General features: G+C 46.1%; 5 protein-coding genes across 7 annotated transcripts; 2 read left to right on the top strand and 3 right to left on the bottom strand.

The window, feature by feature from the left end:
* Positions 1-9,340: 9,340 nt before the first annotated feature.
* LOC127345231 (beta-galactosidase 3) lies at positions 9,341-17,187 on the bottom strand. 2 transcript variants are annotated; one of them, XM_051371678.2, is made up of 19 exons: positions 16,842-17,183; positions 16,661-16,756; positions 16,443-16,555; positions 16,249-16,315; positions 16,068-16,160; positions 15,813-15,956; positions 15,278-15,366; positions 15,039-15,144; positions 14,770-14,857; positions 14,570-14,688; positions 12,161-12,325; positions 11,753-11,937; positions 11,474-11,577; positions 11,084-11,193; positions 10,807-10,914; positions 10,542-10,652; positions 10,258-10,469; positions 9,827-10,163; positions 9,341-9,491 (listed from the first exon to the last, which is right to left on the bottom strand). In XM_051371678.2, exons 1-19 carry the CDS (start codon positions 17,025-17,027, stop codon positions 9,381-9,383), a joined length of 2,544 nt encoding a protein of 847 aa, XP_051227638.1. In that variant the 5' UTR covers positions 17,028-17,183; the 3' UTR covers positions 9,341-9,380. The 2 variants fall into 2 exon arrangements, 1 of the variants encoding a protein (XP_051227638.1); XR_011756122.1 differs by lacking the exons at positions 9,341-9,491; positions 9,827-10,163; positions 10,258-10,469 and having other exon boundaries at positions 10,807-10,907; positions 16,842-17,187.
* Positions 17,188-22,321: 5,134 nt separating this feature from the next.
* LOC127345232 (BTB/POZ and MATH domain-containing protein 2-like) lies at positions 22,322-25,472 on the top strand. Of its 2 annotated transcripts, XM_051371679.2 has the most exons (3): positions 22,322-22,640; positions 23,834-23,926; positions 24,005-25,472. In XM_051371679.2, exon 3 carries the CDS (start codon positions 24,012-24,014, stop codon positions 25,233-25,235), a length of 1,224 nt encoding a protein of 407 aa, XP_051227639.1. In that variant the 5' UTR covers positions 22,322-22,640; positions 23,834-23,926; positions 24,005-24,011; the 3' UTR covers positions 25,236-25,472. The 2 variants fall into 2 exon arrangements, with proteins under 2 accessions (XP_051227639.1, XP_051227640.1); XM_051371680.2 differs by having other exon boundaries at positions 22,322-22,602; positions 23,834-25,472.
* Positions 25,473-26,335: 863 nt separating this feature from the next.
* LOC127345230 (beta-galactosidase 3) lies at positions 26,336-32,947 on the bottom strand. Its single transcript, XM_051371677.2, has 19 exons — positions 32,610-32,947; positions 32,418-32,513; positions 32,184-32,296; positions 32,023-32,089; positions 31,843-31,935; positions 31,610-31,753; positions 31,031-31,119; positions 30,769-30,874; positions 30,463-30,550; positions 30,263-30,381; positions 29,684-29,848; positions 29,272-29,456; positions 28,998-29,101; positions 28,573-28,682; positions 28,304-28,411; positions 27,979-28,089; positions 27,693-27,904; positions 27,261-27,597; positions 26,336-26,895 (listed from the first exon to the last, which is right to left on the bottom strand). The coding sequence occupies exons 1-19, from the start codon at positions 32,772-32,774 to the stop codon at positions 26,785-26,787; spliced, it is 2,523 nt and encodes an 840-aa protein (XP_051227637.1). The 5' UTR covers positions 32,775-32,947; the 3' UTR covers positions 26,336-26,784.
* A 2,721-nt stretch (positions 32,948-35,668) lies between these two features.
* Positions 35,669-42,218, top strand: LOC127340213 (uncharacterized). Its single transcript, XM_051365986.2, has 2 exons — positions 35,669-37,994; positions 41,900-42,218. The coding sequence occupies exons 1-2, from the start codon at positions 35,669-35,671 to the stop codon at positions 42,037-42,039; spliced, it is 2,466 nt and encodes an 821-aa protein (XP_051221946.1). The 3' UTR covers positions 42,040-42,218.
* Positions 42,219-60,057: 17,839 nt separating this feature from the next.
* Positions 60,058-65,136, bottom strand: LOC127345234 (inactive leucine-rich repeat receptor-like serine/threonine-protein kinase At1g60630). Its single transcript, XM_051371682.2, has 2 exons — positions 63,373-65,136; positions 60,058-61,055 (listed from the first exon to the last, which is right to left on the bottom strand). Exons 1-2 carry the CDS (start codon positions 64,751-64,753, stop codon positions 60,349-60,351), a joined length of 2,088 nt encoding a protein of 695 aa, XP_051227642.1. The 5' UTR covers positions 64,754-65,136; the 3' UTR covers positions 60,058-60,348.
* Between the last annotated feature and the right edge of the window lie 5,165 nt (positions 65,137-70,301).

Genomic DNA, 70,301 nt, shown 5'->3' with positions numbered 1-70,301 from the left:
GCGTTCCTTAATGGAGACATTGAGGAAGAGTTGTATATGGTACAACCCAAAGGTTTTGTCGATCCTAAAAATGCTGACAAAGTATGCAAACTTCAGCGTTCAATCTATGGACTGAAGCAAGCATCAAGAAGTTGGAACCGACACTTTGATAAGGTGATCAAAGACTTCCGGTTTATACAGTGTCATGGAGAGGCCTGTATTTACAAGAAAGTGAGTGGGAGCTCTGTAGCATTCCTGATATTATATGTAGATGACATATTATTGATCGGGAATGATATAGAACTATTAAGCAGTGTTAAAGGTTATTTGAATAATAGTTTTTCAATGAAAGACCTTGGAGAAGCATCATATATATTAGGCATCAATATCTATAGAGATAGATCAAGACGCCTAATAGGGCTATCACAGAGTACATATCTGGACAAGATTCTAAAGAAGTTTAGAATGGACGAAAGTAAGAAAGGGTTCTTACCTATGTTACCAGGCAAAGTCTTGAGTAAGACTCAAGGACCGGCTACGGCAGAAGAAAGAGAAAGGATGAGTAAAATCCCCTATGCCTCGGCAGTAGGATCTATCATGTATGCCATGCTATGTACTAGACCGGATATAGCACATGCTGTTAGTTTGACTAGCAGATATCAAAGTGATCCAGGAATGGAACACTGGACAGCGGTCAAGAATATCCTGAAGTACTTGAAAAGAACTAAGGATATGTTTCTTTGTTATGGAGGTGACCAAGAGCTCGTTGTAAATGGTTACACCGATGCAAGTTGGAACACTGATCCTGATGACTCTAAGTCACAATGCAGGTACGTGTTTATATTGAATGGTGCTGCAGTAAGCTGGGCAAGCTCGAAGCAAAGGTGCACGGTGGCGAAGTCTTCAACAGAATCAGAGTACATAGCGGCTTCGCAGGCTTCATCGTGAAGCGGTATGGATGAAGAGGTTCATTGTAGAGCTCGGTGTGGTTCCTAGTGCATTGGACCCATTAATCATTTACTGTGATAACATGGGTGCCATCGCCAATGCAAAAGAGCCAAGGTCACACAAGAGGCTGAAGCATATCAAGCTGCGTTACCACTCGATTCGCGAGTACATCGAAGATGGAGAAGTAAAGATTTGCAAAGTACACACTAATCTGAATGTAGCAGATCCGTTGACTAAAGCTCTCCCTAGGGCAAAGCATGACCAACACCAGAATGCCATGGGTGTTAGGTATATTACAATGTAATCTAGATTATTGACTCTAGTGCAAGTGGGAGAGTGAAGGAGATATGCCCTAGAGGCAATAATAAAGTGGTTATTATTTATATCTTTATGTTTATGATAAATGTTTATATATCATGCTATAATTGTATTAACCGAAACATTAGTACATGTGTGATATGTAGACAACAAGAAGTCCCTAGTATGCCTCTTAAACTAGCTTGTTGATTAATGGATGATTAGTTTCATAATCATGAACATTGGATGTTATTAATAACAAGGTTATGTCATTGTATGAATGATGTAATGGACACACCCAATTAAGCGTAGCATAAGATCTCGTCATTAAGTTATTTGCTATAAGCTTTCGATACATAGTTACCTAGTCCTTATGACCATGAGATCATGTAAATCACTTATACCGGAAAGGTACTTTGATTACACCAAACACCACTGCGTAAATGGGTGGCTATAAAGGTGGGATTAAGTATCCGGAAAGTATGAGTTGAGATATATGGATCAACAGTGGGATTTGTCCATCCCGATGACGGATAGATATACTCTGGGCCCTCTCGGTGGAATGTCGTCTAATGTCTTGCAAGCATATGAATAAGTTCATAAGAGACCACATACCACGGTACGAGTAAAGAGTACTTGTCAGGAGACGAGGTTGAACAAAGGTATAGAGTGATACCGAAGATCAAACCTCGGACAAGTAAAATATCGCGTGACAAAGGGAATTGGTATTGTATGTGAATGGTTCATTCGATCACTAAAGTCATCATTGAATATGTGGGATCCATTATGGATCTCCAGATCCCGCTATTGGTTATTGGTCGGAGTGAGTACTCAACCATGTCCGCATAGTTCACGAACCGTAGGGTGACACACTTAAAGTTGGATGTTGAAATGGTAGAACTTGAATATGGAATGGAGTTCGAATATTTGTTCGGAGTCCCGGATAAGATCCCGGACATCACGAGGAGTTCCGGAATGGTCCGGAGAATAAGATTCATATATAGGATGTCATTTTATGTGAATTAAAATGTCGCGGAAGGTTCTATGGAAGGTTCTAGAAGGTTCTAGAAAAGTCCGGAAGAAACCACCAAGGAAGGTGGAGTCCACATGGGACTCCACCTCCATGGCCGGCCAACCCTAGTGGGGGAGGAGTCCCAAGTGGACTCCCCCTTAGGGGGCCGGCCACCCCCCCATATGGGAGGTGGAACTCCCACCTCTAGTGGGAGTCCTAGCTTGGCTAGGTTTCCCCTCCATATGGAAGGTTTTTGGTTCGGGTCTTATTCGAAGACTTGGAGACCAACTCTTGGGGATCCACCTATATAATGAGGGGCCAAGGGAGGGGGCTGGAAACCCCAAGACCACAAGCTGGCCGCCCCCCTTGAAGTGGCCGGCCACCCCCTCCCAAACCCTAGCCGCCCCCTCTCCTCCATATCTTCCGCGTAGCTTTAGCGAAGCTCCGCCGGAGTTCTCCACCGCCACCGACACCACGCCGTCGTGCTGTCGGATTCAAGAGGAGCTACTACTTCCGCTGCCCGCTGGAACGGGAGGTGGACGTCGTCTTCATCAACAACCGAACGTGTGACCGAGTACGGAGGTGCTGCCCGTTCGTGGCGCCGGAATCGATCGTGATCAAGATCTTCTACGCGCTTTTGCAAGCGGCAAGTGAACGTCTACCGCAGCAACAAGAGCCTCATCTTGTAGGCTTTGGAATCTCTTCAAGGGTGAGACTCGATACCCCCTCGTTGCTACCGTCTTCTAGATTGCATCTTGGCTTGGATTGCGTGTTCGCGGTAGGAAATTTTTTGTTTTCTATGCAACGTTATCCTACAACCATGTGGTGGTAAACAAAACCAAGAGAAATTATAACCCGCAGCTAATTGATTCAAAAAGGAATCGAGAAATTAGATCTTCCAGTCTCCAACAAGGCTATGAAGTCTAATTTATGTTCCCGAATCGCCTCTTTTGACAAACAAATGTTTAGCACTATCACCAAAACCCCCTGGATTCCAATTAATTCCTTTTAAATTCTGCATTATGAAAATTGTTTTTTAACTCTCTTCCTAGTGCTTTTGCGAATATTATTAGTGTCATACACTTTTCTCTGTCTAGTCTTCTTAACCTTGACAACTGGTTTAATATGATCCAAGTGATCCTCAAAATCCAAAGAAGTATCCTCATAGTCCATCAAACCCTCACAAAGGGTGGAGACTTTTGACAAAACAAGAGTCTCCAGACCTTCCTCTTTATTCTCATTCTCAGTTTCTTTCTTTTTCAAAATCGTTAAAATTCGATCCTCTTCCACCATTTTAATCCGTTTAATAGATTTGTCTACCTCTCCTGCTGAGGTTCCTAAGGACACCCCTATCCGATTCGCTCTCTTAACTACCTCAGAATCTGGAATATTAATAATAGAGTACATGGGGATCGCCAACTGATCTGTAGTGAAAGTCTCATCCCGCGACTGTGCATTCTTCATCGCCTTCTCCAACTGAGGCATTCCGGCATCAGGCTGGCTACCCAGTCGTGTACTCGACCTCACTCCAGTGGTGGGCTGTGGGATCCCTCCAAAAGCAAGAACCTCCTCTATAGAGGGATATAGAGGCACATTGTCATTTTCAATTACAGACATCAATAAAGTAGGAATATCAGTATTAGGTTTAAAAGAGGTAAATGACTCACCAGTAGTCTTCGTAGGTGAGGCATTCCTCATTCTATTTTGGAGATCTACTGTATTCTCCAACCCTTTATTCTCCTACACGGCATTCTCCATTTTATCAAAAACGACATTCCCCATAGTACCATCCACCTTTTTCTCCAAAGAGCCAACTAAAGTTGAGTATGAAGAAGGTCCTGCATCATTACTATCCTTCCCATGAGATGCAAAATGAGATGAAACCCTTGGCATAAACAGATCAATGTCACTAGAGTTATTGTTTAAAAACAGCTCATCAGGAAACACACCTTTGCTCACAGCATTCACATTCACAGAGGATCCCGCCATGTAGGACAAAACCGGCCCAATCATTGGAATATCATTGCCCAAATGATGAGCAGGGTCCCCATTGGCAGCAGCAGGTGCAACAGCATGCCCTGCCCTGATCTTCTGTGGCGAAGAAAAAAACCCCGGCTGCTTGGTGGCGTTCCGAACGCCCGCAGAAAATCCCCCGGCCCTGCTCCTCTAGTCCAGCACAGTCCCGCCCGTCTGCGATGTCCCCTGCAGCCCATTGGCTAGCAGCGGTGTCCCCTGCGAGCTGTCGACGCAGACGGGTGGCAGGATGTCCGTGGGTCCCTGCTGACCTTGAGCGAATGGCATCACGCCAGCTCCCGGCCCAGCTCCCTCCTCCGCGTCAGAACAGCACGTGGGCGTAGCGGAAAGGTGGAGCTGCTGCTCGACGATGGCAGGCGCGCCACTGCTGCCCAGACATGCACGTGATCCAACCTCCGGCAATCCCGAGGAGGATCCAGCTGACAACGAAACTGCATGGGAATCAGGGAAAAACTTGTTGTTTAGTGGCAGATTTTCAACATGAAATATAGGCTTATAAACTCGACTTTTTTCACCCGAATTTTGAATAAAAGAAGCACTACCTTTAGGGGGTAGCCGCAACTTCATTGTCCCAATAAGAATATCATCAAAAATTTGGCATTGCTCTTGCATCCCTTCAACTCCATCTTTAGTATTATTTTCTACTTGCCCATTATTGTTGGAAGTTGCAACTTCCTCCGATCCTTTAGCATCCATATCCATCTCATTGCCACCATCAACATTACCTGCACCATTATTTGGATCTTCTCCCCCATCCGTACTATCATTTACCGCAGCCATATTCACCTCTTGACAGACAGCTCCCTCAACCTCAAAGTGAAGTTTATAGAAACCTCTCCTAATAAAAACATCACTATCTGCAGGGATAAGGTGACGATCCAAGCACCCAATCTTGATTCTTGGTAGCTTATTCTTTCGAGTAAATGGCATGTCCACATCTAGTGTTTTTCCAAAAAGAGACCCAATTCCCCATAGAGACGAATAATCGGTTTTCATGTCAAAAGGCATCCCTGATACACGTACCCACACTTCTGGCATCATATATAGTGGCTCCTCCACTGAGGACCAAAGATCAAAGAACAAAATAGTTTCCTTCTGTGGGCATATGTAAGAACCAAAATTCTTGAGCCTCTGAACTTCTTGCTTGCTTGGTAATTTCACTCTATAAATATTATCTTTATAATGAAACACTTCCCAACAAAATTTCTCGTACGGTAGAATCCTCTTCAACTGTTCGATTATCTCCGGTATGGTCATTACCGCTCCCTCCACGGTCACTTTGGCAAGCTTAGGATTCTCCACCTTAGCTTTGAAAGCCCCACATGGCATCTCAAAGAACATAAGAGCTTCATTGGCATACCCATGCATAATGACTGTAGGTTTAGGAGCTTGCCAAACATGACATGCCGAAGAAATATGATGAACTGACTCACAAATATCACAGAAAGGTGTAAATGTTACCTTCTCAACGACCGATAGAGAGCTTGGATTCTGGCAGTTTCCTTGTTGGTAGCATCTGCATATTCCACTGGGGTCTCCAAAGCTTGCAAACCTGATTGAAGAGATTTTTTTTTTGCCTTGGGGCAAGACAGCTGTACTTTTGCGGCTACTCTGCCATCACCTGAGGTACTTTTACCCCAGGAGTCCATGTCTATGGATTGATAGTTCTCTTATACAAACGAGCAAATACTTGTTGCAACTCTTCTGGAGAATGTAATCTTCATTGGATTCCCATCCCGCTCCTCAAAAACCACAAGGGTGTTCCCTAATGGGTGAAACCATGATCTTGGAACATTGTTCCTTGACCAAAGGTGAAATAAAAATATGAAACACGGGAGAATAATGACATAAAATAATTAGGATTGTGAGCTGTGCCAAATGATGTCTCGGTACCATCTTTGAGTTGTATACTTCACTTATATGAAGAACAATTAACTAATCTAATAGTATATGGGCCATGTATGTATATTTCATGCCATTGTATTTGTAAACGAACCCACTTTTGTGACTGTAATTTAACAACTATATAGAAATAGTGTACCAAAAAAATATGTTTTAACATAAAAGTACGTCATAGGATAGTGAAGATATGTCCTACATTTGTTGCGAATGCCATAACCATTTTGTGAGTAATTTCCATATTTTGTAGTTCTTGCTGGCGTGTTATTTGTAGATACAACGAGAAATAGACAAAACTATCGTGTGAGCCAGAAGTGCTCAATTTCCATATTTTGTAGTTTCTTCATGACATATACTCTACTAGTATTAGAAAATGATATAGTATCAGTTTTATTTATTTCACGAGAATATTTATTGTAAGAAAGCTTGTTCTTTCCCAATTGTGAAAGACCCGAGTCCAAAATAATCTCTTCTCTTCAAAGTTTTTAAGCATCTGAATATCAATCACAGCTGAATTCTCTTCTCAATTTTAGTCACTTTACCTTTTCGAAGAGCGTACATAAACTCTCTGAATAGCATCTACCCAATTTGGATGGCACAAAATGATTACAAAAAACACTCAGAAAAAAGAGAGAGAAGAAACAGCCCTGAAAGTGGGAACCTTTTTTGTTTAAGCAAGGTGCTAACATATGAATAGTTTTTTTTTCTTTGCACATTAGCATTTGATGTCTCCATTTAATATCCATCTTGTATTGTAGTACATGCTCACACAATAAACGACCGTTTTCGCTTGTAGTCGGCCACTGTGCTAGCTAGTAGGAGTAGTTCTTGAACAACAGCAGTGCACTCACAATCATGGAAAAGATGTCTCCGTTTCCTGAACAGAAGACTGAGTTCTACTATTATTATTTGTGCCTATATACTAAGTTTTTTTTTGGAATTGTCCTATACTATTATACTAAGTTAGTCGTGTGGTGTTTTCATCTCCCGTTCGGCCTTTTGCCTTTTTCCTGACAGAAAATTAAGACATGCTTCCCTATCTTGTGTACTCCTCGACCTCGTCCTTTCCTATCCTACAGGAAGCTACAAAGGCTGCTTATAATAGTGTCACTTTGAGTCTTTGACAAACTGAGCTTTAGGTCCGGAGCTACCAGGAGGAGGAGACCGATCATGATTAGGTTCTCTGGTACGTGATTTGTAAAAACTAATTAACTGGGTCCGGTTTTCCTTATTAACCGGACCAATTTCCCTCTTCTATAAATCTATAATGCATTGCAGGAGCTCCCCGCCCTCTGACGAGGTTCCGTAAAAAAAAAAAGGATTAGAGCAGTGTGGCGACAGTTTGGCGCGCACTCACCTCACCTAGTCACCTGGCGTCCATATCAGAACTGACCCATCAGCTGCATGGTAACCGGACGCTGCTCCTAAAGCTGATATTTGAGTCGCTTACTTTCTTTCATTTTCTCGATTTGGTTTGTCCTCGCGTCTTTGTTGTAACCGGTGAGAAAAGAGAGACGACCCTGATGCAACATCAGTATACGACATATATCATATATGCACATGAAAATTTCCGTCTCACTGTGGTGTCGGCAGATGCATAAAGAGAAAGATATCTAGCTGCCATTCTGCCTAGATCCTCCAAATTATGTACAACCCCTGTACACTACAAGAAAGCTGTATATACCCCATCGGAAGAACTTTCTGAAACTGCGGTTGTATACGAGACACACTTGGTATGATGCTATTCCCTAATTCTGGTCCATGCCTGTAATTAAGAAAGGGATGGCAATTGAACAGCCTGGCTAATCTTAGCCACGATGAGTTGTTGGCTAATCTTCTGAAATAATACAGCACTTGAGACTTGCTTGACAAATCTCTAAATGCAAACAATCTTCTGCAACAACCCAGATATCGATGCCTTGGCGAAAATTCCGGCTATACTCCCAAGCCTTACTAAAAGAGAATCTAAAATTTACTACATGCTAGCTATAAGATCTTGTCTATTACACGAGGAATATTATGAAAGTTTCCATCACATTCTTCAGAGCTAAAATCACATGAAAAAAACAATTACGTACCGAACAGAAGCTCCTGCACGTACAATTTGAATATTTTGAAGCTCAATTAGAGCTCATGCTAGATGCCAAGATTTCTTTTTAGAGAAACATGCCAAGAGTTGTTAGCTGAGATGCCGCTACCTGTGAATGTTATCTACTGTCACCGAGTCACGAACAGAAAAAACATTGACCAATGGGGGAAGATTCCCTTGGCTATACATTGCTAGATAGATTATAAGATCTCTCCCTAGCAACGGATTTATATGCGCTAGATAACACCCCGTTTTAATTTGGTCCCCTTGGAACTCGAACCTGGGTGGACTGGCTGCGCTCTCGCAAGTCTTCCCACTGAGCTAGCACTCAGTTCTCACTGAGTCAACAAATAGCACTAAAGAGAGTAGCAACTCAATTGAAGGGGAATTGTTTCGATAAAATTGGAGGGTGATATGAAAGGAAAAATGTGTGAATCGAACTACACAGCACTGGCCTTAATTAAGTAAGAGAAGTCCTAACACTACATCAGCATTCCGATAGTGTTGATCTAGAACGTTCATTTTTTTGAGAAACACAGTACAAACGCAGGCGCTCACATACACGCGCATATACTCATCCCTATGAACGCACACACGCACACCCTACCCCTATGAGCACCTCCGGAAGACTAAGCCGGCGGATTGGATCTTGAAATTGACGAAGTCACCACAGGCGCCTCGCTGTCGACGGGAACGTCGCCTCCCACTGAATGAATATTCCGCCTTTATGAGACACACAGATGTCAAACCTGGGGTTTGAACTCTGGTGGGCTGGGGGTACAACCACCCACCTAACCACCCAACCTCAGGTTGGTTCTCATGATGCATTGTCCAATATGATATGCGGCAGTTTACTCATGGTTCTAACTCATAGCTTTTTTTTTGTGAAAGTCATAGCTACATTAGTGGGCTGATATGCAATTCGTCTCGTCAGTATCCTGAATTGTCACCTGCCAGTCGTACCAGGGCACCGTGCATGAAGAAAACTCAATGGACCAAAAACTATAACATCATGTACGCTTCCATGTTATATTAGGTAAACGCAACCAACATTACAACTTCAAATTTGATTTTTGATGAGCATATTTGCAGTTGTCGGAACTCTTAGATGAGTAGAACTCACTACGAACAGTCTGCTTCAACGGCAAGTGTTTTGGTGACGCCAGGGCATATATCTTCTCCGAATCCCTCCTTTGACAGTGAAACTGTACAGCTATTGATGTTCAGACAGGCCTGCACACAATACTGGACTGCTTAGGAGATATGCAAAGTTTGGTTTGGTCAACTAAATCTAGATCTCTATCCAATAATAGATCTTAGACCACCCATGGAATGCATAATAACTTGGAAATGAAATGTTAAAACCTCCTAGATGTCTAATAGTACAATTCCAATTGTATCTGCATTCTGCAAAGCCAGAACTGACAGTCATCGGATTTCAAGACTAATTTCATGTGCACTGATCCAAATCAACGTGAATCAACACCCCTAAAAAGTCATATTTGATGGTTCTCGATTTCTAAGATTAGTATATCATGTTTGTTTGTACATCAAGTTCTAAATGTTACCTTCTCAACGACAGATAGAGAGCTTGGATGGTGGCAGCTTCCTTGTTGGTAGGATCTGCATGTTCCACTGGGGTCTCCAAAGCTTGCAAACTTAATGGAAGAGATTTTTTGGCCCTTGGGGCAAGACAATTGTACTTTTGCTGCTACTCTGGCATCATCTGAGACACTTCTATCCCAGGACTCCAGATCAACGGAAGGATAGTTCTCTGACACAAAGGAACAAATGCTTGTCGCGACTCTTCTTGAAAATGTAATCTTCGTGGGATCCCCACCCTGCTCCTCAAAAACCACAAGGGTGTTCCCTGATGGGTGAAACCATGACCTTGGGACATGGTACCTTTACCAAAAAGTAAAATAAAAATGTGAAACACAAGAGAATAATGACATAAAAATATTATGATTGTTAGCTGTGCAAAAGGATGTCTCAGTACCATCTTTGAGTTGGCTTCCCACACCCAGATCTGCACTTGTCTGGAGAAAATGTCCCTCTGTAGTTACAGCTTGAATTGCACCTGTCATCAGTAGAACTAGTCCGGAGCCAATACCTCCCTATGGCATTTCCATTCAACCAAGCCAGGCCTTTCCCCATAGACAGCATGTCTAACCCAACTGGGTCATCTCCTTGTGGAACTTCAACATTTACCTAGAAGTACCCGGATCAGTATATGTAATAGGCTCTGAAGAATTCATCGAAAATAAAGATTGTAAATGATACCTTGTACCATGTCAAAGGCTGATCTTTTGGTGGCTCAGATTGTGGCCGCCACCTTTGGTTATTGGCCTGATCAGGTTTGAACAAACTGTAATGTTCACCTTCCAACCCAATCTACCACAAATACATAAAGGAAACACAGACAAACATCAACCTCGGTTATCTCAAATTCTGGACACAAAGCACAGGAGGGCCAAAACATAAGAGGCTGCAAAAGTAGGATATACTTCCTTAAGAAATTTTATATGAAGAATCTTGATGAAAGTACCTTGTATGCCCAATTATTTGAAGACAAATCTATGGTTCCATTTTTTATTCCAGAGATGTTAACACTTGTAAGGCCAGCTCCTATCCATTCATAATAGATTCCTGCATTCTTAGAAAGTGCATAAAATTTTAATCAGGTAAAGCAGTTTTAACCAGCAGACATATGTTTCTTCTCATAAGTGTATAATCTGCATATATATGGACATAAAATAGCATTGGCACGTAAACGACGGCATACATGGAATGAATGTTAATAATTTCCAAAGGTAGGCTCTTACATGCAATCCAACAGTCATACTCAGTAGTGCAATGTCATTCTTCCCAGTCTTCAAATTAATGGGCATATGCACACTGAAACTTGATTGTGAGCCATTACCATATGCACTACCTGAGATTACGATAGTGCAACTCAAATTAGGGAGAACTGTAAACGTGAGAGAAATTGCTGACAATGTACAATTCAGCAATCGTTTGAAAATACTGTCATAATGATGCCAGTATAAACAAACTCTCTACTTTGTAAGGTTATTTTTTGACCATCCAGAAAAAGTTGATACTCAGAAGATCCATATAGGCTGAATTAGAACTGCAGAAACATCCCAGCAAACGTCTACTCGAAGATGCTACTTAATATGGTTTCTCAGCATAGAGTAGAGTAAGCAACAGACCTATAAGCACATTATTCAGGAATGCGTGTACACCATGGCCTTTGGAGTCAATATTAAGAACTGGATGGTTCCCACTTGCAGGGTAACTTATGTTCACATCAAAACTGCAAATTTCATCAAAAGAATGGATCAGGACGTCGCATGCACAGGATAATAGGGAACAAAATATATCAGAATATTCTAAATAGCAAGACCACCACCCCTATTCAGTTGTTACCAGGCTTACCAGTTACCAACATACACAATAAGCATGCATGAAACAGCCCGTAGAAGACCAACCTTGTTGTATACCACAGGTAGTCAGTAGAGTCTTTCGTTGTATTAATATGGTCTGCAAATCCATTTTGTATGAAGTCCTTTTTATCCCAAGTCCCAATCGTTTCTGTAAAAATGCTCCATGGATCAGGTTGTGATGCTTGCAGAGTTTCCGGAACCATGTCCATCATCAAAGTTTGAGACCGAACCTGAAGATGATCAATCATTAAGAGCGAAAGTGAGAAGTTTAAGAAAAATGGCGTGCTAAATATTGTGTTTCTCAATTAAAAATTGAATAATCTGATGTTGGACATCTCCTGTTCAATCCTTCTGCTAATTCATGTTTCATTTTCTAGGGAGGATGTTATTCATCTTAATGACAACGATGGATGTGTTTTTATTCTCAAAAACACTACAAGGAAAATTGAATACCTTTGCAGTATTGAAAACCACATTCTTGCAGTCAGGTAGGATACTAACTGACCAAGCAGGAAGATCATATTGTATGTCCCTAAAAGTGACAACTTTGTCATTTTCCGAGTCGATGTTAGCTAGGAATGCAGCACATCCTCCTGAGTGATCAGTGTAAACGTCAGCCTGCAAGCAAAAGTTGACACAATCATTCCATAAGGTATTAGAGGAAAGGATTAGACAAAATTAAGGGGTACAAAGATGTAGAATTTTAAAAAGGGTGTTAGAATTGTGTCGAATATGTGTATAGGGCTAGAGTTTTTTCTTTGATAAAGAGCAATATATTAAGGTAGTACATCAAAATGGGGTCAAAATTGCTGCTATGGTCATTCATAGAAAGGGTTTCAATCTTAAATATTTCTCCTTCGATATTGCATAAAACCCTACTTGGGTACCTAAAACGAAATGTTGAATTTTTTTACCAAACTATAACATACTTGCAGTTCAAATTTGACCTACATTTGGAAAGTCGACAAAAACTCAATAAAAAAATCATAGGTACCTAGAAAGCAAAAAAACATCAATTTAATCCCGGCATTTAGAATCCAATGGAGTCTAGTTGGAGGTAAAAATGGGAGTGCCGCCATTTTCCCCATATTTTTTACAGGTGCTTCAGACAAAATTGGCACTCATAAAACGAAAAATCATTTTTTCTGGCAAAATTGGAAGCTCTTTTGCGAATTTTGTTTCCATTCCAAGATGCACTGCATAGTTTGGGCGAATTGTGACGAAGTATTCCATGGGTGTGGCCATCACCATGGTCATTTGGGTTTTAAGCCAAGATAAGCCACAGATGATATCCCATTCTTAGATCTTTTTTTTAATAAATCATATTAAAAGTTTTGTTCTTTTTAATGGCAACTACCAGAAAGTACACCTCAAAGAAGTCCGTGTGCAAGTTTATCATTTTTTTTTCTTTTTTTTCCAGTGATTCCAAAATGAGATCAAAATTGCCAGCATAGCCCTTCATAGCAACGGTTTCAATTTTCAAATTCATTCATGGACATCACCTAGAACCTTATTTGGGTACCTAAGAACGAATTTTGGAACTTTTTAGGTACAAACTATAATACACTTGCAGTTCAAATTTGACCTACTTTTAGAAAACTGACTAAAAATCAATAAAAATCATAAGTACCTAGAAAGCACGAAAAATCGTCAAATCTGGGGATTGAGAATCCCATGGAGTGTACTTTGAGGCAAAATTGAAGTGGATCCATTTTCCCTCATATATTTTTGTATCAAGACTGAAGATGGTGTTGAACATGCACTCAAGTATGCTAGATACATGTCAATGGCTCGGAGAAATCAAAATTCACTTGATGAACTTTATGCTAATGGTTATGTCGATCAAGTGGATAGGGAAAAGGTTGACTACGCCAGTCAAGAATGACAAGAAGATGGTGATAAATGGTAGGATGACCAGAAACAACTTGTACAGGGTGTGAGTAAGCATCATCCTACGTGGAGCTGAAGAGGAACTAGCCGTGGCGACATGTTCAGTCAAGGCGGTCGAGTCCGAGGAGGACTTGTGGAGACATGTTTATTCAAGGTGGACGACTCCGAGGAGAAGGACTTGGAGGCTGATTGACTCATGTGACGTGAGCAACAAGGAAGAGAAAGTTCAAGCAAAGACGATGACTTCAAGACAGAGAGACATAATTGCCAATGTGGAGTTTGTTAGAATTGTGTCAAATGGGTGTACAAGGCTACAATTAGAGTTGGACTATCCAGAGGGACAGTTGTTCAGTTCGAACCCTTTTAACCAAGCTTGTTATATACAGGCATCACAGAGTAGCAAAAATAGACTAGACAAAGCTGCTTGGACAGGCGTAGGACCACGAAGGGGATAACAGAGTAGCCAAAATGGACTAGAGAACGCTGGTAAGCTAGGCACAAGACTATGAAGGGACGGTTCTGGCACCTATGGGGGGGTGACTTTATCGACCGTGGTGTGGTGGTCGAGGTGCATCTGATGGCCTTTGTGGGCTTGTCGTTGATTGTACTATGTTTATTTAGCACATGGAGGAGAATCCATTGTCATGCCCCTATAGGTGTCGATCGCTGAACCTCGATAACAAATATTATCTCCCCTCTATTGTATGCAATGGTCTAGTTGCGTACAATTCTAACAAGGGGAATGGGAATGTGCACGGACAAATAGGTAGCTACAGATTGACTTACAGTGATCTATAAATATGAAATAGTATGTATCATGTAAACATAAGATGCTATTTACAAAGAGATCAATTTTCTTAATTTTCAGACTAAATGGAACCCATGTTTGTGAGGTAAGTAAGCATATCGGATATAACTGAATCGTAACTATGTTCGATCACTCATAATCCAAGGGAAGACAGTAAAGCTTACCTCTTGTTGAGGGCCAAGAGAAAGTAATGTTGAGTTTCCATAAAGCAGAGAGTGTTCGCACAATTTTATAGATTTGTGAAGCTCCTTCAGATGTGCCCATTTTGGAAGTCTCCTAAGGCCTGAAATCCAGACCAATGAACAATATTAGGATGTTCTAGGCATAATATTATTGATGGATTCAAAAGAAATATAGCCCTAACCATATTCATCAATTGGTGCATCATAGTCATAGCTAGTTGTAATGAACGGTCCTCCAGTAGTGCGACCAAAGTTTGTTCCACCATGGTACTTAAGAATAGTGAAGACTTGGTCAGTTTTCAGTAGGATGAAATCATCATCAGTTACGCTACCGGTGGAATCTATTTTATAGATGCTTGACCATAATTAATAGCAGATGAATATATAAAGTGCAACGTTACAATACGTGTTTTAGGATCAAGTTAGAATATGACTATGCACATGGCAATACCACATAGTAATTCTGGACGCTGCCACCTTTCCCGAAAAAACGTGCAACAGAAAATGCAACATCCTCAGGGGGTCTGTGGGGATTACTTTCACCAAAATTCTGGAACCTAAAGAAAAAATGGAATAAAAATATGATATACATCATTTGCTCTATATTGTATTAGGAACAATAACAAGAGAAGCAATTGTGAATTGCAATAGTCTAATAGGTTCCTAATGGAAGTGTGCGAAATGCATTACCATCCTGGCCAATTCTCGGTCCAAATTTTTGGCTTGGTTGGAGAATTTGGCTCGAACTGATCGCAGTAGAATGAGTTGCAGGTGTTTATCTGCAAATTTGAGTTGCATCAATGAATAGATCTGCAAAAAAAAAATTGTACTGCATCTGCTAAGAACTCTAATATTTTAGCATGTGTCAAGTACCACGCTCATGAATGCAACCAGGATGTTGCTAACACATAACAGTGTACAGTTACAATCCTGAGAGCAGCAGCAGTTTTGTATCAGTAATGACAAACTACCTGTTTGCTTAGGCTTTTAAAGATCTTGTACTTCGTCTGGTAAGAACTTACAGTTGAATTTGAACATAATTTCAGGAACAGGCCATTATTCAGCAAACAGATTGATGGCAAACAAACATTGCAGTTGTGCTAGTTTATATCCACACACACACAAAAAAAAGAATGATGACACGCCTCATGGCTGAGTTATGCCATGTTCGATGAGGCAATCCTGTGTTAACTGTTGCATAAAACAAAAGCCACTAGAAACTAACCACAGGATCAGGAGCATCAGACTGCTGGCACATGGTCCAAGGGACACCAGTGTTCTGAGCCAGAGCCATACTAGCTGCCCACATCGCGTATGCCTTGCCACCGGCCCCGTACGCTTGTTCATCACCTCCATACTCATTTTCAATCTGCAGTGCACAAATTCAACTTCAGATAATGTAATCCTGTCAATGTTCGAGACAAAAACAAAAATTTCTGCAGTGCACAAAAACAAACTTAAAGTTGGCTGAGACCACGACCTGAGCTAGGATGATGTGCCCGCCCTGCGAAGCAAAGAACTGCTCATTCTTCATCATGTCCACGATTTTCGTGGTGAAGCTCTGCATGTGAGACTGCATCCAGGAAACGTCGCTAGGATTAACACGCAAACAGGAAAACTTACCACAAAAAGCCGCCACAGAATTCAGAAGCCACCCTCACCTTGAACGGCTCATTGTTGGTGCGGAACACCGTTCCAGGTATGTAATGCAGCCACACCGGCAAGCCCCTGCAATTCCCACGCACAGATTAACACATACAACACAGAAAGTAAATCACAGTATGTCAGTATAGATGTAGAACTACAGCCAATCGCGGGTCGTAACACTGCAAACGGTAAAGGAAAGGAGGCAGACCCGAAGTTCCACTCGGCGGCGACGAAGGGGCCGATGCGCAGCATGAGGTAGAGGCCGGCGTCCTTGACAACCCTCGCGAACTGCACCAGATCGAAGCGGTCCTCGAAGTAGTACTGCAAGACATTGACCAGTCGCGCATGAAAACCCCGCCCATTGTGAGCTTGTGACGAACAAACTAAATGCAGCACAACAAATTGATGCAGCGGCTGCGGGCGGACCTGGCCGGGGGCGCTCTCGTGGCCGTTCCAGAAGACGTAGGTCTCGATGCAGTCGGCGCCGCCTTCCTTGGCTTCCGCCACCAGCTTGGGCCACATCTGCGAGCACGCGCAGCGGTCGAAGTTACTGATACTGTTGCTGTCCTACAAATGTAGCATCATGTGCTGGGGTGCAGGAGCTTACCGCAGGAACGCTGCGCGGGTAGTGGATGGAGGTGGAGATGAGGAGGCGGCGGCGGCCGTCGATGATGAGGGAGCGGTTGTCGTACGTCACACTGGAAGCGGCGGCTGCGTCGTCATCGACGAGGAGCAGCGCAAGCAGAAACAGCAGCAGCAAGGGGAGCAACCGGCCGGCGGCGGGGGCGGCCATGGCTGGAGACTGGAGTGTGGGGTGGCGATGAGTGTACGGCGCGGCCGTGGTGGTATAAATAGTGTGCGCGGTGGCGCCATTGCGCGAGTGAAAGGGACGGCGAGACGCCGCGCCGTGGAGTGAGGGCGGGTGGACGAAAGCGATGTGCTCGGAGATTATAATTAGCGCACGGCGCGGCCGGTGTTCGTGCGACGGATTGGATGATGCGCCTGTCTCTCTCCCTCGGCACGGCGTGCCGTGGCTGCCGTTCGACGGCCAGTATCACGTCATCTAGAGTCCAGACTTGGCCGTCTACGGTCGCGAACAAGAAGCAAAGGGCTCAGTCCCATAAGTCACGCAGCTGGAATGCTGGATGACGCATGGGAATCACAAATGTCTTTCTAGTTCCTACCATGGACCTCCCGTGCATGTTTCGTTCCTTGATTTCATTTAGTTCCGTGCTTTGCGATTCATGCTTTTTTCTTTTTCGAAATGAGGATTATCTCAGCCTCTACATCAATCGATGCACACATCTATTTTTATTACGCAGTGGAAAAAGAACAAAACAAGTCGTTTATACATTATGTAGTCTTTTAAAAAGCCGACAGCCACCTGGTTGAAAATATCCCGTGCAACCGTATTCAGATAGGTGCACCCAACATCCATATATACCCGTTGTTCCTCCGGCAACAGGAAAGCCCACTCATGAATTCAATGAGTAGCCATACAGATAACCTGTAAAAAATAAGCAATTTCTTTTTTGTTAAAGGTAGCCAACTCGTACTCGTGCTCTTTGTATCTCTATCTATCCCATTTAACGATTTTCCAAGCATATTTGTACAATTAGGGCTTCTTTGATTTAAAGGATAGGAAAAGCATAGGAATAGGAAAGGTATAGGATTGGAATGGCATGTCTAAATGAATCCTATAGGAAGATGAAGTTTGTTTGATTGTAGCAAAGGAATTTTTCCATGAGGTATGAGCTAATGCTTTTTTCCTATAAGAATTACACTACAAGATTCCTATAGGATTTTTTCCTATAGGATATGTTCCTATGAATCAAACAACATGTATAGGAAATTTTTCCATAGGAACCAAATCCTACACAATTCCTATGCAAATCCTTTGAATCAAAGGAGCCCTTAGTTGGTGGGTAAATGTTAAAAGTGAAAAGAACTACTCTCTAAACAAGACGAGCAAAGGGACAATCAAAAAATAAATGGTCAATGCATTCGTCACCATCACACTTTTTACGTCCTTGCCAATTTCGTTTTGATGGATTATTTTTGGGAAGAATTATTTTTTGTTGTAAAAACCACATAAAAGTTCTAATCTTTAGTGGTACCTTAAGTTTTCAAAAAATAAAAAATCAGGTAGACAGTATGTCCATTCATGAAATCAGTATACATAGATTTGACAGAGAACAACCCAGAGTCAGTAAGTTTCCAAACAAAACTATCTACTTCATCATTCTAAATGACAGCCATAAGGCGCTGAGCTAAATGAAGCCACGCAGCCCATTTAGGAACAGACAGAATCCGCGTAAATTCTACATTTAAAGGATTATTGGCTAATACATCAACCACTAAAACATTTCTTTGGCGAACAATTGTATATAGCGTAGGATATTGTTTTGGTAGCGGAATATGCCCCAGCCAAGTATCCTCCCAGAACCTATTCGACTGACCATCTCCCACGGCAGGTTTCGATGTCACTTGTGACAACGTCTTACTATAAAGATACTTCTTGCGCAATAGCTCTTGCCATACGCCCTCATCATTCAGTAGCTTGAAAGCCATTTGCTTAATAAGCATTTGTTTTTTTATATCAAGTACCTCAATAACTAGCCCGCCTTATCCTTGGGTCGACAAATAATGTTTCACTTGGTATAACCAGTATTTTCGCTTATGTTGATCACTTTGCCAGAAGAAACCGAACCGGTAGGAATCTAACCTTTTTAATACCCCTTTAGGTAAGACTCGTCGACACTAATTTATAAGGCCTAGCCTATGATGACCCACAAGTATAGGGGATCGCAACAGTCTTCGAGGGAAGTAAAACCCAAATTTATTGATTCGACACAAGGGGAGGTAAAGAATACTTATAAGCCTTAACAACTGAGTTGTCAATTCAGCTGCACCTGGAAAAGCACTAGTAACAGGGGTGACGTGAAAGCAGCAGTAATATGAGAGCAATAGTAACAGTAACACAGCAGCAGTAGCAATAACACAGAGGCAATGGCACCACAAAATAGTTGATACTACTTCCAATATCATATAGAACGAGTATATGATGATGAGAGATGGACCGGGGTTCCCAGCGATCTACACTAGTGGTAACTCTCCAATAACAAGTGACAAGTGTTGGGTGAACAAATTACAGTTGGGCAATTGATAGGATTGAAAGCATTAAGACAGAACATCAAGATTATTAATTATGTAGGCATGTTTTCCATATATAGTCGTACGTGCTCGCAATGAGAAACTTGCACAACATCTTTTGTCCTACCAGCCGGTGGCAGCCGGGCCTCAAGGGAATCTACTGGCTATTAAGGTACTCCTTTTAATAGAGCACCGGAGCAAAGCATTAACACTTGGTGAAAACATGTGATCCTCATATCACAGCCTTCCCCTCCGGTTGTCCCAATTTCTGTCACTTTGGGGCCTCGGGTTCCGGACAGCAATATGTGCAAACAACTTGTAGATACAATCTAAGCAATAATTATAGAGCTTAAATCTAAGATCATGCCACTCAGCTGGTGAGTCGGATTAGGGAGGAGTTCAGAGTTTGGGAGCAGGCTTTCTTAGGAGATAGGAGAACGATGGGGAGAGAGTAGTCCTAGGGCCAGGAGTGGAGTGTGTGTGTGGTGGTGTTATTCACATCATTTGTCTGCAAATGATGTGAATTCTTGTACTTATTTCTCTCTTCTATAAAGATAAGGCACGCTATTGGCGTGCTCTCAAAAAAAAAGATCATGCCACTCGGGCCCTAGTGACAAGCATTAACCATAACAAGATTGCAGCAACAATAACTTCACAAACTTTATAGATAGACTAATCATAATGTATCATCCATCGGATCCCAACAAACACAACACCAATTACATCAGATGAATCTCAATCATGTAAGGCAGCTCATGAGATCATTGTATTGAAGTACATGGGAGAGAGAGTATCAACTAGCTACGTCACGCAGCTGGATGACGCATGGGAATCACAAATGTGTTTCTAGTTTACAACCATGGACCTCCCATGCATGCTTCGTTCCTTGATTTCATTTAGTACCGTGCTTTGCAATTCGTGTTTTTTTCTTTTTCAAAATGAAGATTATCCCAGCCTCGGATGCACATAGCTATTTTTATTACGCAGCGGAAAAAGAACAAAACAAGTCGCCTATGCATCTTGTAGTCTTTTAAAAAGCCAGTAGCCACCCTGGTTGAAAATATCCCGTGCAACCGTCTTCAGATAGGTGCACGCAGAATTCATGTGTACCCGCTGCTCCTCCGGCAACAGAAAAGCCCACTCGTGGATCCAACGAGTAGCCATACAATAACCTGTAAAAAATGAGCAATTTCTTTTTTTTTAAAAGGTAGCCAACTCGTACTCGTGCTCTTTGTATCTCTATCTATCCCATTTAACGATTTTCCAAGCATATTTGTACAATTAGTTGGTGGGTAAATGTTAAAAATGAAAAGAACTACTCTCCAAACAAGACGAGCAAGGGGACAATCAAAAAATAAATGGTCAATGGATTCGTCACCATCACACTTTTTACGCCCAAGCCAATTTCGTTTTGATGGATTGTTTTTGGGAAGTATTACTTTTTGTTGTAAAAATCACATAAAAGTTCTAATCTTTAGTGGTACCTTAAGTTTCCAAAAAAAATCAGGTAGACAGTGTGTCCATTCATGAAATCAGTATACATAGATTTGACTGAGAACAAGCCAGGGTCTGTAAGTTTCCAAACAAAGCTATCTACTTCATCATTTAAAATGACAGCCATAAGGCGCTGAGCTAAATGAAGCCACGCAGCCCATTTACGAGCAGCAGAATCCGCGTAAATTCTACATTTAAAGGATTATTGGCTAATACATCGGCCATTGAAACATTTCTTCGGCGAACAATTGTATATAGCGTAGGATATTGTTCTGGTAGCGGAATATGCCCTAGCCAAGTATCCTTCCATAACCTATTTGACTGACCATCTCCCACGGTAGGTTTCGATGTAACTTGTGACAATGTCTTACTATAAAGACACTTCTTGCACAATAGCTCTTGCCATACATCATTCAGTACCTTGAAAGCCGTTTGCTTAATAAGCATTTTTTTAATATCAAGTACCTCAATAATTAGCCCCCCTTATCCTTGGGTCGACAAATAATGTTTCACTTGATATAACCAGTATTTTCGCTTATGTTGATCACTTTGCGAGAAGAAACGAAACCGGTAGGAATCTAACCTTTTAAATAGCCCTTTAGGTAAGACTCGTCAACACTAATTTATAAGGCCTAGCCTATCTCCATACGAGAGGAGCTTTCCTTGGCAGCAACCGAGTTTCTATTCGAATCTATTTTCATCTGGGTTCCACTATTTGTTTAAAAATCTCCTATGATGTATTGGAATCCCTAAATATTTAGAAGGTAGATAGCCTGCCTCACGGCCAAAAAAATGTGTGTACTGATCCACATAATCTTTTGCATTGCCAAAACAAAAGATCTCTCTCTTGTGAAAATTTATCTTCAGCCCAGACAAAGATAGAAAGGATCAACTTCATATTCACAGTCTTCGCGAGGTTGTGATCCATGAATAAGATCGTGTCATCCGCATATGGCGGAATGGAGACCCCACCCTCAATTAACACTTACTGTATTTGTTCTCCCGTGTGAGACAAAAAGATTGTATTGAAGCAATTTTATAAATAAGTACAAATTTGAAATTTCAGTCAAGTGCAATTTAGAGATTCCGTAATGCAAATTTTCAAAAATATCATGATTTTTTTGCCGAAGCTTCTTGTATGATTCGTTCCTTCTCGTGAAGTAGTATCTTTTTCTACTGTAGTAAGTTCGCTGTACTTTAGCAATTTATATAAATATAAAATTTGGAATTAAAACCAGGTGGTATTTAGTAATTTCACAAATACAAATTCAAATATAGCACGCTTTTGGTGTGGTATATCCATAATAGTGGCAAGTAATATGATTCAGAGCCTCAGAGGGAGTAGTATTTTTTCTTTGATCAAACAAAAAGTTTGACAGTATTACTCCGTTTATAAATACTAATTTCAAAATTCAGATATACTCCCATCCAACCCTAGTTACAGTCACCGCCGCCTCCTCTCCCGTCTGGCGCCCTCGCCAATCGCAAGATCATCCAGCCAAACTCCCCTGTACATCGCTCGCCGCCTCCAGCCCGGAACTGTCTGCACCGACCGCCGCTGCCTCTCCCGTCTCAGCCCTCCCACCGGCCGCCACCTCCAGCCCGAGCACCTCCTCCGAGCGCGCTTCTCCACCCCGAGCGCGTCCTGCAACCCTTGCCGGACTTTCAGCCCGAGCAGGCCCTCCAGGCACCGAGATCGCTGCTCTCTTCCCCGGGCCCCCGTGAGCCGCCGACCTCCAGTTTGGTTTTCTTTTGCTCTGTATGTCACATATCCCACTGTTTGTGTAGCTATGATCCCATTGTTGCGGTGTCTGTTCTTGCAGTGGATCACACTGTTTCTGGTCATTTGTTGCAATTCGAATCGAGTTTCCAAAACTAAAGAGGGAGCTCTAATAATAATAGTCGTGGACATCGAGGGATAGTTTAAGTTCAAAACCCAGCATAGGTAGGAGCCAAAACTTTGTTGCCAAACTAGGCCTTAGTTTCTACTTGTTTAACCACCACCAAGTTAGAAGCTGGGTTGGACCAACTTTATTTCTACAAAATGAGATCATTCTGTCCTCAAACAGGAAATTTGCTTTTTTGTATACCTACAGTTCAATTCTCTATCGTTGTCCATTTATCTTCCCGGACTTGCTACATCTCCAAGTTACTAAAATCAGATATTTTAAAACGTTGTAGAATGAATCCATGCAGCTACTGTAAAGATTTTTCTTATCAACTTCAACATGTATCTTAGTATTCTATGGTGTCTCCTGATTACCAGTTCGGTATTTTGCTTCTATAAATGTGAGCAAACATCATTGACTTAGTTACTACCACTTACCAGCATCTGTAGCTTTGTACATTAAGGAACTGAACCTTTAGCTGCTATCTGCAAATGTTACATCAGATTGAGGCCCTTTGTTAGTTATTATTTGTTTCGCTTGTTTTGTGAATTTTGTGTATCATTTGCATGATTCATCAGATTCAGGCACTTCATTAGTTTGTATTTGTTTTCCCTTGATATATCCAACCGACGGTGATTTGTAGTATTGTAGTAGTTCATAAACAAAGTGACATGATGTGCCAGTTTCATAGATATTTGCTATTCTCCTGATTTTGTAGTATTCTATAAACAAATGTTGATAGAATTCTGTAATGAGAGCAACTAGTATAAAAAAAATAACATGAACTTTTATAGACAACCGAACCCTAACACTTGTGCTCTTGGCGAAATGCCCACCGCCACCGCACACTCTGTTGGTGATTTGTAGTATCATACTACTATATAAACAAAGTTATGTGATGTGCCAATTTCATAGATATTTGCTACTCTCTTGATCTGTAGGATTGTATAAACAAATGGTTGATAGAATTTTGTTATGATAACACATGAGTTATGCTAGTACAAACAGAAATGATATGGATATCTATAGACAACCGAACCCTAATTCTTGGCTAAATGCGCAGACCGCTGCGCACTCTGTTTCCAGGGAGACGCAACGCGGGGTGCAACAAGTTGAGCGTCGTCTCAAGCAGCGGGAGGATACACTCTGTTTCCAGGTTTGCCCTCTCAGCTCACCCATCTCAGCTTAGAAAATTAGGATGTGAATGGTGCCTGGATTTCGGATTGACTCGCAGATCCATCATGTCGTCGTTCACCGGTGTATCTGTCGTCACCGGCAGAGAGCAGTGCACCACGTCAGCCGTTGACGCCGACACGGACAGCAGGTATCACCTGCTTGTGGTAAAAAACTACTCTCGTACCGTACAAGAGATGCCTAACGGCGTGGGCATCAGGGCTGGGCCCTTCATGGTAGGAGGTCGTAAATGGCGCATCGGGTACTACCCCAACGGTGTCAACCAGAGTCGTGTTGGATACATTTCTCTCGATGTTTTCCTTGGCGATGAGGAAGACGAAATTGAAGAGGTTGTGAAGGTGAAGTTCCAGTTTAGCTTTGTTGGCCAGGTTGAGAAGCAGGAGCCAAAGTATATTCGTTCGACCCAAACATGCAGCTTCTCCAGCAAACATCGTCGTTGGGGCAACACAAAGTTTGTGAAAAGAGATGCTCTTGAACAATCAACACATCTAAAGGCAGATTGTTTCACCATCCGGTGTGACATCATGGTTTGCAATGATTTCAACAACCAGGATGCCAGGGTCACCCTGCCTGACATTGGCCAGCAATTTAAAATTCTACTTCAAGATAAGGTGGGTTGTGATGTCACATTTGAGGTCAGCGGTGAGATGTTCCCTGCACACCGGTGCGTGCTTGCAGCCCGATCTAAAGTTTTCAGGGCTCAACTCTTTGGTCCCATGATAGAGGGTATAACGTCCAGTGCCATACAGATCAAAGACATGGAAGCAAAAGTGTTTGTGGCTTTGCTAAGCTTCATCTACTCAGACTCATTTCCTGAGATGGAGGACAAAGCACAAGCTGTGGAAGTAGAAGAAGAGGAAGCAGTAGAGTATGAAATCCCAGAAGTTGAGGAAGAAGGACAAGAAGAGGAAGCAAGAGAGCATGTAACGTGGCTGCAATGGCTGCAAGATTTGTTTGTAGCGGCAGACAGATATGATATCCAACAGCTCAAGTCTTTATGTGAGAAGCAGTTATCTGAGAACATAGGTGTGAGCTCCGTGGCGTCCACTCTGGCTCTAGCTGAGCAACACCACTGCCGCAGATTGAAGGATGCGTGTTTGAATTTTATTCAAGTTCAGTCTCCCAAGTGTTTGGGTAAAGTAATGGTGACTGATGGCTGGAAGCATATAAGTACAACCTATCCCTCTGTTTTGGATGAGCTCATTGTCAAGCTTGCGTCAAATCAGAAGGAGAAGAAGAGGAAGCACAATAGTATGTTTTGCAAGACCTGAAGTAACACTGTTATGCATATATGGGATGGGATCCTCTAGGTCGATGGTGTCTGTTTGTCTTGCTTTTGTTTCATCACCTCATTTGCCTATATGTTGGATCTATGTTGAACCGGAAAGATCCAACATATGGCAGATATGGAGCTTCCTGTAATTTCATGTGCAAGTTGCTTAGCTAGTTGTTTCTTTGGGCCTTCCCTCTTATGAAAGAAAACCTTTTCTAGTGGTTATCAAGAACTATGCTGATGTTTCCTGAAAGGCTTTTCCTGGGTGCTTCTTTTCTCAATTTTTTTATCCCATTGCTGCTGGTTGCACGGCTGCAGATTGACTTTTTTGTGTGGTTGGGTCCATGGTGTGTGCTATCGGGGGTTCGAATGGTTGAAGCTATTTTGGTTTGTTTGAACCATAGCTGTTGAGTCGGGGGTTATTTTTTTCTGTCACTGTTATTGAGGTGATTACCTTGTATAATCAAGCATGATCAGAAGTAATGCTCAGTAATTTGGTTTTTCAGTGGTGCTGTTACATAAGATGCATAATGGGAAGATTCTATATTGAACTAGCGGTATTGCACACTGCTCACAAGCATCTATTAATTTGTGTGTTATTTGTGCGTTATAAGATTGGTTGGAGCAGTATTTGTGGTTTTCTAGACGCAGCTGTTTGTTTGAGCTGAAAGTTACTTTGGCATGAAGTGAAGGATGAAGAAGTATAATTAGGTTATCCTAAATATATTTTGTTACATCCACTAATTACTATAGTATGTTCATTGCTTTCTCGAGAGCATGGAGTGATATAGATCTCAAATACTTGGGAGAAGAGAGTACAAACATGATAATAATTCTATAAAGAAGATATACTTAGTTGTGGATGTCTGCCAGAGTCTATTTTGGGGGCCCTATCTGTCTCCATCTCCATGTGCTGGGTGGATGCTTTTGCAAGAATTCCGGCAATAATCACAACCCAATGAACTTTACTATAAAAACAATCTCAAATTTACTTGTCTATTAGCTGAGGAGGAGCCTGACAGTTTTCACCGGGTAAAGGAATACATGCTGGACAGAAGCTCATGCACGTAGAAAATAACAGGCACGATGTTGAATATATATTTTTTTCAAGAAAACGGAAAGGGCCTTCCTGTTTCATTTCATTGAAAAGAGTTTGGTTTACATCCTCCTAGGAGGCAGATTACATATCATGAACTCAATAATCAGTGGATATCCCAAGTGGATGGCAAAACTACCGGTAGCCCTTGGGAATATTTTGTGGTAGTTCGCCCATGGTTCTAACTCATAGCTACATTTAGGTGTATAATGAGCCTCGTATGTTCAGTATCCTTAACTGTGTCACTTGTCAATAGTACCAGAGACGTGCATCAGGAAAACTCGACAAAACAAAGGCTTAACATCATGGTCACAAGAAATATGAACCTAAATCTAGGTATACCTCCACCATGTCATTATATCACGTTATGCAGCCATCACAACAACTTTTCCGTATCTGATTTTTGACGAGCAGATTCATAGCGGTGGGACTCTTAGCTTGGCCGAGCTTACTAAGAACAGTCTGCTTCAATGGCAAGTTTTTTAGCAACGCCAGGGCATACGTCTTTTCCAAATCCCTCCTCTGACAGTGTAACTGTACAGCTATTGATGTTCAGACAGGCCTGCAGAGAATAATGGACTGCTTTAGGGAAATACTATACAAAGTTGGTAAGGTCAACCAAATCTAGATCTCTTATTTTAGATAAACTGCTAGGATCCAGAAATAGCTATTAGACAACTCGGATGGAACCTATGGTAGCTTCGAAATGGTAAATTTAAAACCTCCAACAGGTATATAATCTGATTCCAGTTGTACCATTACCGCTGTGAAGTTAGAACTGACAGTCATCGAATTTCAAGACTAATTTCATGTGGTACTGATCCAAATCCACATGCATCAACACCCCCCAAAATACAGATTTGATGGTTCTTGATTTGTGAGTTCAGTATCATGCTTGCTTTTACATCAAGAAATTGGAAATGTTACCTTCTCAACAACAGATAGAGAGCTTGGATGGTGGCAGCTTCCTTGTTGGTAGGATCTGCAGGTTCCACTGGGGTCGCCAAAGCTTGCAAACTTAACTGAAGAGATTTTTTTGCCCTTGGGGCAAGACAGCTGTACTTTTGCTGCTACTGTGCCATCATCTGAGACGCTTTTATCCCAGGACTCCAGGTCTATGGAAGGATAGTTATCTGACACAAGGGAGCAGACGCTTGTCACAACTCTTCTCGAGAATGTAATCTTTGTGGGATCCCCACCATGCTCCTCAAACACCACAAGGGTGTTCCCTGATGGGTGAAACCATGATCTTGGGACATGGTACCTTGTTCACAAGTAAAATAGAAATGTTAAACACAAGAGAATAATGGACATAACATGATAAGGATGGTGAGCTGTTCCTAATGTCCGTTGCATTACCATCTTTGGGTTGGCTTCCCACATCCAATCCTGCACTTGTTTGGAGAAAATTGTCCTCTATAGTTACAGCTAGGAGTGCACCTGTCATCAGTAGAACTAGTCCGGGGAAAATACCTCCCTATGGCATTTCCATTCAACCAAACCAGGCCTTTCCCCATAGACTGCATGTCTATCCCAACTGGGTCATCTCCTTCTGGAACATCAACACTTGCCTAAAAGTAAGTTGGATTAGTGCACATAATAGGCTGCGAAGAATTCATCAAGAATAAAGATCGCAAAATCTTACCTTGTACCATGTCAAAGGCTGATCTTTTGGTGGCTCAGATTGTGGATGCCACCTTTGGTTATTCCCCTGATCGGGCTTATACAAACTGTAATGCTCACCTTCCAAGCCAATCTACCAACAAATACATAACAGTATCTCAAAAAAAAAAAGACACATACATAACAGAAGCACAGATAAACACCCATCTCGATTGTCTCAAATTCTGGGCGTAAAGAACGAGGAACCGAAACATATAGGTAGCTAAGAGATACAATGTACAGTAGTGATTTATTTCCATATTGAGTGACCAATAGAAATTTCATATGGAGAATATTGATGATAGTACCTTGTATGCCCAGTTATTGGAAGACAAGTCTATGGTTCCATTTTTTATTCCAGAGACGTTCACAGTTGTAAGCCCAGCTCCTACCCATTCATAATAGGGCCCTGCACTCTTATAAAGCGCATAAAGATGATCAGACAAGCAGTAACAGATAGAAGTTTCTTCATCAAAAAGTGTAAACTGGCATATGTATGCACATAAATAGCATGGGCATGTAAAGAACAGTATACATAAAATGCAATGTTAAAACGTCTGTACAGGTAGGCACTTACTTTCAATCCAACAGTCATACTCAGTAGTGCAATTTCATTCTTCCCAGCCTTCAAGCTGATGGGCATATGCACACTGAAACTTGATTCTGAGCCATTACCGTATGCACTACCTGAGGAAGACATGTATGATAAGTGTAATGACAAACAACTCAAACTTAAGAGAACTGTAAATTGCAAACTAGTATCTAAGGGTGAGAAGCACTGCCGACGGTGAGCGATTCAACAACCCTTTGAAAAAATGTCATAATGACGATAGTGCAAACAAGTGTTTACTTCCCAAGGGTATATTTTGACCATGCAGCAAATATAGATACTCAGAAGATCCATATAGGTTGAACTAGACATGGAGAAACATCCCAGCAAACTTCTACTAGGAGATAGTACTTTATATGGTTTCTCAGCATAAAGTAGAGTAAAGAATGGACCTATGAGCATATTATTCAGGAAAGCATGAACAGCATGGCCTTTGGAGTGAATATTAAGAACTGGATGGTTCCCGCTAGCAGGATAACTTCTGTCCACATTAAAACTGCAAATTTCATTAAAAGAATGGGTCACTTACAGAAATGGAACTGCATAGAATGGTGCATAAGAAATTAAATGGAACCTAAATAATACTAAGACCTTCCCTCCTTGGTTGGTACCAGTCTTACCAACATACTTAATAAGCATACATGAAACAGCCCACAGTAAACCAACCTTGTTGTATGCCACAGGTAATCGGTAGAGTCCTTTGTTGTATTAATATGGTCTACAAATCCATTTCTTACGAAATCATTTTTATCCCAAATCCCAATTTTCTCTGTGAAAATGCTCCACTGATCAGGTTTTGATGCTTGCAAAGTGTCCGGAACCATGTCCACCATCAAAGTTTGAGATTGAACCTAAAGATGATAAATCATAGAGAACCGAAGTTATAAGAAAAAATGGTGTGTTAAATCTTGTGTTTCTCAACTAAGCATTGAATAATCTGATGCCAGCTATTTTAAATTCTGCTCTATTTTCTGTTTCATTTTCTGAGAAGGATGTTATCCATCATTTATATGCAGGGATATTATATCTATTTAAATGACATTTAATTCTGGAAAATACTAGAAGGAAAATGGAATACCTTTGCAGTGTTGAAAACCACATTCTTGCAGTCAGGTAGGATGCTAACTGACCAAGCAGGAAGATCATATTGTCTATTCCTGAAAGTGACAACTTTGTCCTTTTCTGAATCAATGTTAGCTAGGAATGCAACACATCCTCCTGAGTGATCAGTGTAAACATCAGCCTGCATGCAAAGGTTCACACTATTCATTAAAGGACGTACCCAGTGCTGAGAGCTCCTGCACTGTGCGGGGTCTGGGGAAGGTGTTAGTGGCAAGCCTTACCCTCACGAAGTGCAATGTGAGGAGACCGCGACTCGAATCTGGGACCTCTCGGTCACAGGCGGTGAGGCTCTACCGCTGCACCAGGCCCGCCCTTCGTTCACACTATTCATTGTGCAAGGGAAATATGTGGCCTCTACATTTACAAAGCAGTGTGTATCATGTAAACACAAGGTGCTATTACAAGAGAGATGGATTTTCCTTATCTTTTTAACTAAAAAGAGCCCGAGCTTGTGGAGGTAATAAACCGTATCATACATAAATGAATGGGTACAGTATTAGATCACATAAAACCCAACAGAAGACAATAAAGTTACCTCTTGTTGAGGCCCAAGAGAAAGTGATGTTGAGTTTCCATAAAGCAGACTATGCTCGCACAATTTTATAGATTTGTGAAGCTCCCTCAAGTGTGCCCATTTTGGAAGTCGCCTAAGGCCTGAAATCCAGATGAATGAACAATATCAGGATGGTTCCAGGCATAAGTTTACTGACGGATCCAAGATCACTAGAGCCCAACCATATTCATCAATTGGTGCATCATAGTCATAGCTAGTTGTAATGAACGGCCCTCCAGCCGTACGATCAAAGTTTGTTCCACCGTGGTACTTCAAAAGGATAATGAAGGCTTGGTCAATTTTCAGCAGGATAAACTCATCATAAATAACACTACCAACTGAATATGGTTTCAGGTGCTTGACCAGATAAATACTATAGTGCCTTTGTCAAATTAAAATATGAGAAGTGTGATCCTTTGTGAAATTGGACTATGATTCTTTTTTGCTTTGAGAATCAAGTTAAAATAGAAACTGCGTAAAAGGAATACCACATAGTAATTCTGAACGCTGCCACCTTTCCCGAAAAAACGTGCAACAGAAAATGCAACATCCTCAGGGGGTCTATGGGGATTACTTTCACCAAAAGTCTGGAACCTAAACATGAAATGGAAATGAACAAGATGCGAGAGATCATTTCCTTTCGCTTTTGGGAATAAGGGAGATAAAAAAAATGAGGTGTTATGAACATTAGCAATAGAAGTAACTGTAAATTTTAATCGGTTGCTAATGAAAGTGTGGCAAATGCATTACCATCCTGGCCAATTCTCTGTCCAAATTTTCGGCTTGGTTGGCGAATTTGGCTTGAATTGATCGCAGTAGAATTTATTACAAGTGTTTATCTGCAAATGTCAGTTGTATCAATGAATAAATCTGCCAAAAAAGATCTCATACTGCATCTGCTAAGAACTCTATCACATATTAGTATGTATCAACTAGCAAGCTCGTGCATGTATAGATACCAGGATGCTTCTAATCACATAACCAGGATTTTTGAAACAGACATAATCATGAATATTTGTGGAAGGGAGCACTTACAGTCCTGCGAGCAGCAGCACTTTCTCTGTCATTAATGGCAAAGTTACAATTATCATGCAGTTCAGGTTTTTCCTCATTGTAATGGCTCTCCGAATTTTTCAACACGCAATTTCAGTAGCAGGCCATGATTCAGAAAACACATAGCTAGCAAAGAACAATTGCAGTTGTGCTAGTCTACAAAAAAATTAATGACATATGTTGCAATTTGAGTGGTTGTATGTCTGATGAGGCAATCCATTTCGTAACAGCTGCTTAGAACATATCAACAGAAGGCACTGAATGTCAGAAACTAACCACATGATCAGGAGCATCGTACTGCTGGCACATGATCCAAGGGACGCCAATGTTCTGAGCCAGAGCCATACTAGCTGCCCACGCTGCATACGCCTTGCCGCCAGCTCCATACGCTTGTTCATAATCTCCATACTCATTTTCAACCTGGAAAGCACAAATTTAGATTCAGATCGTATGGTGTTGCCAATTGTTACTGGACATCATCCGGCCTCAAGGTTGTCTGAAATCACAACCTGGGCTAGGATGATGTGGCCTCCCTGCGAGGCGAAGAACCGCTCTTTCTTCATCATGTCCACGATCTTGGTCGTGAAGCTCTTCATGTGAGACTGCATCCAAATAGAACGTCGCCTGGATTATGACCCAAATCGTCAAACTTGACACAAAACTCTGCATAATTCGCAAGCTGCACCCACCTTGAACGGCTCGTTGTTGGTCCGGAACACCGTTCCAGGAATGTAGTGCAGCCACACAGGCACGCCCCTGAAACCACCACATGCAGATTAGCCCACATCTTTCATTACACCAGAGAAACGAAATGACAGTGAGCATGTAGAAACAGTAAACTGAAGGAGACCCGAAGTTCCACTCGGCGGCGACGAATGGGCCGATGCGCAGCATGAGGTAGAGGCCGGCGTCCCTGACGACCCTGACGAACTGCACCAGATCGAAGCGGTCCTCGAAGTAGTACTGCAGCACCAATCGGGCGTGAATGAAATTTTCAGAATACGCTGCCCACCCGGTCTGTGACGAACAGGATATAAATGCAGAAAGGGAAAATGAAGGACGTGGCGTGGCGCGGCGGGCGGACCTGGCCGGGGGCGGTCTCGTGGCCGTTCCAGAATACGTAGGTCTCGATGCAGTCGGCGCCGCCCTCCTTGGCCTCGGCCACCAGCTTGGGCCACATCTGCGAGCACGCGCAGCAACCGAGGTTACGGCTGGTAATGTATGTGCTAGAGAACGAGCGCGGGAGCGCGGCAGGCGAGGGGCGTACGGTACGTACCGCGGGGACGCTGCGCGGGTAGTGGATGGAGGCGGAGATGAGGAGGCGGCGGCGGCCGTCGATGATGAGGGAGCGGTGGTCGTACGTCACAGTGGAGGCGGCGGCGAGCAACGGAAGCAGGAGCAGCAGTAAGGGGAGCAGCCGCCCGGCAGCGGTGGCGGCCATGGCTGGAGTGGAGTGGAGTCGAGCGGCGGTGGCGTGGTAGTGTGTGTACGGCGCGGCGGCGGTGTGGTGGTATAAATAGCGAGCGCAGTGTGAGCCCAAGAGTGAGACGCCGCGCCGTGGAGAATTATCGCGGAGAGAGACTGGTGTTCCTCGGCGGGAGGGATCGGATGCGCCGCCGCTCTCTGTCTCCCGGCATGGTGCCATGGCAGCCGCGCGACACGTCGGGAGGAGTAGAATTTTGGACAAGGCGTCGGCGCGTCGTGTTCGGCCACAGGAGGAGCGCGCAGGGGATGCGGGTGGATTAGTGCGGGAGGAAGCGGGAACCGGGGGAAGCGAGGTCGGCTTGGGCGCGCATGTGACCTCGGTCGGACGTGGGGACCACCGCGCGCGTCGGCTGTACACTGTAGTCCCCGTCCCGTCCTCCACTTCCACTCCTCGGGATGTGTCGTGCAACGTGGTGCGCGGAACGCCGACGGCCAACACAAGTATTTGGGCCAGTGTGACGTTTAGATTTATTAATCAGTACCACGTATATTCATAGCAACAAATAGTACACGGTTGAGATACATGAATTGACTCCAACGATTACAAAATAAAATCTAAAAGATATTAACAAATATTCGAGGTCTTCAATTTTCTTTCTTCCTCCAAAACGCAATCTTGTACTCATCTGAATGCAACCAAAAATAGATAACGAACCATAGACCTGTAGATACCGACGAAAGTTCTCCTATAATTTTTTGAGCCGCAATGCCAAGGTTGCGTGCACGCACACAACCATTAAAGTAGTCATACAACATCAGCAAGAGTACCAACACCAGTATGTCAGGGAATAATAACCGGCTAGCTTTGTCGTCGTCGATGGAGAGCCGAGAGTACGAATCACCATTGTCGAGGACGTAGCAACCGGGATAAAAACTGCGAGGATAATCGTCCTTGCGGCAACAACGACAAAAGATCCAAAATCGATCTGGCGAAGCAAAATCCGAAGACACATACCTAGAAAATTGTGATTGTTCAACATCACCATTGACGCCGGGAAGAAAATCTCGTCGCCGAACGAAAGGCCGAAAATCACTTATTGAGACGATGCCATCTCCATTGAGGAGAAACCAACAAGAAGTCGGCTACCAAAATCCTAACATAATCTAATGAAAACAATACTTTTATTCGAAACTCCACGCATAGATCGGGTTCCCCACTTCTCCCGACCAGCGAAGCCGACCAGAGAAGGGGAACCAATCTATCGAGGAGGATGAACCGGAGGCGGCTAGGGTTGAGACGGCAGCTGAGAGGAGAGACAGGAGGAAAAGACTTCCGCACGATCTGGGTTCTTAGTTTTGGGGTGCCATCACGGGTACGTTCAGATCTTATTTGGTTGCTTACAAAGTATTTTCTTGTAGTATGTATGAGTTTAGAAACGTGTCATCGGTATATGTTTGGCTGCATTACAACAACATTGTTGAAGACCGACAAAAGCTACTACCCGTTGTTCCGTTGCAATTCAAACTAGGGATGCGGAACCTCTTCCATTGACCCAACACATAGCACTCAATATTGATGACAAAATTAGAAGTTTAGATAAAGAGGTACGGGACTCGCCGGCGATCGAATCTGAGCGTCTCGCCTCCTTCGGACCGATCCATAATATGCCTTTTATCGGAGAGGATAGTATATACCACCTCCTAAAATATTACAATTCAGGTACCATTTTTGATTAATTCTAAGCTAGTTATACATGACCCCAAGGGCCCAACATACCACGACCACCGGTCCCTGAGGTATGTGCTAGGGGATGAGATAGAGGCGCCCTGGCGATGGACGAGCCCTGCCGGACTCCGGCGCGCCTAGCCCGCCGGCGGTCAGGCTCTTCTATCCCTCCGACGGTGTTCCCTGCTCCCTCTCACGGCCGATTCGATCCGCTCGAAGATCTGGAGGTGGAGGATGGAGTTTCGGTGGCTGAGGAGGTGGCGTGGGCTGGCCTTGAAGATGATCCGGAGGTGCTGCCGATCAACAAGGATCTTGATCGTGATGCGCTATTGAAGGACTTTTGGGCGAAGATCGGTTTCCCGGCGGCGGCATCCAGGTCCTGGGGGAGGAATGCTTCCACGGTGGCGAAGGCTGTGCCGCGGGCACGCTCGTCGTCTCCTCCGCGTGCTGCTGCGATGCCTCGTCGGACGTCCTCTAGCTCGCCGACGGGGAGGCGGCTTCCGCGGCAGCCGGTGCGTCTTAAAGGATGGAAAGGCCCTCTACCGCCCAAGAGGTTCACACCGCCGGCGATTTTCGGTGATTTCCTCGACGCAGCCGCCAAGGGAGCAAGGCGGACGTCCGGCGACGAGCTCCGGCCAGCGAGCGAGGCGGCTTATCCGCCTTCGGTTCAAACGGAGGCGGCGGGATCTTCGCGCCTCGGGCCGCGGCCGTGTTGGGCCAAGCTGGGCCGCGCGCTGGTGGGCCTGCAGCGTGGGGTTAGACGGGCGGGTGTGACGACGATAGATCATGCAATCATACGATCGTCACCACGCCGAAACCACGTCGCCTCCGCCTCGTATCCATCAACGCCGCCGCCCCTTCCACCTGAGCCTCGCCTAATCCTCTCGCCGTCGGCCGCCTCCGTTGGGTGCACTCCGTTTCGTCGATCGTTCGCCGACGTCGTGGCGTCGGCCGCCTCGGGTCCTATGGCCGGGCCGCCCCGCTCCGTTCCTCCGGGGACGGCGCCCGTTCCTCCGGGGACGGCGCCCACTTCTTCGGCGCCGGCTCGTCCGCAGCGGCGGCAGCGTCGGTAGCCGGAGGGTACCAAGGACCTCCGGGGTTCCGGGGTTGGCCGCAGGGGCCCTCATGCCGCCGGCCTGTCGCCGCCCCGGCCTCAGGCGGGTTTTCGCCCGCCGCAGCCGCGCATGCCGGCCGCTCCGTTCGTACCCCCTCAGCAGCCGCCGTATCATCCTCAGCAGCAGCCATACCCCCAGTACCCGCCGCAGCAGCAGTATGCTCAGTTTCAAGGTCATTATTTCCCCGCTACTAATCCTTTGCAGCAGCCGGTGGTGTCACAGGTACCACAGCAGGTTATTCCGCCGGCGCAGCCAGGGCAGCAGAAGAAGAGGAGGAAGAAGAAACCCGTCGTAGCGGTGGGGACAGCGGGAGGTGGTACTGTTGCGCCGCCAGCTCTTATGCAGGGTCACATGCAGGACCCACACCCGGCTGTTGGGCCTTCGGCAGTGTTGGAGACGGTTCCTGCACCGCTGATGCCGGTTGTTCCACCGGTGGATGCTGCGCCTGCGGCGACTGCACCTGTGGTGAAACCGAAGAAAGCGGGTCGCTGTTGGAAGTGCGCGGTCAACACTCATGCTTCTAAGGACTGTAAGGTTCCTCATTACTGCTTGGTTTGTGACTCTGGGGCTCATCCGACTATTCGTTGCCCTGTGCTGAAGACCCCGAGACCTATGAGTTTTTTTGTGGGTTGCGGTAATGACGCCACGCTAGATCTCCAGGTTCCTGACTCAGTTTATAAGCCACAGTTGTTATCCAGCGGAGCACCTACAGCTTTGGTACAGGTGTCAGGGGAGGGGACTGTTGCAGCGGCAGATATTCAGAATCTCATGGCGCGCATGTGTCCGGGGAATCCCACTTGGAAGTGGGAGGCGCAGCCTCATGGTGATAACGCTTTTCTGATTGGGATCCCCACCGCTGAGGACTTGTCGAGGATTGACGGCATGCAGATGAGCGTGCCGAAGATTAATGCACAGGCCATGGTTTCTTCTTGGACTCAGCAGGATGTTGTGCCAGAGTTTGTGATGGAGCCTGTTTGGGTGCATGTCGAGGGTGTTCCGAATGCTCTACGCCACTTCCTCGGTCTTTGGGCTGTTGGTACGTTTGTTGGTACTACTGTTGATGTGGATTTGTACACCTTGAAGAGTCAAGGGATAGTTCGTATTCAGGTGGCCATGAGAGATACTTCTGTTCTGGAGAAAGATAAGGCCAAGCACGGACCACCATGCTTAGAGGTGCTGGCTCGCTTGCAGCTTAATGGATACAGGTTCAGATTTCGCCGTGAGCCTTCTGAGTACGCGCCGGACCCTAGGTTTCGTCCTTTCTTTTGGAAGGGTGAAGATGAGGATGATGCGGCTCATGGTGACGATGATGGTTTTGATGATGCCGCGGCAGAGGGGGCACCAGGGGCCTCACTTATGGACGTTGATGGTCATGCATCTTTGCCTACTTCTGGCTCAGCTTCGGTGCCGGTTAATCAGGTCGCCATGACCCCGTTTAACCACTCGCCGACGACTGACAGGGGCAAGGCGATTGTGGCTAGAGCTTTGTCGGTGTCGCCACACTTGGTGGCAACTCCGCCTCCGTCGCGTGTTCGGACTTTCATGCAGGGGAGGACTCGTCCGGTGTCTTCGTCTCCTGCTTCTCTCGGTGGTCCTCTAGCTGCTCCCACTCCGTCTTCTACCTCGCCACAGATGGAGAGGGGGCTGCTACGGGCTTCTTCTTCGACGGTTGGCTCGTCGGACTTGGGGGTGCAGCGACACGCCGCGGTGGTGGTGGAGCAGCAGCAGCCGGCCTTGAGCTCGGCGTCGCCGCAGCTCCCTGCCGCTGTTGCGGCGACGCAGCAGCACACCCCTGGTCCGGCGGGGGTTCAGCAGCTGGCGCAGCACCAGGTCGTTGGGACGGTGGGGCAGCAGCCACCGCCCCCTGCCTCGGCGACACTGCAGCAGCCGGCCAGGGGCAGGGAGGGACTGCATGCAGTCCCGGCCACGCCTGGGCAGCAGCCGGCCTCGGGCCAGAGCGCCCCGTCGCCGGGCGGAGGGCCTGGGGTGGCGCCGTCCTCGCCCCGTGCGCCTCAGGAGGAGGGGCAGGACTGGTTGGGGAGGCGCCCCGGCCAGTCCCCTATGTGGCGACGCAGCAGATCCCCGGCGCCCTCGCCGCCTATGGGGGTTTCGGCGTCGCGGTCGGGTTCGGTGCAGGGGGCTTCATCGCCATCTACCCCTGCATCGAGATCTTCTTCACCAGCGTCAGGACGGTCTTCTTCACCACGCTCGTCTCCGCCTCCGCCAGCGGCCCCCGTTTTGCATCCTCCCCCCACTATTCCTCCACCAGTGGCGCAGCCGCCGGTGAGGAGGAGTGGGAGGTTTGCTACGACGGACGGTGGCGTGGAGGCTACGGATGAAGACGTGATGCAGAGGGCTATGCGGCGTAAGGCGGAAAAGAACCTCGACACGGCAGGTACCAGTTTTTCATCCAAGTCCTTCACTTCTTTTTCTGATTCTAGAATTTCTTCGAATTTGAGTAGTGTAGGTATTTCTTTGGGTAGAGGTTCGGATGAGATTTTAGCTTCAGCTCATGTGTTGAGACAGACGGAGCTTGACCGTTTAACGGTTGCTCCAAATGGATCCACTGAGCTGGCTACTTCCACTGTTGACGATGACGAAGATGATGGCATCCTAGATGGTCATCTTCTCTCGGCTTTAGTTGGGGGTGTGACAGAAGTTGATTTAGACCACTCAGAGCTTAGTTCAGTTTATGACCTCTCCGCCTCTGAACGTGGTTCTAGATCATCGGCTGGAAAGAAATCTCGTAGATATGGCACAAAGTCTAAATCCAAAATAGTTTCTCGATGAACGGCATGTTTCGGAATAGCAGAGGTCTTGGTGACTTGGCTAAGCATTCTCACATTGCCGATGGTTGTAGAGATTATGATTTAGATTTCATTGCTATATCGGAGACGGGTAGGCGGAATTTCACACAAAGTTTTCTTGACCGATTGTCAGGCGGAATTAAGTTTCAGTGGTTTTCTCGCCCACCCCGTGGTAGATCCGGTGGCATTTTACTTGGCGTCCGAATTGATACCATGACTGTCTTAGCTAGTTCTGATGGAGAGTACCACATTAAACTCGACATTCAGAATAAAGCAGACGGGTTCAAGTGGACTTTGGTCGCTGTGTATGGTGCCGCTCAGGATGCTTTTAAGGCTGACTTTTTGCGTGAGTTGGTTAATCTTACAAAAGATAATCCCTACCCGATTTTAATCGGAGGCGATTTTAATTTGTTGAGATTCCCTCATGAGAAAAGTAAAGGCCGCTTTGATGGACATTGGCCTTTTCTATTCAATGCTGTCATTGACAGTCTTGATTTAAGGGAGGTGTTCATGTCTGGTCGACAGTTTACTTGGGCCAACAGCTTGCCTGAACCCACCTACGAGAAACTAGATCGCGTGTTGATGGACACCGAATGGGAAAATAAATACCCTATGGTGTCTGTCCGTGCACTAGAACGTATTGTAAATCTGTCTGACCATGCCCCCATCCTTCTAACCACTGGGGAACCCCGCCCTGTGTGTAAGCGGCCGTTCAAATTTGAACTTGGCTGGTTACATAGGGATGGTTTTCATGATATGGTTAAGAAGGTTTGGGAGAGACCGGTCGGTGGCAGCTCTCCAATTCTGAGATGGAACAATAAGATGCGATCATTACGCAAACATCTCGGTGGTTGGGCTGCCCATACGGCTGGTATTCTTAAAAAAGAGAAGGCTCGCTTATCAAAGGTCATTGATGAGCTTGAGGCCTTTGCGGAGGTTAGACCGTTGTCGACGCAGGAGATTGAACTCAAAAATCAATCAAATGCGCAGATGGCGAGTCTTCTTCGTGAGGAGGAACTCAAATGGTACCAGCGATCCAAAGCCCAGTTTATTTTAGAGGGAGATTCAAATACGCGATATTTCCATGCTTTAGCCAATGGAAGACATCGGAAAAAACGTATCCATTCTCTTACTCAAGATGAAGGGGTGATTGAAGGCCATGAGCAGCTCAAATCGTACATTACTAATTATTATAAAGGCTTGTTTGGTCCTCCGGAGGAAAGTACTTTCTCTCTTAATGAGGATTTAACGGCCGATATACCCCAAGTTTCTGTTGAGGAAAATGGTCTACTAACCGCACCTTATACTGAGGAAGAGGTTCAAGGCGATTTTCCAAATGGAATGCAATAAAGCACCGGGTCCTGATGGTTTCCCAGCTGAGTTTTATCAAACTTTCTGGGACACGATTAAATCGGACCTTCTAGATTTGTTCAGTGACCTACACTCTGGACAACTAGAATTATTTCGTCTAAATTTTGGTGAAGTAATCTTGTTACCGAAAGTTAATGAGGCAGAAAGGATTCAACAATATAGACCTATCTGCCTATTAAATGTAAGTTTCAAGATTTTCACGAAAGTGGCCACCATTAGACTTAATACGGTAGCAGATCATGTTGTCCAGCCATCACAGACGGCCTTTATGCAAGGAAGAAACATCCTTGATGGAGTGGCGGTCTTGCATGAGACGGTACATGAGATGCATTCTAAGAAATTAAATGGGGTTATTTTGAAACTAGATTTTGAAAAGGCGTATGATAAAGTTAAGTGGTCGTTTCTACAGCAAACACTCAGGATGAAAGGTTTTTCTCCAGAGTGGCGCGCTCTGATAAATGATTTTGTGTATGGCGGTAGTGTCGCAATCCGGGTCAATGATGACACCGGTCACTATTTCCAAACACGAAAGGGGTTACGTCAAGGGGATCCGTTATCACCGATGTTGTTTAACATTGTAGCGGATATTCTGGCTATACTCATAGAGCGGGCTAAGGCTGATGGCCAGATTGAAGGAGTGATTCCACATCTAGTTGATGGTGGCTTATCTATACTTCAATATGCCGATGATACAATTCTATTTATGGATCATGATCTTGAAAAAGCTCAGAACTTGAAATTAATCTTGGCGGCCTTTGAGCAATTGTCAGGATTGAAAATCAATTTCCATAAGAGTGAATTGTTCTGCTTCGGTGATGCCCAAAATGATGCGACTCTGTACGCAGAGTTGTTTGGTTGTGGGCAAGGCCAATTTCCGATTCGTTATTTGGGTATTCCGATTCATTATCGGAGACTTACAATCGCGGAATGGAAATTAGTGGAAGAAAGACTACAAAAACGCCTTAGTAGCTGGAAAGGCAAGTTGCTGTCCCTAGGTGGAAGATTGATACTCATCAATTCGGTACTCACAAACATGGTACTGTATATGTTATCATTTTTCATCTTACCAAAAGGAATTCTGCATAAACTCGATTATTATCGATCCAGATTCTTTTGGCAAGGGGACAGTGAGAAAAAGAAATATCGACTGGTTAAGTGGAGTATAGTTTGTAGTCCCAAAGACCAAGGTGGGCTTGGAGTTCATGATTTGGAAGTCAAGAATTCGGCCCTATTGGGAAAATGGCTGTTTAAGCTCCTCACTGAGGATGGGATTTGGCAGACTATCCTTCGGCGAAAGTATATCGGTTCGAAGACATTATCCCAAATGGTTTGGAAACCAGGGGATTCTCACTTCTGGGCCGGGCTAATGGCGACTAAAAATGAATTTTTTCGCCATGGCACTTTCTCAATCAGAAATGGAGCACAAATACGTTTCTGGGAAGATGCTTGACTTGACAACGCACCCCTAAGTGAACAGTATCCTGCTCTTTATAGGATTGTTCGTCGTCAAGGTGATACCATTGCTACTGTAATGGCTACCTCACCCCCGAATGTGACGTTCAGACGGGTTTTACTTGGACAAAGACTTGCGGCATGGAATACCTTAATTCAACGGCTTGGGGATATTCAATTATCGGCCGAACCGGACGAATTTAGATGGAACCTTCATGCCAACGGTGCTTTCTCCGTGAAATCTTTTTACAACGCGATCCTTCTTTCTGATCTACCAGTTGATAATAATAAAAAGTTTTGGAAGATGAAGATACCATTAAAAATTAAAATTTTTGGATGGTATCTTCGTCGAGGGGTAATCCTCACCAAAGATAATCTTGTGAAGCGTAATTGGCATGGGAGTACTCGATGTGTTTTCTGTCAACAGGACAAAACAATTAAGCATTTGTTCTTCCAGTGCCAATTTGCGAGATCTACATGGTCAGTCATCCAAGTAGCGTCTACCCTGTATCCTCCGACTAGTGTTGCCAATATTTTTGGTAATTGGCTCCATGGGGTTGATTCAAGGTTTAAGTTGCTTCTTAGGGTGGGGGCGCTAGCAGTTATCTGGGCGCTTTGGCTATGTAGAAATGACAAGATTTTTAATGATAAAAATTGCTCTTTGTTGCAGGTCATCTACAGATGTACAGGTATTCTCCGTTCGTGGTTACCTCTTCAGCGAGTGGAGAACCGAGACCTGTTTACGGAGGTCTGTACACGGTTGGAGGCTACGGCGAGGGATACTTTTTCCCAACATGGGTGGCAGCATAGTCTACGGATAGATGCCCCACCTATCTCTTAGGCGTTTTATGTTTCATCTTGATGTGTATCTCGCCTAGTTTTTTCGTTTTATCACTTTCGAACCTGAGACAACATAAACGGCTGTGTGCATCCTGGTTATGCAGAGGCTGGATGTAATTGCTTATAAAAGTAATGAAAGCATCCTTTATCGAAAAATACCACGACCACCAGCAGACACAGTAGAAAAGCAGTAACACTAACTGTGGTACGTGCACGGAGATGTCCTAAGCCAGATGCTCCTCTCTGCTACCATGCGTCTTGCTAACAGCAAGGTAGTTGATATCAGTCACGAGTCTGTGCGGGGTGAAAAGAGTCTCATTACGGATGTACGTAGGCTTGAATATCGTCTTCATCTGCTTGTAGTTCGCTATAGGTTTGTTCGTCAAATCAGTGTGCTTTGGGAAATCCAAAGATTCATAAGACATGGTGTCAGTTCGGCTCAATAAGAAAGGAATGAACAAGTAAGACAACAAAGCACTGACATGCAAAATAACAATGAGGTGTGCCCTCAACTTGTCCTCGGCCATCATCAAGGACGTGCTATCCTTGCAAATTGTCATTCCTTGTGTTAGACTATGTAATCATATGTGTACGGGTATGGAGTAGTACTACGACACGTACACGTATATCTCATGTATGTCACGTATGGGGGCTTTTTCCTACACCTATATAAACACGTAACTGATGCCCCTGGAGGGGTACGTATCGTTCCACCACAATTAACATGGTATCAGAGCGGTCCTCTTCCGCGCTCTAGTTGCACACGACCCACAAACCCTAAAATCCGCCACTGCCATAGCCCCTACCGCCGCACGCTATCGCCGCTGATCCAAGACCAAGATCAAACCTAAATCTACGATCTGGACCAAGACCCCTGCCGCCGCATCAAAACACAAACGCTCAAGATCAAGATCAAGACCGCCGCCGCATCGGGTTCTCTGATCCCCTGCCGTCGCCGCCTCTAGAAACCACATTGTCGCCATGTCGGCATCGACTTCATCTGCCACGATTCTTGCTGCAGCACTCGGGTCTCCACCCTTGCAGTTGCTCACACGCGACAACGCGCTGATCTGGAAGGCACTCGTCATCCCGGCCCTTCGTGGCGCCCGTGTTCTCGATCTCGTTGAAGGGAAAGAGGAGGCGCCGGAGAATATCCTGGAGACGGAGGACATCAACAAGAAGAAGGTCACCATCGAGAACCCTGAGTACTCTGCCTGGATTTGTCGTGATCAGCAAGTGCTTCGTTGGATTCTCAATGCTCTCTCCCGACGTGCTCACGCATGTTGTTGGACTTGAGACCTCGGCCGAAGCCTGGGCCGCCATCACCGCTCACGTATCATCCACGTCCAAGACCAGGGTGCAGCAACTACGCTCTGCCCTCAATGACACCCGGAAAAATGATCTATCTGCTGAAAATATGTTGCTAAGATGAAAGCTATTGCATCTGAACTTGCTGCTGCAGGAAAACCTCTCGACGCCGACAACCTAATCTGGTATGTCCTCAAGGGCCTCGACAGCCACTACAACACCCTCCGCACCGCCGTCAACGCCAACCCTGGCACCACCCTCAACGATCTCCTCGGCCAGGTTCAGGCGTATGATCGCATGCACAAGACCGATGAGGGCTTCACCTCTTCGGCCAACGTAGCGCGCCGCGGTGGTGCACCTCCACGTGGACCTGATCATCCATGCCAGGAGGACCATCCTCGCCAGTAGCCATATGACGAGCAACCACCCTATGATGATCATGGTCGTGGTGATGACCGCGGCCGGCAGGACTACCGTGATCGCCGCGACTATCGCGACCGTCGCGATGATCAGGGCCGCCGCGATGGTGGCGGATACCAAGGGCGCCGATATGATGACGAGCGCCCTCCTCGTCGACATGATGAAGACCGACGTGATGGAGGTGGGTGTTGACCACCATCCCACTCCCTATGTCAATACCACATGTCAGATATGTGACATCCATGGGCACCCCGCCCGTGACTGTTGGTGGCGCTACGTTGATGATCCTCGTGGTGATGGAGACCGTGGGAATAAAGGTGCCAACTTCACTGGAGTTGACACCAACTGGTACTATGACACTGGCGCCACCGATGACGAGGCGGTTCCTCGGCAATGCCCACCATGAGGGGCTTGGGTTTTAGAGAAAGGCGGCGACGGAAGTTCCGGGAGCGAGGCGGTACACGACGTACCCAGGTTCACGTCCCCGCGGTGGAGGATCACTACGTCCTGCTAGCAATCCAGTATATGAATATATGGGTACAGGGGGCCGCCATAGGCGGAGTTGTTGGATCTAGTCTAGTTCTAATCCGCGGGTTGCGGTTTCTAGGCGTGTCGCCTCTATGATTATGTTTCTGATTGTCCGTATCCCTAAGGGGCGCCCCTGCCTGGCTTTATATATCAGTCAAGCTAGGGTTTACAAGAGTCCTAGTAGGATTCGTGTTGGAGTCTTCTTTCCTTGTAGTCCAAGTTGAGGCGCGTGCAGGTCCAGCTCGTCGAGTCCTTGTGATGGTCCAGCTTCATAGTTTGCACCGGGTATGGCAATGTCGAGTACCCAAAGGGTTATGCCCACGTCAGTAGCCCCCGAGTGTCTGGCCGAAGTGAAGCTTCGGGCAGGGACTAAAGTTGTCTTCGCCGAATGTCTTGATCATATGTTGAATCTTGTGCTTGATGTAGAGTCGAAGTTGCTTTCTGTCGGGTGCGCGAAGCGCTCCCGATGGGACTAGCCCCCGAGTTTATGGGCGGGTGCTTGGAGCCACGCATAGACTCAAGTTGTACTAATCGAAGATCTTGATTGTTGATGTCGACGTCTTCAAGTTTATTCTTCTTTGTTGGCGAGGTTGCCATCTTTTTCTCGGGTGCGCGACCAGCGCTCCCGATGGGAGTAGCCCCCGAGCCTGTAAATGAATATGAAACAATTATGTATAGAGTGTAAAATGCTGAGTCGAATACCGTACATGTCTTCGAGTTCCGAGAACATGATGTCAATGACTCCGATGATTTCATAGATAGAGGATTTGACGATTTGGATGATGTCACAGAGGAGCCGATGATTTGGATTTTGTCCCAGAGGAACCGATGATTTGGATGATGGCCCAGAGGAGCCGATGATTTGTATGATGGCCCAGAGGAGCCGATGATTTGGATCTTGTCCCAGAGGAACCGATGATTTGGATGATGGCCCAGAAGAGCCGATGATTCGGATGATACCCAGGAGGAGCCGATGATTCGGATGATACCCAGGAGGAGCCGATGATTCGGATGATACCCAGGAGGAGCCGATGATTTTATCGGGTGCGCGTCCAGCGCTCCCAATGGAAGTAGCCCCCGAGTCTGGATACTGATGCTTGCAACCGTGAATCGAGCAACTCGATGTTTATAGTTTTCTTCAGGTGTCGTTGACACATTGTTGTTTATTTCAAGGGGCAATTCTTAATGCACCTTGAGCATCGTTGATGCCATTGTTTGTAAGTTTATCGGCAGCAAATCATTTGAGTGATCAGCTCGTGTTGCGGGTCTTGCTAAACCCGTTGTATATGCAACTTTGCTTTCAACCGATGCATGTCTTGACAGCAGCTCCCGAATAGATCGGTGGCACTAGATCTGCCGATGACTCCGTCACTCTTTGATACTTCTGCAGTTTAAATTAAGTATCAAGCGTGGGTCGTTTTCGTACGTGTTTCATGATCCTTGCTATCTGCGGCACTTTTTGAGGCATCTATAGCAAAGGAAAAGAGCAAGGTCCCCGTTGTTTCTTGATCCTTGCTATCTGCGGCACTCTTTGAGGCATCTATAGCAAAGAAAAAGAGCAAGGTCCCCGTTGTAATCTTCAGGGGGCCGTGAGCACAGTCAAATCTTTAAGGGACTGTGAGCATAGTCAAATCTTCAAGGGACCGTGAGCCCAGTCGAATCTTCAAGGGACTGTGAGCACAGTCGAATCTTCAAGGGACCGTGAGCACAGTCGAATCTTCAAGGGGCCGTGAGCACAGTCAAATCTTCAAGGGGCCGTGAGCCCAGTCGAATCTTCAAGGGACTGTGAGCACAGTCAAATCTTCAAGGGAACGTGAGCACAGTCGAATCTTCAAGGGACCGTGAGCACAGTCGAATCTTCAAGGGACTGTGAGCACAGTCAAATCTTCAAGGGACCGTGAGCCCAGTCGAATCTTCAAGGGACTGTGCGCACAGTCAAATCTTCAAGGGACCGTGAGCCAAGTCGAATCTTCAAGGCGCTCGTATTTTCAAAGGCTTTTAGATGGCAATTTCAGGTATAAAGAGTCTTCAAATCTTGCTTGAATTCCAGCGAACTAGCAAAATAGTCGGAGATCTTCATGTCTTCTTGAATTCCAATGCTCCCGATGGGACTAAGGAGTCTTCATATCTTCTTGAATTCCAGCGTGGATTCCAGCGAACCAGCGCCCAACGAACCGGCGCTCCCGATGGGAGTAATAGTCTTCATATTTTCTTGGATTCCAGTGAACCAGCGCCCAGCGAACCGGTGCTCCCGATGGGAGTAATAGTCTTCATATCTTCTTGGGTTCCAGCGAACCGGCGCTCCCGATGGGAGTAATAGTCTTCATATCTTCTTCGGTTCCAGCGAACCGGCGATCCTGATGGGAGTAATAGTCTTCATATCTTATTGGGTTCCAGCGAACCGGCGCCATCCAAGATAATCCACGCGGCGAGCGCAGCCGAAATAACTGCGCCATCCAAGATAATCCACGCGGCGGGCGCAACCGAAATAATTGTGCGGCCGGAAATAATATGATGTAGCCACGCGGCGCCTGGCTGACGTGGCCGATGAAGAGGACGCAACTGATATGGCCGATCCGCGGCGGGTGAGCTTCCGAAATAGTTGATATAGCCACGTGACGCCTGGCTGACGTGGCCGATGAAGAGGACGCAGCTGATATGGCCGATCCGCGGCGGGTGAGCATCTGAATATATTGAGTTCGTAATGTCGGGTCCATGACAGGCGAGCTCCCGAGCGCGGCAAGTGCACAACAGCTGTCGTAGTGGCGGGGCACAGTCGACCAGGCAGGGCAGTCGAAGCTTTGTTTCAATCTGATTGTTTTTTGTGTCGGATGAAATCGAGTCGTCGGATGCCCGTATCGTAGAGTAATAGCGCCTTGATATTCTCCTTGTCTTCATATGATTTCATTAGTACTTGACTTGGATGCATCTTGATCAGGTCATTGGCCGGTAAGTCCATACATGACATAGATCAGTCCGTTTTTGTCTAGGATGACCTTTGTTTTGGACATAGATGTCCGACTTCTTTCTTTTTCCCTGCAACTCGATTGATGCTTTCCTTATTTGCTTTGACGTGGCCACCAGGGAGTTGGGAGCCGGGTACTAAACCAACTTCAACATGATTCGGCTGCGAAAAATATCCGCTTGTTTCAGGTGTGGTTCTCACGGAGCAGTCTTGATCCCAAGGTTTCGCCTGCTTGGTTCCATTGAATCGCTGATGATACTGATGTTAAAACGTCTGGCTGATTATGCACGGCTGTGCTCCGTCTATGCGTCTCCCTGCCAAGCGGCTACGGCGATCCTGCGGCTGCGCCAGTTTGATTGAACTGGGATGTTATTGGTTTTTTCGTGATCTTCAAACCTCGTTTGATGACAATCTTGATGGATCCCGCCCGGATGACAAAATCCAGTCGACGCTTTCCCACAGACGGCGCCAATTGATAATGCGGTTCCTCGGCAATGCCCACCATGAGGGACTTGGGTTTTAGAGAAAGGCGGCGACGGAAGTTCCGGGAGCGAGGCGGTACACGACGTACCCAGGTTCACGTCCCCGCGGTGGAGGATCGCTACGCCCTGCTAGCAATCCAGTATATGAATATATGGGTACAGGGGGCCGCCATAGGTGGAGTTGTTGGATCTAGTCCAGTTCTAATCCGCGGGTGGCGGTTTCTAGGCGTGTCGCTGATAACCCACAAGTATAGGGGATCGCGATAGTCTTCGAGGGTAGTATAACCCAAATTTATTGATTCGACACAAGGGGAGGTAAAGAATACTTATAAGCCTTAACAACTGAGTTGTCAATTCAGCTGCACCTGGAAAAGCACTAGTAACAGGGGTGATGTGAAAGTAGCAGTAATATGAGAGCAGTAGTAATAGTAACACAGCAGCAGTAATAGTAACACAGAGGTAATATGATGACATGTAGAACAAGTATTTGATGATGAAATATGGACCGGGGTTCCCAGCGATCTACACTAGTGGTAACTCTCCAATAACAAGTGTTGGGTGAACAAATTACAGTTGGGCAATTGATAGGAATCAAAGGCATTAAGAAAGAACATCAGGCTTATTAATTATGTAGGCATGTTTTCCGTATATAGTCGTACGTGCTCGCAATGAGAAACTTGCACAACATCTTTTGTCCTACCAGCCGGTGGCAGCCGGGCCTCAAGGGAAACTACTGGATATTAAGGTACTCCTTTTAATAGAGTACCGGAGCAAAGCATTAACACACCGTGAAAACATGTGATCCTCACATCACTACCATCCCCTCCGGTTGTCCCGATTCTTCTCACTTCGGGGCCATTGGTTCCGGACAGTGACATGTGCATACAACTTGTAGATACAATCTAAGCAACAATGTAGAGCTTAAATCTAAGATCATGCCACTCGGGCCCTAGTGACAAGCATTAAGCATAACAAGATTGCAGCAATAATAACTTCACAAACTTTATAGATAGACTAATCATAATGTATCATCCATCGGATCCCAACAAACACAACACCGATTACATCAGATGAATCTCAATCATGTAAGGCAGCTCATGAGACCATTGTATTGAAGTACATGGGGGAGAGTATACCGACATAGCTACTGCTAGAACCCGTAGTCCATGGGGGAACTACTCACGGAGCATGGCGGAGGCGATGGCGTTGATGGAGATGGCTTCCGGGGGCACTTCCCTGTTCCGGCAGGGTGCCGGAACAGAGTTCTGTCCCCCGAATTGGAGTTTCGCGATGGCGGCGGCGCCCCTGGAGTCTTTCTGGAGTTTCGTCAATTGGTACGGTGTTTTTAGGTCGAAAGGGATTTTATAGGCGAAGAGGCGGCGCAGGGGGGCACCTGGGGGCTCCACACCATAGGGTGGCGCGGGCCCAGGCCAGGCCGCGCCGCCTTATGGTCTGGTGGCCCTCTGGCCCCTCTCCGACTCCTCTTCGGTGTTCTGGATGCTTCCGGGAAAAATAGGAGGTTTGGCGTTGATTTCGTCCAATTTCGAGAATATTGCCCGAACAGCCTTTCTGGAACCAAAAACAGCAGAAAACAGGAACTGGCACTATGGCATCTCGTTAATAGGTTAGTTCCGGAAAATGCATGAAATCATCATAAAGTGCAAGCAAAACATGTAAGTATTGTCATAAAACAAGCATGGAACGACAGAAATTATGGATACGTCGGGGACGTATCAGCATCCCCAAGCTTAGTTCCTGCTCGTCCCGAGCAGGTAAACGATAAAAAGAATAATTTCTGTAGTGACATGCTACTTACATAACCTTGATCATACTATTACAAAGCATATGAAATGAATGAAGTGACTCAAGGCAATGATCTATAGTTGCTAACAAAATAGATAACATATAGCAAAACTTTTCATAAAGAGTACTTTCAAGACAAGCATCAAAAGATTGCACAAGAGTTAACTCATAAAGCAATAGATTCAAAGTAAAGGCATTGAAGCAACACAAAGGAAGATATAAGTTTCAGCGGTTGCTTTCAACTTTCAACATGCATATCTCATGGATAATTGTCAACACAAAGTAATATGATGAATGCAAATATGCAAGTATGTAAGAATCAATGCATAGTTAACACAAGTGTTTGCTTCTAAGGTGGGAGGAAATGGGTAACTGACTCAACATAAAAGTAAAAGAATGGTCCTTCAAAGAGGAAAGCATCGATTGCTATATTTGTGCTAGAGCTTTGGTTTTAAAAACATATAGAGAGCATAAAAGTAAAATTTTGAGAGGTGTTTGTTGTTGTCAACGAATGGTAATGGGTACACTAACTACCTCGCCAACCGGACTTTCAAGAGCGGCTCCCATGAATTATTGCATATTTATTTTTGGGTGGCACTCCTTCCAACCTTTCTTTCACAAACCATGGCTAACCGAATCCTCGGGTGCATGCCAACAATCTCATACCATGAAGGAGTGCCTTTTTATTTTAGTTTTATTATGATGATGACACTCCTCCCAACCTTTGCTTACACAAGCCATGGCTAACCGAATCCTTCGGGTGCCGTCCATCAATCACATACCATGGAGGAGTGTCTATTTAGTTTGATTAATTTGGAACTGGGAATCCCATTGCCAGCTCTTTTTGCAAAATTATTGGATAAGCGGATGTGCCACTAGTCCATATGAGAGTCCGTCAAAAGTAAATGACAAGGTTGAAAGCTAAACACCACATACTTCCTCATGAGCTATAAAACATTAACACAAATCAGAGGTAATAAATTTTGAATTGTTTAAAGGTAGCACTCAAGCAATTTACTTTGGAATGGCAGGAAATACCACATAGTAGGTAGGTATGGTGGACACAAATGGCATAGTTTTTGGCTCAAGGATTTTGGATGCATGAGAAGTATTCCCTCTCAATACAAGGCTTAGGCTAGCAAGGTTGTTTGAAGCAAACACAAGTATGAACCGGTACAGCAAAACTTACATAAGAACATATCGCAAGCATTATAATACTCTACACTGTCTTCCTTGTTGCTCAAACACTTTACCGGAAAATATCTAGACCTTAAGAGAGATCAATTATGCAAACCAATTTTAACAAGCTTTACGGTAGTTCTCCACTAATAGGTTTAAACTACATGCAAAAACTTAATGATCCACTTGAGAGCTCAAAACAATTGCCAAGTGTCAAATTATCCACAACATATGAGGCATTTTCTTTTCCCAACCAAATAACCAATAAGTGATGTAGCTTCCAACTTTTATCATTGAACATTAAAAGTAAAACGAAGAACAAGTGTTCATATGAAAAAGCGGAGCGTGTATCTCTCCCAATCAAGGATTGCTAGGATCCGATCTTATTCAAACAAAAACAAAACGAAAATAAACACACAGACACTCCAAGTAAAGCACATATGATGTGACTGAATAAAAATATAGTTTCAGGGGAGGAACCTGATAAGTTGATGAAGAAGGGGATGCCTTGGGCATCCCCAAGCTTAGACGCTTGAGTCTTCTTGAAATATGCAGGGATGAACCACGGGGGCATCCCCAAGTTTAGACTTTTCACTCTTCTTGATCATATATCATCCTCCTCTCTTGACCCTTGAAAACTTCCTTCACAACAAACTTCTCATAAACTTCATTAGAGGGATTAGTACTCAAAAAATTTGAATCCACCTTGGTCCTGTAGTGGCACATTGCAAGAACTCAATAAAACATTAGCTACAGCTCTCTACGTCTAGAAAAGCTCGCTTAAAGTCCGCAAGAGACAATGCAAAAAAATAGAGACAGAATCTGCCAAAACAGAACAGCCAGTAAAGACGAATTTTAATAAAATACTTCCGTTGCTCAAATCAGAAAACTCAAAACTAATGAAAGTTGCGTACATATCTGAGGAACACGCACGTAAATTGGCATATTTTTCTGATGTTTCTACAGAGAAAACAGCCCAGATTCGTGACAGGTAGAAATCTGTTTCTGCGCAGAAATCCAAATCTAGTATCAACCTTCGATTAGAGGCTTCACTTGGCACAACAAAACACAAAACTAAGATAAGGAGAGGTTGCTACAGTAGTAAACAACTTCCAAGACACAAATATAAAACAAAGTACTGTAGCAAAATAACACATGGGTTATCTCCCAAGAAGTTCTTTCTTTATAGCCATTAAGATGGGCTCAGCAGTTTTAATGATGCACTCGCAAGAAATAGTATTTGAAGCAAAAGAGAGCATCAAGAGGCAAATCCATAACACATTTAAGCCTAACATGCTTCCTATGCAAAGGAATCTTGTAAATAAACAAGTTCATGAAAAGCAAAGTAACAAGCATAGGAAGATAGAATAAGTATAACTTCAAAATTTTAAGCATATAGAGAGGCGTATTAATACTATGCAAATTTCTACAACCATGTTTTCCTCTCTCATAATAATTTTCAGTAGCTTCATGAACAAACTCAACAATATAGCTATCACATGCAGCATACTTTTCATGATCCACAAACATATAATTTTTATCAAGTTCAAGAATAGTGGATTTAATGCTTTCAAACTTACTTTTATTAATAATATAACAAGGTAGTTGATCATTCTCAAGAGATATGGGACTCATAGAATAAGTCAAGAACTCTCCAATCCCATTTTCATTAGTAGCACAATTAATATTATCAAGTAACATAGGACCATCATCTAGAGATTTATCATAAACATTTGCCAAGCAAAATTCTTTAGTACCATGCATTTCGACATCAGGCACAAACAAAGCATTATCATAAGATTTATCAAAGTAGCATGGATTATCATAAATAACAGTAGCATAATTATTCTCACAAGTATTACTCATAGGTACTATTTCAAGAGAATCCACAGGAACATAACATTCAACCTCTTTCGGTAAGCATGGAGGACAATCAAATAATGTAAGAGATAAAGAGTTACTCTCATTAGAAGGTTGGCATGGGTAGCTAATCCATTCTTCCTCCTTTTGTTCGTCGCTCTCCTCTTCTTTTTCATCCAATGAGCTTTCAGGTTCATCAATTTCCTCCTCTTTTTCATCCAATGAGCTTTCAGGTTCATCAATTTCTTCTTCCACCGGTTCCTGCAAATTGTGAGTGCATTCTTGTGCATTAATGTGTCTCTCTTTATAATCAATGATATAAGGATTATTACCGAAGCATTCTATGCAACAATTAAGGATAGAAGAGACATAATCTTTAAGGTCCTTACAAACAACACAAGTTTCATAATTCTCAACCATGAAGGATTCGATCTCAGAGGCTCCCATAAACACGACAAATTGTTCTACCTCTTCGAACCCATAATGAATATAGCAATTCCGATTATAGTTCTTAATTAAAAATTCCTCACTAAAGCCACATTGAAATTTAAGATGTTTAGTATCCTGTTGAGAGCAACAGTTTATATCATGGCGTTTAAGCAAGATTTTAGCAATTGTATCCACTTTTTCTATCATAGCACTCATTATTTCACCAGCTCTTGATTTTCTATAATTATTATAACATTCTATGAGCTCCAAGTAGGTTGTAGGTTCTCCCATAACAGTAGTTTTTAATTTTTTTGGTTTTTCAAATTTTTATGGATTTTTTGGGTATATGAGACAAATAAAACAAGACAAAAATAAACTAAGCAAAACTACGCAAACTAACACTAGGTAGAAATAAACTAAGCACAAATAAACTAGGCAAAAGTAAACTAAGCAAAGCAAAATAAAACAAATTAAAAACAGAGAGAGAGGTAGAGTGTACTCCCCAGGTGAACTTATGAGTAGAGCTATGCCTCCCCGGCAACGGCGCCAGAAAACAGTCTTGATAACCCACAAGTATAGGGGATCGCGATAGTCTTCGAGGGTAGTATAACCCAAATTTATTGATTCGACACAAGGGGAGGTAAAGAATACTTATAAGCCTTAACAACTGAGTTGTCAATTCAGCTGCACCTGGAAAAGCACTAGTAACAGGGGTGATGTGAAAGTAGCAGTAATATGAGAGCAGTAGTAATAGTAACACAGCAGCAGTAATAGTAACACAGAGGTAATATGATGACATGTAGAACAAGTATTTGATGATGAAATATGGACCGGGGTTCCCAGCGATCTACACTAGTGGTAACTCTCCAATAACAAGTGTTGGGTGAACAAATTACAGTTGGGCAATTGATAGGAATCAAAGGCATTAAGAAAGAACATCAGGCTTATTAATTATGTAGGCATGTTTTCCGTATATAGTCGTACGTGCTCGCAATGAGAAACTTGCACAACATCTTTTGTCCTACCAGCCGGTGGCAGCCGGGCCTCAAGGGAAACTACTGGATATTAAGGTACTCCTTTTAATAGAGTACCGGAGCAAAGCATTAACACACCGTGAAAACATGTGATCCTCACATCACTACCATCCCCTCCGGTTGTCCCGATTCTTCTCACTTCGGGGCCATTGGTTCCGGACAGTGACATGTGCATACAACTTGTAGATACAATCTAAGCAACAATGTAGAGCTTAAATCTAAGATCATGCCACTCGGGCCCTAGTGACAAGCATTAAGCATAACAAGATTGCAGCAACAATAACTTCACAAACTTTATAGATAGACTAATCATAATGTATCATCCATCGGATCCCAACAAACACAACACCGATTACATCAGATGAAGCTCTATCATGTAAGGCAGCGCAGGTGACCATTGTATTGAAGTACATGGGGGAGAGTATACCGACATAGCTCTTTGCTAGAACCCGTAGTCCATGGGGGAACTACTCACGGAGCATGGCGGAGGCGATGGCGTTGATGGAGATGGCTTCCGGGGCACTTCCTGTTCGGCAGGTGCGGAACAGCAGTTCTGTCCCCCGAATTGGAGTTTCGCGATGGCGGCGGCGCCTGGAGTCTTTCTGGAGTTTCGTCAATTGGTACGGTGTTTTTAGGTCGAAAGGGATTTTATAGGCGAAGAGGCGGCGCGAGGGGGCACTGGGGCTCCACACCATAGGGTGGCGCGGGCCCAGGCCAGGCCGCGCCGCCTTATGGTCTGGTGGCCCTCTGGCCCCTCTCCGACTCCTCTTCGGTGTTCTGGATGCTTCCGGGAAAAATAGGAGGTTTGGCGTTGATTTCGTCCAATTCCGAGAATATTGCCCGAACAGCCTTTCTGGAACCAAAACAATGAGAAAATAGGAACTGCTTGTGGCATCTCGTTAATAGGTTAGTTCCGGAAAATGCATGAAATCATCATAAAGTGCAAGCAAAACATGTAAGTATTGTCATAAAACAAGCATGGAACGACAGAAATTATGGATACGTCGGGGACGTATCAGTCGCCTCTATGATTATGTTTCTGATTGTCCGTATCCCTAAGGGGCGCCCCTGCCTGGCTTTATATATCAGCCAAGCTAGGGTTTACAAGAGTCCTAGTAGGATTCGTGTTGGAGTCTTCTTTCCTTGTAGTCCAAGTTAAGGCGCGTGCAGGTCCAGCTCGTCGAGTCCTTGTGCTGGTCCAGCTTCATAGTTTGCACCGGGTATGGCAATGTCGAGTACCCAAAGGGTTATGCCCACGTCAAACGACCACATCACCATTGAGCTAAGCAAGCTCCATACTCATGACAAGTATGATGGACATGATTGTGTTCGCACTGCTGAAGGATCAGGTATGCATATTAGTAACATTGGTCATTCAGTTTTGTTCACCTCTAATAACTCTTTCAATCTTCATGATATCCTACATGTTCCAAGTGCTTCCAAAAGTCTATTATTTTTTCACCGATTTACTCTTGATAATCATGTTTTCATTGAGTTCCATCCTTTCTTCTTTTTGATTAAGGACCAAGCAACACGACGAATCATGTTTAAAGGCCCCTGCTATGGAGGACTCTATCCCTTGATGCCCATTTCTGTCGCGTCCTCCAAGCATGCTTCATCACAATAAAGCCTTCATCATCTACATGACATCGTCGTCTAGGACATCCGTCTTCGTTTGTCATTCAACAAGTTCTTAGAAGAAATAAAATAGCTTACACCCCAGAAATTACTCCGTATGTCTGTGATTCTTGTCAACTAGCTAAGAGTCACCAGTTGCCATATCCCATCTCCACCAGTAGATCCACTGCTCCCTTTGAGCAAGTCTTTTCTGATGTATGGGGTCCTGCACCTATTTCTGTTGTGAAACATGCCTATTATGTAAGCTTTATTGATGACTATAGCAAGTTTGTTTGGATCTATTTGCTAAAAAAGTGTTCTGATGTTTATCAAGCTTTTCTAAATTGGCAAAGTTATGTTGCGCGCAAGTTTGATAGGAAAATTGTTACTATGCAAACTGATTGGGGTGGTGAGTATGAGAAACTCAATGCCTTCTTTCAAAAATCTGGTATTACACACCATGTTTCATGTCCATATGCTCATCAACAAAATGGTTCCGCTGAAAGAAAACACTGTCATATTGTTGCGGTTGGCCTTGCTTTGCTTGCTAATGTTTCTATGCCTCTCAAATATTGGGATGAAGCTTTTCTTGCAGCCACATTCCTAATAAACTTACTTCCTAGCAAAGTCATCAACCTTGAGTCTCCTACAGAACGTCTCCTCGAGGTCACCCCAAATTATGATGCCCTTAGAACTTTTGGTTGTGCATGTTGGCCCAATCTTCGTCCCTACAATTCTAAGAAGCTTGCTTTTCGCTCCAAATGATGTGTTTTTCTTGGATATAGTCCCCTTCATAAAGGCGTTAATTGTCTAGATGTCTCCACAGGCCGTGTCTATATATCTCGTGATGCTGTCTTCGATGAGAATGTCTTTCCGTTCCAAGTACTTCATCCTAATGCCGGTGCTCTTCTTAAGAAGAAAATTCTTCTACTTCCCACATCCACTCCCAATGAGGTTGATTCAAATACTGATGATCATATGTCTACTATTGTGCATATTTTTGCTCCTCCTGTTTTTGTGCCGCAGGTTGATGCTACAGCTGCTGAAAATTTTGCACAAAATGATGCAACATAGCCTCCAGAATCCTATGCTGAAATCAGCATGCAAAGTCTTGAATCTGGCACAAACAACGATGAAGATTCCATGGAACATTCCCCTGCTGGCAGCGATCCCGGGGTTGATCTTCCTGGGTCACCGCGCTGCCCCGCAGCCTCGTGCTTCGTGCCGGAGACTCGCTCTCCCGTGCCAGTCTGCCGCGCGCACGTCCCCGACCGCCTCCACTCCGCCTCGGACGCGTGGCGCTGGGAGCCCGCCTGTCTCCCCCGACACGGACAACCTGTTCGGCAGCAACAATGTTGCCTCGTATGGATCAGGTGCGGCGCATAATGTTGTGCCCCTGGTGTGTCTTCGCCTGATGTTTCGTCGGTACGTTCTTCTGCGATGGATTATGATGCCTCCGTTGTTGCTGCACCACCATCTTCACCACCAGGACCTCGCGCTCGTTTGCAAAAAGGTATACGCCAACCTAAAAGATATACTGACGGAACTATACGATATGGTATGCTCTCCTCTACAGGTGAACCTCGCAATTTGCCTGATGCTCTCAAAGACACGCAGTGGCGTGCTGCTATGCAAGATGAATATGATGCTCTCATGTTAAACAAGACCTGGACTCTCGTTCCTGCTAGTTTCAACAAAAATATTATTGACTGCAAATGGGTCTACCGTATCAAAAGACGTGTTGATGGTACTATTGATCGTTACAAAGCACGGTTGGTTGCAAAAGGATTCAAGCAACGGTATGGTATTGATTATGCAGACACCTTTAGTCATGTTGTCAAGATAGCCACTATCAGAATTGTTCTCTCTATTTCTGTCTCTCGTGGTTACAGTCTTCGGCAACTAGATGTCAAGAACGTGTTTCTTCGTGGTGTTCTGGAAGAGGAGGTCTATATGAGGCAGCCCCCTGGTTTTGAACATCCCGATGCCCCCAGACATATCTGCGGACTTGATAAAGCTCTCTATGGGTTAAAACAAGTGCCTCGTGCTTGGTATTCTCGGCTCAGTGCCAAGTTACAAGAGCTTGGTTTTCTTCCATCCAAGGCTGGCACCTCTTTGTTTCTATATGATAAGTCTGGTATTACCATGTTTGTTCTCATTTATGTTGATGATATTATTGTTACTAGTTCATCTGATGATGTTATCTCAGTCTTGCTCAAGAATCTAATGGCCCACTTTGCTATCAAAGACTTGGGTGATCTCCATTACTTTCTTGGACTTGAAGTGAAACGAACACGTGATGGGTTGCTCCTTACTCAAGATAATATGCTCATGACATTCTTACTCGAGTTGGTATGCTTGATTGCAAATCGGCTCCTACTTCACTTTCTCCATCTGAGCCTCTTTCCCTGCATGAAGGTACTCCTCTAGGTCCTGATGATAGTCGCAGTATTGCTGGTGCTCTTCAATATCACTCTTACACAGCCGGATCTGTCGTTCTCGGTGAATAAGGTCTGTCAATACCTTCATGCTCCTACCACTGCTCACTAGACTGCTGCTAAACGTATACTTCGTTATGTTAAGGATACATCTCAGCTTGGTATTACATTCAGAACGTCGTCTTCCACACTTCTCAGTGCCTGTTCTGATGTTAATAGATTGTCTGAAAGTCTTCAGGATCGCCGCTCTACTGGAGGATTTGTTATCTTTCTTGGTCCAAATTTGGTATCTTGGAGTGCTAGAAAACAAGCTATTGTCTCTCGTTCCAGTACAGAAGCTGAATACAAAGCCTTGGCTAATGCTACTACAGAATTAATATGGATTGAAGCTGTTCTACGTGAACTCGGTGTGAAGCTCCAACAGAAACCTTGTCTATGGTGTGATAATCTGGGTGCAACGTTCTTGTCTGCTAATCCAGTGTTTAATGCTCGTACCAAACACATTGAGATTGATTATCATTTTGTTCATGAGCGTGTTGCTAACAACACCCTTGACATCGTGTTCATCTCTACAAAGGATCAAGTGGCTGATGGTTTTACTAAACCTCTTGCTGTAAAATCCTTAGATGAGTTTAAGCATAATCTAAACCTCTCCCGTGGTTTAGATTAAGGGGGGTGTTAGACTATGTAATCGTATGTGTACGGGTACGGAGTAGTACTCCGACAAGTACACGTACATCTCATGTATGCCACGTATGGGGGCTTTTCCCTACACCTATATAAACACGTAACCGATGCCCCCGAAGGGGTACGCATCGTTCCACCACAATTATCACCTTGAACATTCCTAGCCTTGCACACGAGTGTCCACATCTATCTCCACTTCCTCAGTTAGTTTTTCACTTGTGTACCGGCGGCTTTAAGGCCTTTGAAGTCAATAACATCATTGCAGCCATGTGATGTTCTTTGAAGCCTTGGAACAGTTTAGCCCGCTCTCCAGACTTGCTCACAAATCTTATTTAGGACAAACCCTGATGAGTATAGAGGTATAGGTGTGGTTATCATTGGCATGACGATTGTCCAACACTGTGGGAGAAGCTAATGAAGCCGCTCACGTGCTTGCTCGGTGCGGAGCTAGTCAGGGTTTAGGGGATGTTTGGTTAGTTGGTAGCCCTTATTTTACTTTTCATGTACTAGTTGACGATTCTGTTATAATTCCATAAAGTTGCCTAAACGTTAAAAAAGGAACATAACCTATTTATAAATGGTATAAGAATTTTTTGTGAATAAAGAAAAGGTATAAAATTCGCAACCACTCTCGCGAGACCTAGTAGCTAGGCGGTAAAGTGGGTTCTAATTTTTTTTTGAGGGAAAAGTGGGTTCTAATGTGTCGTATCAGTTGCTGGGCATGGGTCTTGTGGGCCTGTTACTCAATTACTCATCTCATGGTTGTGTGTGGGGAGCCTATGTTACATTTGGAACAACTTTTTGTTTACTTATTTTGCTAGTACTTCAGGTCTGATTTTTTATGTGGATCCACATTTCTATCAATTGTTTATTACCACATATTTTTTATCAAATGTTTTTAAGTTAAGAATCCGTGCTATTTTGCGCAGAAGCCAAAAATCCCTCTTTTGCCTACCTCTATCTGAAAACGAACCTGAATGATTGTGTCTATGTCTAAGTTGACTGAGATTTTCTTAAGTCTCAGTCAACTTAGAAAAGTGCAACTGCAGTTTAAAAAAAAATACAACTCGGTTTAGTTGCACATTTCTGGCAGAAAAATGCAATTGCACTTTTTTAACAGAAAAGTGCAACTCAAGCACTTTTTTGTAATTGACTTAGACTTAAGAAAATCTCAGTTGACTGAGACATAGCAAAACCGTTTGACAAAATGCGAACCAAAATATGTCTTTCGGGCAAACTGAAATCAGAAAGTTTTTTTAGTTAGTTTTCAGTCATACAACTGTCCGCTTTTATTGGCTACGAAATTTGTCTGTCACCGAATTTAAAACACAACAAGCTGTTGAATATAGTTATTACTCCCTAAACTAAGCATTGCGCGGCTTGATTTAGTGCTTTCTACATGGCACCAAGCCAAACAGAACGCTATAGCCAATAGGAAACAATCGAAAGGGCCCGCTCGGCGAGCGAGTAGTCAGTCAGTCAGTCAGTCTAGAAAGACGGCTCGTAGAAAGATTTGCCGCGTGAGTCAGTCAGTCCCGCTCGGCGAAGCTCTCGGCGCCGTGCTCCCGGTGCGGCGGCGCGCCGACCAGGGCGTCGGACCATCGCGCAGGGGACCGGTCGCTGCTGTTGGACGATGACATGGCCTCCGCCCGCGCCTCCCGCACCATCCGGAGCACCTCGGCCGTCGTTGGCCGCCTGCCAGAGTCCGCGGCCACGCATAATGCCGCAACGCCGATCAGCGCGCCCAGCTTCTCCTCCGCGCCACCGCCACCCGCGGACGCGGCCGACTCGCCGCCGGACTCCGTCATCTCCTCCTCGCGCGCGGCGCGCACCCATGCCGGTATGACGTCGTCGTCGCCGCGCAGCTCCACGAGGTCCTGGGGCGGCGTCCGGCCCGTGAGCAGCTCCAGCAGGAGCACGCCGAAGCTGTATACGTCTGACGCCGACGTGAAGCATGCGTTGGCCATCGCCGAGGGCGAGCGCGTCTCGGGAGCGCGGTAGAGGAGGGACACCGCCGATGAGGCGTCGGCGGCGGCCAGCGCGGGAACGAGGCCGTAGTCGGTGAGGCAGGACTCGAAGTCCGGGCCGAGGAGCACGTTGGAGGGCTTGAGGTTGCCGTGCACGATAGGGGCCGCGGGTGTCTGGTGGAGGTGGAGCAGGCCAGCGGCGATGTCCTCGGCGATCTTCATGCACGACGTCCAGTGCAGCGGCTTCCCCTTGCTGGACGGCCGCGACCCTGCATTCCAAGTTAATTTAGCACACGCAAGAAAATAATACTCCATGACCATGACTCCATGAGTGGTACTAGCTCATTTTACAGCTCCATATTTACTAGCTATGACCCCACGGTCTGTAGTGTGAGGCCGGTCATGAATGGTCTGAACTTTTGCCTGTGACTCTGTTGATCATGCTAGTACTGTAGTAGCAACAATTACTGCTGATCAACAAGGACCACTCCACACTCACACAGAGGCATTCGTCGATCGCGTATAAATTTGTGTACCTGTGCATCGCATCTATGCTCTCGTCCCTTGCGAAATAGTGCAATGCAAGCTGCAGGTGATGCAGTACGTACAGGCCCTATCTACTGTCTCGGATTCAGGACATGCTGCCATGGCAAGAACAGGCCGGGGCATCTACAACAGAAACAGGGCAGGGATGGATCTGGATGGATGGATAGATAGCTCGGTTCCTGACATGTTGTCGTGTGAGTGACTGAGTGGCGTTGGATTGACTGTCTTAACTAATTTGGGGGGATTTGGACGGTGGCAGACAGGCTTGCAGGGACACCATTGACCCTCAGCTCAGCTCAGTTTGAATTTGATCATTGCTGGTTTTACCAGATCAATATCTTCTGGGAATTAGTATTTTTTAGCTATGTCTGAAGAATCGGCAAAGCATGGAGTTCTGTGCATGGGTAATGGGTTCATAGCACTAGGACAAGAACAAAGAGTTCACCTTTTTTTTTTCACTTGCAGAAGACCAGTATCTGTGTGACTCACATGAACCTCCCATGTTCACGTAGTGCAGAGGCTTGTGTTTTTTAAGTGAAATGAAGGTTCAGTCAGCGGCTCAGCGCTACCAGTGCTCCTAGCTCACCATTTTCAGTTATTGTTTATCCGATCCAGTGATTTTGTGCCTAGATTTCTGCCGTGTCTCCATGACTCCATGGGAACGTGTTCCCGGGTATCCTATGTCGGTAGCAAATGGTGCAAGGTTTATAACTCTGTCAATATTTCTTGTGTGTCACTGGAGGGAACTGGTAAACTAGGCGACGCGATTACGAAATTACTTTCTGATAGAACTTCTCTGCTCTCTTTGAATTTGAACTAAAAAATGTTTTCCTCACATTACTTTATGGAGTAGTAATTAGTTATGTGACATGGAATCTATCTACTCTGCTGCCACATGAATCACTGCTCCTATAGTCCTATCGTACGATACCAATTCACTTCATGTGGGACTTGCATGTATTAGTAAATATAAAGCAGCTGGCTAGGTTTCTTGCTCTATGTCACATGGCTTGGTACTAGTCCTAGTACACATGTCGAGTGGTGAATTAAGGATGTGTTCGGTTTTGGAACCGGGAGGAATGGAATGGAACCCAGAACACATTCTTGTGTTCTTTTCTGGAATGGAGTGGAATGGAATGGTTCCAGAAAAGGGAATATTCCCTCAATATGCGGAACCGACCGGTCCGGCCGATTCGGCCGGACGAGGTGGAACGGCACAGTAATGCTGGGCGATTAACTCTAATTTAATCAAGTTTAGCAATAATTAATCAAGATTAGGAATAATTAATCAAGATTAGCAATAATTAATCAAGTTTAGCAGTACTAATCAAGTTTAGCAAATAATTAATCGAGTTTAGAATAATTAATCGGGTGACTAATCTCACCCATTCCATTCCATTCTCATCCCATTCCAAAACCGAACACAGGGATGGAATCGTTCCGTGACAATTTTTTTGTCCAAACCGAACACAGGGATGGAACGGTTCCGTGACAGTGGAATGGAATGGTTCCATTCCATTCCACCTAATTCCCAAACCGAACACACCCTAAGAAGTAGACCAAACACCCTGGGCACCAGGTACACACGTCTTAAGGTGAAGCACAGGCATGAGGCTCACGCATATCAATCTGTCACGTAGCACCACAAGGTAAAGCTAGCTAAGCTAAGCATGGAATGGATCAATGGAGGGCAGCACAAGAGTCCAGTGAGTGTCCTTTGGTTAGATACTACAGTACACTAGTGATTGCAATGCACGCCAGATCCATGCATTGTAGGGTACCCAACAAGAAAGATGTGCTTTTCCCCGTGCCTGCTCAAAACCTCGATAGACAGTCGGTCATGGTCTGTCCAGTTCATATGAATGATAATGGCTTCTGATATAAATTGAGCGGTGCAGTTTAACACGACAGTTTCCCCTTAATTAACATGGATGGAGAATTGCAATGAGAAATTGAGCTAAAATGAGATGAAATGCAGGAGCAAATTGTTCCTGAGAAACAACAGTGGCAATGGGGAGTGAGTGATCAGTGAGCACTGACCGTGGATGAGGGAGAAGAGGCTGCCGTTGGGGTAGTAGTCGTAGACGAGCAGCCGCTCCTCCTTGGCCTGGAAATAGGCCCGGAGCGCCACCACGTTCGGGTGGCGCACCCGCCCCAGCTCCTCAGCGCGCCGCCCGAACTCCGCCGCGCCCACTCCGGCGGCGGCGTCGCCGCACCGCATCCGCTTGACCGTGACGATGAAGCCGGTCTCCATGACGGCCTTGTACGTGCTCCCGGCCTCGCCGCGGCCCAGCGTCTCCGCCGACGCGCGCAGCAGCTCCTCCAGGCTGTAGGACATCTCCTCCGCCCCGCCGCCGCAGAACACCAGCTTCCCGATCCCCTCCCGCTCCCACGAGAACTCCCGCCCGCCGCCCGCCGCCGCCGCAGCGTTCGTCGCCGGTGGTGGCGCGTTGGCCGAGTGATGCTGCTGGTGCTGGTGGTGGTGCGCGTCTTCCTCGCCCGTTTCGGGTCCGCCCTTGTCGACGTCGCCCGCCACGCGCTTGTTCCTCCCGCGCCGGCAGGCCGTCACCGCCGCCGCCAGCAGGAGGGCCAGCAGCACCGCTCCGGCCACCGAACACCCGACCACGATGGCGAGCTTCCTGCTTCGCCGCCTGCCGCCGCCTGGCGGGGGGAGGGGCGCGAACGCGGCCGTGGCGGGGGACAGCGGCGCTTCGGCGCACGGCGCAGCGAGCGGGGGCCCGCAGAGCCCGGCATTGCGCTCGAACGAGGACGCGTTGAAGCGCCTGGCGAGCACCGCCGGGATCTGGCCCTCGAGCCGGTTCCCCGAGACGTCGAGCCGCCGGAGCGTGGGCTGCGGCAGCGCCGGCACACGCCCCGTGAGGCGGTTCCCGTCGAGCATGAGCGCCGTGAGCCGCGGCACCCCGGAGGCGAGCTCCCGCGGGATCCCGCCGGAGAGGTCGTTGTCCGAGAGCACGAGCACGGTGGCGCGGCGGAGGAGGGCGAGGGACGCCGGGAGGCGGCCCTGGAGGCGGTTGCCGGAGAGGTAGAGGAGCTTGAGGTTGGGGAGGGCCGCGGCGAGGTTGTCCGGGATGGCGCCGGAGAGCGCGTTGGACTTGAGGCTGAGGACGCGGAGCTCGCGGAGAGGGGCGAGGAGGGCGGTGGTCAGGGAGCCGGTGAGGTTGAGGTTCTCCAGGACGAGCTTGGTGACGCGGTTGTTGGCGTCGCACTGGCGGACGCCCGGCCAGGCGGTGCAGAGGGCGGGGGCGGTGGCGGCGCTCCACGGGAGGCGGTGCGAGGTGTCCAGGGCGGATTTTAGGGCGAGGAGCGCGTCGGCGTCGGTGGCGGCGGCGAGCGGCGGGGCGAGGTGGTAGAGGAGCAGCAGGAGGAGGCATGCCCGCGGCATGGTTCTCGGTGGCTTCATGATTGCAGTAGGGAGACTGGGCGGTGAGCTAGGCGGCGGGTGCAGGAAGAGGCAAGGTCAGCAATGGCGGGTGAGTGGCATCAATGCGTGGTGTGGTTGGGTTTTGGGAGCAGTGGAAGCTGTAAAAAAGAGAGCAAGCAGCCAGAAAGGAAAGGAGCAGCAAACCCAGCTGGTATTGGCGCTGCTTAACTAAATGCAGCAGCGTGCGTGCGTACGTTGGTATGGCCGTGGGTTTTGCGTGGACCTGGCGGCCGGCGACATGACGGCGGGAGGAGGAAGAAGAAGAAGACAGCTCGGCCCGGATTCAGGTGCAGCCAAGTAGTACTAGCAATGGCTGAAAAATGAAGCAGGAATTGGACGAAATGAAATCAACGAGCGGGTCAAAAGCTCTCCAGGCACAAAGATGATTCTTTCGAATTCTTTGGGGTTCGGCAGTAGATTACTCCAGTCCTAGTAGTACAGTAGAGCACATGCAAGTAAGTATGTTTTGGAGACCGGGCTGCAGAGCTTAGCTGATGCATGATCATTGCCTTTACGAGTTACGACCTGCGTGACTTGGTGATGGTAAACACTGTTAGTGATTATGCCCACTACACAGTGTCAGTGAGCCAGTCAGTCAATGTAATTCTTTGGGCCTCGGGGTTCTGGAAAGCCTGCCTCCCTGCCATGCTTAACATTTTATTACTACTACAACTAAGAGCATCTCCAGCCGCGTCCCCGAACCGTCCCCCAAACCGCGCCGGATTGAGCGTTTGGGGGACGTGTTTTGTTCGTGCCGCGTTTGGGGGACGTCGCTCCCCAGCCGCGTCCCCCAAACGCCGCCCCCAAACATTTAAAATAATTTTTTTAACACATAAACCATTTATATCAAATGTAGCATATGAAAAAAAATGTTTTCGAGGATTGTTTTCAAATTAAATTACAACAAACAATAAAACAAGTAATCAAATATAATAAAAAGGGCTAGATGATACATCAAGGTGCCACGGTATTTCCTTTGATCCTCCACAAATGCTCAACGAGATCAGCTTGAAGTTGCTCATGCACATTGCTGTCACGGATCTCTGCGTGCATGGCGAGAAAATCAGCAAAATCTGCAGGCAACTCATGATCAACCTCCGCGAGAGGGCCTTGACACTCATAGGGACCAACATGTGACCTAACATGATTCTTGCGGTCATCCTCGATGATCATGTTGTGCATGATCACACAAGCCTGCATCACCTCCCACATTTGGTCGTGAGACCAGCTTAGAGCAGGGTACCGGACAATGGCAAATTGTGCTTGAAGCACACCAAATGCCCGCTCGACATCCTTCCTGCAAGCCTCCCGTCGTGTAGCAAAGTGAGAATTCTTCAGACCTGATGGATTCGAGATTGTTTTGACAAAAGTGGCCCATTTTGGATATATACCATCGGCTAGATAATAGCCTTTGGTATATTGGTGGCCATTGATCTCATAGTTGCATGGTGGAGCATGCCCTTCCACTAGTCTGCTGAACACCGGAGACCGCTGCAACACGTTGATGTCATTGTGTGATCCCGCCATGCCAAAGAAAGAATGCCAAATCCACAGGTCATAATCTGCCACGACTTCAAGCACCACACCGCAATATCCATGACGCCCTTTGTATATACCTTGCCAAGCAAACGGGCAGTTCTTCCATGCCCGGTGCATGCAATCGATGCTTCCAAGCATTCCAGAAATCCTCTGGCGGCATTTTGTGCCATGATCCTTGCAGTCTCTTCCTCGAGTTGGCCCTCTCAAGTAGTATTTGCCAAACTTTCCCACCACAGCTCGGCAAAACTTGTACATGCACTCAATGGCAGTAGACTCACTCATGCGAAGGTAGTCGTCTGTGTATCGGCAGTGCTCCATATGCAAGCATCCTCATGGCGGCGGTGCACTTCTGAATGGATGAGAACCCGAGAACGCCTACAGCGTCGACCTTGAGCTTGAAGTAGGGGTCGAACTCTCGAAAGCCGTGGAGGATATTCATGAACAGGCCCTTGCTCATCCTGTACCGACGCCGAAAATTGTCGGCATGTGTTGCCCCGTCGGCGAAGTAGTCGTTGTGCAGCATGGCATGCCCCTCCATCCTCTGCCGGGGCTTCGACTTCCTTCTTCCCGGCCTTGATCCTCGCGGCGCGGCTCTCTTCCTCTTCTCCGCCTCGGCGTCAAGCATGTCCTGGAGGGACGCGATGATCAGCAAATGCTCCCGCAGTCGTCGTCGAACGCTTGCTCGTCCTCCGGCAGCAGGGCAACCATCTCATCGTCGCTGTCCATGGCTAAAGCAAAATCAATGGTTAAAATTGCGCCGAGGCGAGACGACGCAACAAACAGCGACCAATCGCGCCTACACAGCAAGTCGTCGAGCACCTTACGTGCGCGGAGGTGGGGCGGATTTGACGGCGCGTTACGGGAGGCGGCGGCGACGCGGCGGCGGCGGCACGACCGGCGGGAGCCCCGGCCGCGACAACGGTGCGACTCGCGGACGGATCGACGCCCAAACGGCCGGGAAATCCAGCGGCGGCGGTGGGGTGGGAGGCGCGGGAAGGAAGGAGCGACGAGAAAAGAGGCGCGAACCAACGGTTTATGCAAATAGTCGCCGACATGTGGGAGCCCGCCTCGCTTTTCGTTGTGTCCGGCGTCCCCGGAGCGTCCCCTGTGGGACGGGGACGGGCTCGGGGCGCCGGACACCGTATCGGGCCGCGCCGGACAAAAATGGGCTTTGGGGGACGCGGCTGGAACGCTTTTTTTGTCCGGCGCGCCCCAAATCCCTTTGGGGGACGCTTTGGGGGACGCGACTGGAGATGCTCTAACAGTTGAGTTAGCAGTAGTTAATCCCTTCCTCTCCTGCCTTGACTCATCCATCACATAACTCACTGCTGGTTGGGACATGCGTTTGTGTGTGTGAGGGCATCTCCAACCATGCGATCGAAACGGAAGCGCTGGACCGTCTGTTTTAGGTCGTTTGGATGGCGCGCGGACACCCGGATAGCGGCTTGCTTCCACATGTCCATTTGGGTCGCACGCTGCGCCCAATGCGCGGACGCAGCGAAAATGGAATAAAAAAAGAAAATAAAAAAAGAAAACAACAAAAAATAAATTTAAACTAGTGGTTCATTAAACTTAGCCCTATTTTGGGCAATTTTTACATAAAAGAAAGCCCTATATGGGCTTTTAAACTAAAAAAAGCAAACCCTAGCCAGGGTTTGCGCGGTGGCCGCCGGCAGTACTACTCCCAGTAGTACTCATCGTCGTCGCCGTCGATGAGGACGACGCCCCCCGGCGGCGACGCGCTGTTCCGGCTGGTCACGCCGGAGGGCGCCGGGGACTCCGACCAGGGCGACCACTGCGCCCTTTCCCAGGCGGAGTGCGGGTCCGGAGGGCTCGCAGGCCTGCGCAGCCGTGCCCTCCGCGCGGACTCCTTCCGGAGCTGCTCCGCCGCTGCGGCCTGCAGCTCCGCCTCCTGCCGGAGCGCGGCCCGGCGTTCCTCCTCCGCCCGGAGCGCGGCCCGGCGCTCCATCTCCTCCTGGAGCGCCGCCTGGCGCGTGGCCTCCTCCTCCTGGCGAGCCATCTCGAGGAAGGCCCACGCGTCCTCCTGGGCCTTCCTGGCCATCTCCTCCAGCGCGGAGGTGCGCAGCGTCTCCGCGAGGTGCGGCCATTTGGCCAGCTCCTCGAGGTCGCGCTGCTCCAGGGACGCCGCGAGCGCCGCTGCAGCTCGGGGTCGTCCTCCTCCTGAGGCGGGGCTTCGGTTGGGGTTGTGGCGCCGGCACGGCCTCGTCGATGTAGAGGCCGCCGGGCGGCGGCCAGCCCGCCTTGCGGGCGTGGCGCGGCTGCGCGCGAGGCCGCGCCGTCGCGGACATGAAGCACGTGCGCCGGCGCGCGTCGACTGTCGCCGTACGCGGGGCGCTCTCGGAGGTCCACCGGTAGCTGCGCGCGGCGCCTCCGGATCTCCACTATGCGGGTGTGACCGGAGCCCAGGATGGGTGGCACCGGAACCCGATCTGGGCTCAGGTGCCAGCCGTGGGGAGGTGCACGTCCCCCCACGACATTGGGACGTCGGCGTACCAGAACATCTACGCCACCGCTACGGTGATGTAGATCCGGTCGCGGCTGGGAGGAGCCGACGGCCCCATGTCGAACGCCACCGGCGCGATTCGTCGGCTGCTGCCGGCCTCCTGGTCGTTCGCAGACGGGAGGAACTCCCGCTCCGGGGCCATGGCGGCGTGGAAGCTCGCGGTCGCTCGTGCGTGTGGCCGGAGTGGAGAGTGGGGACTGGATAGGGACAGTCTCCCTCCCCAGTCCACATTTAATAGGACTGGGGCACCGACAGCTGGGCCAATCAAGCGGACCAGGCGGACACGCGAGGACGCCGCGTGCCCCTACTTGGCCACGCAAACCCGGCCCAGATTTGGGCCGGGTTTGCGTCGTTCCGGACACCGCGGCCATCCGCATTTGCGGTGCTTCACCGCGTTGGGCCGCGTTTTTGTCCGGCTGGATCTATCCGGACGCACGGACGCCGGATGGGTCGCCCCGTTGGAGATGCCCTGAGAGGAAAAAAAAAAAAAAGAGGTCCATACATACATTCGTCCGTGAGAGAAGAGATTGGAAGGAAATGGGTGAGAGGGTTGAATGCTGCCACATCGAGTCATACACCACTACTCTCTGTCTTTCTCTCCGCAGATCCATCTCCTGTGCTGCAGTGCACGCGAGAAAGAATGGCACCACGGTAGTGTTTCCGCAGTCCGCTTGTCCACTTTAGTGTTATTCCTAGACTGAAGTGAGGTGCTATAAGACTTTAGGCGTGCCAAATAGTGGACCTTAAATGTTTGTTTCTCTTTTCTGTAGATATCTCAATATTCCTTGAAAGCCTTATGAATGGTGGCGAGGATGTGGAAGAGCTAGTCATATAGTCCTTTAAGCTTGATTCCTTTTATCGTATCAATAGGTAGCCTTCCTTGCCTACGGCTACTTTCAAATGAAAAGGTCAAAAAAGAACTTGATGTAATAGGCTCACTTCATTAATGCTTTCAAACTCGTTTAAGTCGAAGATAGAAGAGCCCAGATTCCAAATGAAGAAATGGAAACTCGAAAAGGATCCTTCTGATTCTCAAAGAATGAGGGGCAAGGGGATTGATACCGAGGTCCTCACTTGCGAGTGAGGCAAGGCTTTCTTTTATAATACATCCTACCCTATTTTGGTTGACGATTGCGTTCTATTCCAATTATTCACTAGTTTTTCTTGTCACTGTGGCGAGACCAGATGAGAGAGAGAACTATTTTCCATTTCCAGACAGACCCCGAGCCGAGGTTGGAACAATTCTGGATTTTCTTGTTGGTTCCTTCTTTATTATTTATTCAAAGTGAGTCTCTTCCATTCGGTTCATTAGCTTTAGGAAAAATAGAAGCTGCGGAAATGCTCGCTTCTAAAAGGCTTAAAGGCTCTGATCAAGGCAATGAACATTTTGCACTTGGAAACCTTTTTTACGTTATTTATTTTTTATGTAGGCAAAGAAGTTGACTGATGGAAGGAATTACGACG

Source organism: Lolium perenne, chromosome 3 (assembly GCF_019359855.2).
Source record: "Lolium perenne isolate Kyuss_39 chromosome 3, Kyuss_2.0, whole genome shotgun sequence".
NCBI classification, from domain to species: Eukaryota; Viridiplantae; Streptophyta; class Magnoliopsida; order Poales; family Poaceae; genus Lolium; species Lolium perenne.
This window is presented reverse-complemented; position numbering and strand designations above follow the sequence as displayed.

What these genes read in the sequence shown, in the direction of transcription:
- LOC127345231 (XM_051371678.2), bottom strand. Translation starts at nt 17,027, where the DNA reads ATGGCCGCCCCCGCCGCCGGCCGGTTGCTCCCCTTGCTGCTGCTGTTT. An exon ending in TGGTTTTCAATACTGCAAAG is followed by an intron (nt 11,938 to 12,160) that starts GTATTCAATTTT and finishes GATCATCTTCAG; the next exon opens with GTTCGGTCTCAAACTTTGAT. An exon ending in CCTGAATAATGTGCTTATAG is followed by an intron (nt 11,194 to 11,473) that starts GTCTGTTGCTTA and finishes TCGTAATCTCAG; the next exon opens with GTAGTGCATATGGTAATGGC.
- LOC127345232 (XM_051371680.2), top strand. Translation starts at nt 24,012, where the DNA reads ATGTCGTCGTTCACCGGTGTATCTGTCGTCACCGGCAGAGAGCAGTGC.
- LOC127345230 (XM_051371677.2), bottom strand. Translation starts at nt 32,774, where the DNA reads ATGGCCGCCACCGCTGCCGGGCGGCTGCTCCCCTTACTGCTGCTCCTG. An exon ending in CCAACAACGAGCCGTTCAAG is followed by an intron (nt 31,936 to 32,022) that starts GTGGGTGCAGCT and finishes ATTTGGATGCAG; the next exon opens with TCTCACATGAAGAGCTTCAC. An exon ending in TACCTGTGGCATACAACAAG is followed by an intron (nt 29,102 to 29,271) that starts GTTGGTTTACTG and finishes TGAAATTTGCAG; the next exon opens with TTTTAATGTGGACAGAAGTT.
- LOC127340213 (XM_051365986.2), top strand. Translation starts at nt 35,669, where the DNA reads ATGCCGGCCGCTCCGTTCGTACCCCCTCAGCAGCCGCCGTATCATCCT. An exon ending in AAAGAACCTCGACACGGCAG is followed by an intron (nt 37,995 to 41,899) that starts GTACCAGTTTTT and finishes TCTTTGTTGCAG; the next exon opens with GTCATCTACAGATGTACAGG.
- LOC127345234 (XM_051371682.2), bottom strand. Translation starts at nt 64,753, where the DNA reads ATGAAGCCACCGAGAACCATGCCGCGGGCATGCCTCCTCCTGCTGCTC. An exon ending in CCTCTTCTCCCTCATCCACG is followed by an intron (nt 61,056 to 63,372) that starts GTCAGTGCTCAC and finishes CTTGGAATGCAG; the next exon opens with GGTCGCGGCCGTCCAGCAAG.